General features: G+C 41.7%; 3 protein-coding genes across 6 annotated transcripts; 1 reads left to right on the top strand and 2 right to left on the bottom strand.

The window, feature by feature from the left end:
• Positions 1-8,057: 8,057 nt before the first annotated feature.
• On the bottom strand, positions 8,058-8,741 carry LOC133885415 (uncharacterized). The gene has a single exon (XM_062325125.1). The coding sequence runs from the start codon at positions 8,659-8,661 to the stop codon at positions 8,179-8,181; it is 483 nt and encodes a 160-aa protein (XP_062181109.1). The 5' UTR covers positions 8,662-8,741; the 3' UTR covers positions 8,058-8,178.
• Positions 8,742-22,242: 13,501 nt separating this feature from the next.
• On the top strand, positions 22,243-62,841 carry LOC133884537 (serine/threonine-protein kinase TOR-like). 4 transcript variants are annotated; one of them, XM_062323990.1, is made up of 58 exons: positions 22,243-22,406; positions 22,492-22,547; positions 23,315-23,653; positions 23,725-23,799; positions 25,866-26,038; positions 31,646-31,744; positions 31,985-32,144; positions 32,251-32,394; positions 32,469-32,641; positions 32,719-32,914; positions 32,983-33,180; positions 34,495-34,647; positions 35,069-35,190; positions 35,294-35,393; positions 35,465-35,560; positions 35,667-35,797; positions 37,366-37,468; positions 37,555-37,737; positions 37,814-37,906; positions 38,013-38,048; positions 38,941-39,042; positions 39,165-39,275; positions 43,226-43,388; positions 43,476-43,591; positions 43,717-43,769; positions 45,116-45,239; positions 45,312-45,485; positions 47,134-47,286; positions 47,351-47,503; positions 47,582-47,653; positions 47,748-47,882; positions 47,956-48,017; positions 48,118-48,215; positions 48,362-48,471; positions 48,549-48,722; positions 48,801-48,866; positions 50,961-51,029; positions 51,102-51,212; positions 51,289-51,429; positions 51,507-51,635; positions 51,741-51,906; positions 51,994-52,208; positions 53,215-53,421; positions 54,536-54,649; positions 54,720-54,911; positions 55,159-55,239; positions 55,320-55,394; positions 55,478-55,544; positions 56,512-56,672; positions 57,354-57,527; positions 60,560-60,688; positions 60,782-60,865; positions 60,942-61,003; positions 61,098-61,170; positions 61,360-61,494; positions 62,028-62,201; positions 62,293-62,558; positions 62,675-62,841. In XM_062323990.1, the coding sequence occupies exons 1-58, from the start codon at positions 22,361-22,363 to the stop codon at positions 62,691-62,693; spliced, it is 7,386 nt and encodes a 2,461-aa protein (XP_062179974.1). In that variant the 5' UTR covers positions 22,243-22,360; the 3' UTR covers positions 62,694-62,841. The 4 variants fall into 4 exon arrangements, with proteins under 4 accessions (XP_062179974.1, XP_062179972.1, XP_062179975.1 ...); XM_062323988.1 differs by having other exon boundaries at positions 43,476-43,597; XM_062323991.1 differs by lacking the exons at positions 22,243-22,406; positions 22,492-22,547; positions 23,315-23,653; positions 23,725-23,799; positions 25,866-26,038 and having other exon boundaries at positions 31,663-31,744; positions 31,993-32,144; positions 43,476-43,597.
• Positions 62,842-63,023: 182 nt separating this feature from the next.
• LOC133884538 (uncharacterized) lies at positions 63,024-68,130 on the bottom strand. Its single transcript, XM_062323993.1, has 17 exons — positions 67,658-68,130; positions 67,284-67,425; positions 66,778-66,828; positions 66,525-66,700; positions 66,341-66,418; positions 66,134-66,245; positions 65,886-65,970; positions 65,762-65,813; positions 65,627-65,688; positions 65,421-65,536; positions 65,181-65,302; positions 64,911-64,979; positions 64,775-64,832; positions 64,394-64,467; positions 64,237-64,285; positions 64,021-64,100; positions 63,024-63,442 (listed from the first exon to the last, which is right to left on the bottom strand). Exons 2-17 carry the CDS (start codon positions 67,405-67,407, stop codon positions 63,380-63,382), a joined length of 1,371 nt encoding a protein of 456 aa, XP_062179977.1. The 5' UTR covers positions 67,408-67,425; positions 67,658-68,130; the 3' UTR covers positions 63,024-63,379.
• Between the last annotated feature and the right edge of the window lie 3,427 nt (positions 68,131-71,557).

Here is a 71,557-nt window from a genome sequence, read left to right as displayed (position 1 = left end):
AGACGTGAAGTAGCCAAACACCACCTCTTCCTCACCTGCGAAACCTGTAGAGCAGCTAAGTATGAAGGTACTCGCAAGACTTAATCCATATAGGGTACTTATAAATAACCCGACTCCAAGGATCATACATTGAGCCATCAGCAAGAAAAAGACCACAAGATTAAGTACATTAATATGCTTAAGCAACCTAGACACATAAACGTGAGCGCTTATGCTTAAACACATACCCTATAACCAACAACTTGCACATAAATGTAAATGGAAGCATAGCAATACATCAATAGCTAATATCAACATTTCCCAGCAGACCATCCATACTATCGTCCCACACTCATAACTCTATGATCGATGTGGATGGACAGAAGTATGCTCATGACCAAGAGCGTGACAATTCAAATTATTTTTACACTCTACAGGAGGTACTCCTTTACCTACACGACTTGAGAACCATATGGCTCACGTGCCCACATAAGCCCACGCAAGGGGGTACTCGAGTCAACCTTTCCCAATAAGCCCAACCGTTTGCTCATACACCGATAGGTGCGGGGGTCATCCAGAACTACTCCCGGAGCAAACTGGATACCCCTACAATCCCGCCCGCTCACACCACCGACTCGTACGCCAAAAGGCCACGGCTACAAAGGTATTCAGCTTGTCGTTCCAATAATGCGACATGTAGTAAGTACGGAAAGTGCTAAAGCCAACGGCACCGATGGACGATGTTTAAACGATGCGAAGTGATCTATGGTGCCCGAGCTCCTCTCCCGAACTACCCTGAGGAACTTCGGGGTAGAAGATACATCTAACACCACCCACATCTCGTCTCATCCTCTCAACTCACCCAACCAACATCATCAATATTATCATAGTGAACCGTACTTAAACATATAGCTTGCGAGCGATGGAACACTCCACCACTCGACTTCTACCGGTGACCTATGCATCGCTAAGCATTTCGAATGACCATGTAAATTAGACGTCAACAATATCGCCAAGGCTACAAGGATGTGGATATTCAACAACTCAAGGTGGAGGTAATGCAATCAACATAGGTTCTACCCACATTGACTCGCTACACATGCAAACATACATAGAGCATATCTTATCAATTTTAGACTCTATACTTCAATTCAAAGGGTGCAATATGTTTACATGCTTACCTTGCCGCTCTGGTGGTTGTATGATACTCCCCACACAACACTCACAGAACTCTGGGAGGTTGACGTCGCCTTTAACACGATCACGCTATGCTCCGGTTCTCCGTTCACTAAAGAAGAATGCATGCAATAATGAGCACGAATGAAGTGCAACAATGCATGATACAATATGTATGTGGTGAAATACCATAAATATGATTTATAATGCATGAAAACATTTTTTTTCTAGCTAGAACAAGTCATAAGAAGGCTAGAAAAATTGGTTTCACAATTTTTGGACTTGTAAAGAATTAACGGTGAATTAATGAAACCTCAACCTAATTAATTTATCTTAGAAATTTAATTAATTATTTCATGGTTTGGGATTTTTTTTAGTAGGTATATTAGGGTATCATGAAACCAACAAAATTTGTTTCATAAGTTTTGGAGCTACAGAGAATTTATTATGAATTTTACAAGTTTTAGCAAATAGTGAACTTCGCTGAAACGGTACTGTCTGAGTTGACCGCGGTCAGACTACCAATAGGAGCGGTCAGACTGCAGGGAGTGGTAGTTAGACCGTGGGAAAACGTGGTCAGACCGCCGACATGTAGAGAGATTTGGGGTATGACAGTCAGGCTGGCCCGGGGGCGGTCCGACTCCTGGAATGGTGGTTATACCGCTAGAAAATGCGGTCAGACCACTGTGCTCGACCGGGAGCACTTGGTGAGCTCACCGGCGATGATTCCGGTGGATTTTTAGTGGGGATTTTGGACCTAAAGCATCATCTTGACCTCCTCTACCGCGTAGAATAACAAGCACACGCCAAAAATGACCGAAACTCGACTATTTCCTCTAATGGCGGTGGAGACCATTGTTGAGCTCGATGAGCTCAAATCCGGTCGATCTAGCCATGGGGAAGGAATGGGAGAGGGTCTAGCATGATCACCACATCCTAGCAAGCCCGTGGTCCGGTCGTGGAGGTTGGGGAATGGCCGGAGCTCAAAATCACCGTCGGTGAGGTGGTGGATGGCTTGAGGAGGAAGAAAACGTTGCTGAGGAGCTCGAGCTCAACAGGGAAAACTACCTCCAGTGGGGGAGCACGCTGGGGACCTCCTCCTTGGCCTCCCCTCCTTGCTCATCCTCTCTACCAACTCTCTTGGCCGGTTTGGGAAAAAATGAGGGAGAGGGTGTGAGAGAGTGTGCCCGTGAGGGGGAGAGAGCAAAAGAAAGTGATCGATCTACTTAACCCAAGCCTCTATGTGCTGACGGTCGGACTACGGGAAATCCACGTGGTAGCCCACGTGGCAGTATACCTAGCGGTCAGATAACGAGGGGGTTCTTTTGCTAAAAATTTTCTAAGTTGCCCCTCATCAATCTTCTTCTATTCTTTTTCCTCTCTAAGGTATTTAGGGATTCTCCAAAGCGCTCTAAACCATCTCTATGTTATTTGAAACATGTCTAACTAGTCTTTGATAGGTAAACACGTGTAAGCATATGCAATAACAATTACACATGCTTAATTACAAAATAAGCATTTTTGGGACGTGACATCAGGGCATTTTTTGCTTTAATTCATTGTGATTTGTGGACTTCTCTAGTTCTAAGAATGTCGGGTTATCAATACTATCTTGTTATTATTGATTATTATTCTCACTTTTATTGGACTTTTCCTCTTCTTGTGAAATTTGATGTCTTTATAGAACTGGAATCATTTTTCTCCTTCGCCCACACACAATTTGGTGTTCCTATCCTCTCCATTCAAATATACAATGGTAGAGAGATCCCAACAACAAGACCACCTCCCTTTTCACTCGTCATGGTGTTGCGCTCCGCTGCTCCTGCCCATACACTTCTCAACAAAATGACACTACCAAGTGTGCCATCTACACCATCAATGATGTAGTACATACCCTTCTCATCCAGGCAGAGCTACCACCTCATTTTTGGGCTGAAGCTCTCCCGGTTGCAACCTATCTTTTGAACTGGCGACCTTGTAAGTCCCTCAAAGCTACCACACCGTTTTCACCCTTTATGCCAAACATCCTTCATACGACCATTTACAGGTTTTTGGTTGCTATGTTATCCCAATCTTCTTTCAACAACATCCCACAAACTTCAGCCTCGCTCTACTGCATGCATATTTCTCGGCTATCTTGCTAACTACAGCAGCTACTATTGCTACGATCCTTCAAGCCGCCGCATCATAATCTCTTGCCATGTGGTGTTCGATGAGTCTATGTTTCCATTTCCTACACTAACCTTGTCACCATCCCCTGTGGCAAGAGATATGGACCTTTTGCGGGAACTTGCGGGGCTTGATGCACCTGTGCTACAACCGGTCGTCCAACCTTCTCAACAAGCCTCAGCGGTCGTTGTCATTCCTCTAGCTCGGCCATCGGCCATCTAACCTTCTCCATTGGCATAAGTGGCCCCCATGTCTTATTCTTCCCAGGCACCGGCTGGCCAACTGCCTCTAATGGCTCTGGCAGCCCCTGCACTCCCTCCTACACCAACATCGGTTCCCCGACAATCTCCATCGGCACATGCGGCCCCGTACCCCTATGTCCGGTGGCTCCTGCGCTCCATCCTGGTCCAACGCCACAAGCCTGGCCCCCTTGTCTACACAAGTCGGTCGCACGATTATAGCAACGAACACATCTACAGTTTGTGCCATCTGTCTAGTTTGCACCCTCATCAATAGCAAGAGCCTCGCGCCCAAGCCTTAGTCCGCATCCCATGCGCACCCGGGCCAAGGACAGCATCATCGTCCCCATCCAGAAATATGGCTTCTCCGTCCTTGACGCCAGGATTTTTTTGGTGCCCAAATCTTATCGGTCTGCGGTGCAAGATGAAAATAGGCAACAGGCTATGGCGAAAGAGCACAAGGCCCTCATCGATAACGACACTTGGACCCTTGTGCCTCAGCCTCTCGGTGCTAATGTCATATCTAGCGAATGGGTATTCAAGCAAAAGTTCAACTCCGACAGCTCCTTGGCACGCTACAAGGCCCGTTGGAGAGTAGCTGTCGATTGACTACGATAAGACATTCAACCCGATTGTCAAACCGACCACTATACGCATCATCCTCAGCATCATCATCTCTCGATCCTAGCTAGTGCGCCAACTCGATGTCAAGAATGCCTTCCTCATCGACACTCTTGAAGAAATTGTCTACTGCAACACACCATCAGAATTTGTGGATCCAAGACGTCCACACCATGTACGGTCTAAAAAAACACCCCGCACCTGGTACCAGCACTTCGCCACATACATTACATTCCTCAACATTTCTGTGGCAAGATCTGATTCAGGGATTTTCTTATCTCAATGGCAATATGCATATGATCTTGTCCAGCAGGTTGGTATGAGTGATTGTCATTCAATCAACACACCTGTTGGCACTCAGTCCAAGTTTTCCTCCTTTGTTGGCACCCCAGTTGCAGATGCCGCAGAGTACAAGAGCCTCATGGGCACTTTACAGTATCTGACACTCACAAAGCCAGATATATCTCATGCTGTTTAGCAAGCCTGTCTTCACATGCATGATCCTCGTGAACCTCATATCACACTCATCAAGCGTATCTTGAGGTATGTCAAGTGCACAATGGACCATGGCCTACCATCTTCATGCCACCTCAACCATGGCCTATGGCTATCCTAACACCCGGCGTTCCACATTAGGTTTTTGCGTCTACCTTGGGGACAATCTGATCTCCTGGTCCTCAAAGTGCCAAATGACAGTCTCCCGCTCCAGCGTTGAGGTCGAGTATCGAGTTGTTGCTCACGCAGTTGCCAAGTGCTGCTGGATACATCAGCTTCTCTAAGAACTTCACTTGCCCCTGTAGTCTACCACAATTGTCTATTATGACAATGTCAGTGTCGTCTACATGTCAGCGAACCCAGTACAACATCAACAAATGAAGCACATTGAGATTGGCATCCATTTCATCAGGGAAAAGGTCTCTCTTGGCCATGTTCATGTTCTTCATGTCCTGTCTAGCACATAGTTCGCAGACATCATGACCAAGGGGCCGCCGTCCCAGCTATTCTTCAAATTTAGATCCAGTCTTGACGTCGAGGAACCTCTCGATGTGACTGCGAGGGGTGGGGTGGGGTGGGGTGTTAACATGCCATTCCTACTATGATTATCTTTCATATTCTCCTCCCCCGTATATGGTTAGGTTTTATTATGCTTTTATTAGGATTATTGTGCATTTATTAGTATCAATGTAAATCAGGAAAGTATCTCCTGTAATTAATAGGATCACTATAAATAAGGGAGTCAATCCTGTATATTATCTCTGTGATACAGATGATCAGTATAAATCAACACCTGCAGCACCTTTTGTTGTGTGCGGTATAGCCTCCCCCCCCCCCCCTCACTCTTTCAATCTCCGATAGTTATGATGGTCGACGCGTCGAGCTAGAATTGAGTGCCGACCCAAGATTTAGACTCGGAAACCCAAGAGTGCCATCACCAATGCGTTGTAAGGCTTGATTGAATTTTTTAAAATTCAGAATGCCCAAACCGTCTAATTTACGTGGTTTGTATGCGCGCTTCCAGTTGACCAGACAATGGTGGCCATTTATATGATCGAATCCTTTTCAAATGAATGATCGCCTTATGCTGTCCACCTCCTTTTTTGCCCCCTTTTGAGAGAGGAACACCATGAGGTGGTAGGTGGGAATGGCAGAGAGCACCGAGTTGACGAGAGTGAGGGGTTGACCGACAACGCATCAATTTACAACGTTTTCCTCTGCAAGGAACAATTTACAACTTTTTCCCACGGAGTAGAGCCCTTCAACACGAGAACCATGAGAGCCATATTAATTTCTAGCGAGTCGTGCGGGTGCACTATATGTTGCACTTGTGCCCATGCATCTTGAGCCTCTGGTTCGGTGCACCAACTCCGATTAAATCCAGGTCATATTCTTTTCTCGCCCTGACTGTCGCCTCTAGTGCTGCGCCAATCCAGTATCAGTTCCAGCCTTCCAGGTTGACGTGTACAAGCATCAAGCGCATCTTGGCGTGATCTCGAAGGAAAGGAGCGAGCTACGGCGGAACCTCGGGACAGCGACGGCCCCTCGCCGCCCGCGTATTCCTCCGCTCGTCGTCTCGCTCCACGTCCACCCAGCGCGGCGGCGACGGTGACCGCGCTCCACGGCGCACTACTAAATGCGCCGCCTGCAATTTTAATGATGATTAGTTAACGATGACGACCGTCGTTCGTTAGGCGTGGCGACATGCATGGGGGTTGGCAGCGAGTGATGTCCTATATATGATCGTGAAGGCGCACCGAGCAAGATGGGTGCCGCCGCATTTAAAGATCGAATTCCTCCGACGTCGAGGTGCCTAGCTAGACGTGTGGACGTTGTTGTGAATTGCCAATCTGTTGGTACAGGGACTTGATTAATTGAGTCACATTTCGGAGTTTTTGATTAATTAATTGATTCATTGCACAGATACATGGGCCTATTTATGATGTATATATATTTGAAGCTTTTGATCTTTACTCCTGGAACACTTACTTTTAAAACTTCTTTCGATATACACACGAGGCAAAAGCTCCGACCACAGCAATAGTCTCAATCTTCTAGGAAGGGGAGAAGTGCTCTAGGAAATTTTGAAGCATAGTTTAAACTTGAAAGATGCCTAGGAGACTTGAGCGGTTAGCCTCAATCCTTCTATATCCCAACAAACATACTTTTTCTAAGTATAAGTTAGGCCCACATACTTTGGGCAGAGCAAAGACTTCTTAGATCATCTACAACCATATTTTCTTTATTTCGTTTTTTTCTCGATTCTCCTTTCCTTTCTCATTCTCTTTATTTACTCTCATCTCTAACAGTTTTTTTCGAAGGGATTTGTGAAGGTAAAGGAGAGATAATACCGTTTTAAAGGAAATGACTTTAGAAATTCCTTCGTGATGAAAATCGTAAAGAAAAACCGTTAGAGTGTTAAAGGAAACGAAAATCCTTTTATAAAAAGAATTTAGTTCCTGACGGGAATCCTCGTAGATGGTCTTATGTCCTTACCTAGGATAATCTGGAATGGGACCGAATTGGCACCCATCATGACGTGCCAAATTGTGAACAACTTTTATTATTCTCTCTTACCGAGCTAAAATATGCCGAAGAAGGCATCACGGCTTACGTAGGAAGCTAGCGTTCGGTTGACCTGCAACTAGTGGTACAATCACATGGACTGAAACGTACAACCAAATGTTGATACCAAATGTTGCATATAGTGTTGATACCAAATTCAAGATGATACCAAATGTTGCATACAGTGTTCTATGTACAGAAATCACATGGCCTGAAACGTACAACCACATGGATGTCTGATTCAGGTAAGAAAAACAGCGAAGGGTTCATAATGAGATATATTACTGTCATCTTAAGTTATAATTTTGGTACATCTTGATACGTTTTCAAATAAAGATAAAAATGCTCGCTATGGTGCTTAGGAAAATTTATGAGAAGCAAATAATCCAATCTTGTCACAATTTTTCTCTTAGGTACATATTCACAGTAATCCTGTAGAATTTTTTAGAAGATAGCAAAATTCATGTTATGTTGTTGTAGGATTAGCTACGTATCAATCATAAATTCCTATGATTCTACTCCCATAGAACGTTTTCGACATGAGAAGCTGTTGAGGATTTTCGAGAGAGTAATACGGCCTCCAATCATAAAACAACTACAAATTTTATCGGATTAATTGTTACATTTTTTGGAAAGCCGAAAGGGCCTAAAATTAGCATAAATTGATGTGTTATGGCTTGACATAGGATAAATTTCATGTCAAGTTTTTAAGTATTTTTTTCGCAGAAAAAGTTCGTAAGTATTTTAATTATTGCATTTAATTTTGATTTTTCAACATTAAGAAAAGAAGGAAGCATTAGATCGACCGGCAAATAACGCTGCAATTACTGGTACTGTGTGAATAGGAAATTCTTCTAGCATACACGAGTCTTGCATGGATCGAGAAGAGGAAAAGAGCGTGACAAGCTTCTGCGCGCGCATCGCCACCGGTGAATCAAACTACCGTGGGCAGCCGGGCGGCCGCGACCACGGGCACCGCGTCCCCGCGCGCGAGGATGGAGCGGTAGATCTCGACGAGCGCCTTCTCGTCGTACTCCCTCACGAGCGGCCGCGAGAACGGCTCCCCGGCGGTGCAGAAGGGCGCAGCACCGTAGCCGGCGACGGCGGCGGAGGACGCGAGCCGGAGCATGGCGTTCACGTAGGCGTCGCGGAGCCGCGCCAGCCACCGCCGCGGTGAGAGCGCGCGCAGGAGGCGGCATCCGAGGCCGCCGGGCCGGCGGCGCACGCGCCACCCTCTCCGCCGCCGGCCCGGCTGCGCCGCGGCATCTTCAGCCCCGCCGCCGCCGCCGGAGCCGAGCTCGGCAGTGGGGAGTCGCGGGCGGCGCTGCGCCGCGGCGGCGTCGAGGCGGTCGTAGCCGCGGCGCTTCCAGTAGGCCTTGATGCCGCCCTTGTAGGTGGAGCCGGCGGCGCTGGGCATGGCTGGCCGCGCACTGGTTCTTGGAGAGGCTGGTGAAGTTCAGGTGCCGAGCTCGAGTGCTGTGTAGAAATGGTGGGGGTGATGTGTAATGGGAGGGAGGGGAGGAGTAAGCAGCTGCACTTATATCAGTGTCAAGTCTAGCACTTAACTTAGTTCGGTTTGACACAATTTTAACTTCGACATTCATATAAAATCTAAATTTTATTTAATAAAATAAAGTGATCGAAACATTTATTTTGTATTCAAAATAAAAATCAAATAACTCAATTGAATACCCTTAATCTACTGTAGTTTTAAATTCTGAATTTTTTTAAGCTAAATATGACTAGCTCCAAAGAGTCTTTAGATCAGTATCAATCAGATCCTAAATAATCTGTAGACAAAATATACCACTGCTCCTACACAAAATATACCGCTGCTCGACTTTACCAATTCTATTGGCATCTTTTGGAATTTATTTTGGCACCATTTTGGTAGTTCCAATTTGCCAAAATACCTGCCCAACTTGGCGTGATGAAATACCGCCCAATTCGCCGACATGCCACCTAATTCGTACAATTTGTTTATTGTGTGAAGAGTGTGGCAGCGAGGAGCTTCTTTGTTATCTAATGTACAGCGGTCGGAAAGAACTTATTCAGCGGCAACAATTTTATATAACCAGCATGGATGGGTCGTTGATAGTGGTGATGTTCTGCAGAGATTTGTGGATTATCAGCTACCAGCTTAAGGTCTGTTTATTTCAGATTATTTCTGGCTTCTGTTTCTATTAGAAATATAGAAGTCTAAACAAATAGGTTTGTTGAAAAGTGGTTTCTGGATAAGTCAGAAATCTGTTTTTGAAGAAATAAATTGGAAATGAAGAGTAGCTTTTCTGAGAAATAGTGTGGTGAGAAGTAAAAAAATATTGTAAAATCTAACAACTAAAATCCAAAAATAGTTTTTCAGAAAAAACAAAAACATCTTTTTTTTTCAGAAAAATCAGAAGCAGAAGTCCAAACAAACATGTTCTTAGTGTGATGATGTTGAATGAATTTAGTTATTTAGCAGGAGTTATTTAGCAGTAGAGATGTGGTACATCCAGATTTTTTGTCTTTTTTTATAACTTCCTACAGACTAAAGCTCATGTACAAATCTTTAATCCATGGTTGGAATTATAGAGAGTTGCATTTGACTATGCTAAGTGTATATTTTTTCAAAGTTTGCTTTGGCATTTTTGGTTGCTTTCTACAAGAAGCTAAACAGAGAAAAGCAAGAGAGCTGCATTTGACTATACCGAGTACACATTTTCAAAGTCTGCTTAGGCATTTTTTGTTGCTTGGCACACGACGCCGGACTTGTTCATGGTCATCCTACGACATGGGTATCATGGACCATTCGATTTGTCTACGATAAGTGGGCTTTGGGCATCTCCGATGCTCTACGGTGACGGCTGCTTAGAAGTAGCTTCGTTGCTGGCTGCCGCGATGATGTTGGAGGGAGAAGATGCCAATACTTAAGCATCGATGCTTCATTAAGCAAAACCGTGGCATGGGTGCTTGTGAGTTTGTTGGGTTACATGATAACTTGATTTAAAAGATAGGGTGTTGCTATTTTTTCAACAGCCTGCATTCTTCTTCTTTTTTTCAATAGATGGTTGTGAGCTATTGATGTGCCGTCTCATAACCTTTCTTCAACTTCCGCCAAAAGCAAGCAACTTCGTCTCTCTCTTCTGGCTCATGTCGATGCGCTCGCTCCCTCTCCCCATTGGTCTTCCTCCGTTTTTTACAACGTCCCCGCCGTTGAATCTACCGCTATCGACCACTCCCATGCTAAGCAGTGGTACCGTCGTTCCCACCCCTGCCCCGACTCTCCCCAACTGGATGCCATCTACCACCCACGACCAGTGGTGTCCTCACCATCTCGCCACCCTGCCTCCATGCCCATCACCACCATCGGGTCGGTTGTAAGGATCGGTGACGTTCTAAAAGAGATGAATTAGGACACTTAAAACTATTTAACTCCAAAAACTTCAAAAAAAAAAACTTTTATCAGTTTCTATCTAAATGTGATCTAGGTTTATCTAGTGTGTCTACTCTACCGTTTAAAAGGGTTGCAAACTACTCTATAAAGGTAAATTATAAGTATGTAAATGTGAAACATAAATAAGATAGAGAGAGTAAACTTGATATAAGATATTTTTATCCCGTGATATTGATGGCATAAATGTCACTCCTAATCTATGTTAGAGCTCCACTAAGAATATGCTCCCAGTCGCTAAGACTCTTCTGATCATGGCTCTTAGGCCATAAAGCCACAAAGATAAGGTTCACATCAAGCCTCTATTCCAGTCACTTGTCGTCATCTTCAGTTCTTAGCTTGAGTCACTAAGGCAAGGTTCTTCGCATCCCCGTACAAACTTCTTGTTACCACTCCACATCAAGTCAAAGTGTCAACAAGCTTTAGCCACCAAGACCCAAGGTGTCAGCGAGTCACCAAGACTTAAAGATACCGGCGTATCTCTAGATACATGGTAGGATCACTCTCTGATCCACTCTCTAGGCAGCAACAACTCTCTTTAAGTCTATTAGCACTGATCACTCTCTAATCTTATGTTTAATTATCTTGGATGATCACTTTAAACACTTTGATAGCTTAGATATCTTCTCAGGTGTATATGAGGTACTCTAGACTCTAGCCCCTTCAAATGACCTAGTGGATAGGTATTTATAGCCTCAAACCCTTAGACTAGTCATTGCTCTAATGGCTCACCTTTTTTTATACACCGGATGATCCGATGTAAACAAATTATACTCACTAAAATATTCAGTATGTACACCTTTCAAAAACTAGTTGTCGGAATCTCACTCAAACTATCTGTGAACACCAAATGTTCCAGCGTGTTCACCAGCTTCATCGCCGGACCATCCAGCGTGTACACTTGAGCCAAACTGCGTCACTTCTCTTTATGCAAAATACTCTGGTGTTGCCTTGCTTCATCGTCAGACCATTCGGCGTGTTCAACCACACCAAACTGGACTTTGACATCTTCTTTGTAATAAATACTCCGGTGAAACCTCTGGCATGCATAGCATCAAGCACCGGACCATCAGACGTGTGTCTTCCTTGAACTTCATGTGTCTTCCTTGAACTTCAACACTGAAATGCTCAGGCATGCACATTTTCATATCATCGGATCATCCGGTATATTCAAAATAGTTAGACATAAATACTCCGACGTTCATAACTCTTGTGCGCCAGACCTTCCGACATTAACAAAATTTCTAGTACTTGTCCAATTCAAACGATATTTGTTCCAGCTGTAGTGGCTTCTTTATGTATTGCATATATGAGATCTAATAAAGTATATACTTGATACACATGTTAGTTCTATTAACTATATTGCTATTAATCATCAAAATCATATATATATATATATACTAAAATAAATTTTATAATCTTTCTAAGAACATATTTTCTGCACCAGCCTGCCGCTCAAGATCCTCTCTCTAAGCCCAACGACAGGTGAATCCCCCTCCTGAAGCTAAACCCCTCGCTAACCTATCTATAGTCGCGTTCACACGCATCGACTGAGAGGGGCAGTGATTTTAGGCGGCTGAACTCTAGAAGGTGTGTAAAAGATATGCTTGTGTCGGAGGTTCAAGTTCGTAATTGGATGCTTGATGGCATAGAAACTCTCTCCCTACCAACTTCGTTAGCGCTCTCGCAGTGGAGATGAGCTCAGATGTTGGTCATATTTATAATTAATCAGCCAACTTGATTTGTTGCCACGTCATGAGACACCATTTTGTGTTTATTTTTTCCCCTAACGGGATTAGGAACCACTACGGTGTTGGGAGCTTTCTTTCTTTCATTTTCTTTTCTTTTTGAATGGATGCTGGAGGTTTCTTGAGAGGATGCCAAGAGCAAATTAAACAAACCTTTGCACCGGACTTGTAGCCTTGTAGGTTGCCAGTAAACTCGTCGAATGTAGACGAGGAATGCCGCATTGAGGAAATTACCTGAAAGCAGGGCATGAAGCGACGGATGCATCTCCGCCGGGTTGCAACTTGCAAGCACGAGAACCGGCACTAGATCCTGCCATGAGACCCGGTCATGATTTGGCACCACGCCGCCGACCACCCATCAAATGCGCGTCGCATTTGTGTGCGTGCGCCGGCTGCCTTTCGTACTCTGCCTGCCGGTCCCTGCACCCATGTGTTTTCACGCATCAAATGCTCGTGCCCGGGACCCGCCCACGTACCAACCGCGCCGAGCAAGAAGAGATCACGCACGGTCGTGGATCGTAATGGATGGGATCCGTTGGTGTAATAACCAGCCGCCGAGCCGCGACCTGTACCGCAGCGCAACTCCGCAAGTACTCCGGCGTCCAGCCTTCAGGTGCGCGGGTACGGACTCGTCAACTCAGCTTGTTGGTACTCGGATCGAGAGCTAATTTAGAGGGCTTAACTTCTTCTTTCTTTTTCTCTTTTTTCCCCCTCCTACTCTCATTTTCTTCCTCTTTCTTCTTTCTCTTTCATAAAAACTCTTATTAGAGCATTTAAAGGCTCTTAATAGTATTTCCAAGGGTAGATGATCAAGCCTCCGGCCCGTTGAATCCACGCCTGTTGTGAGCTTCTGCACTGCTTATTGTCCCGCCCATTAAATCAAGTTGATCTCCTTGACTCGCTTGACATTTATACGATTGGATCACGTCGGTTGAATCTTGATTGCGATCCATAGCTAGTCATGTAAAAGTCGAAGTTGTTGGTTGGACTTTTGTAGTATTTTTAATTTAAGTGTTTGTTATGTATTTTTCAGTAGTATTATGTGTGCTTGATCATGTAACGAACGAGCATGTGGCTCACTGGTAAGATATATGAAAGTGTCTCCACCGGTCTAGAATTCAAACCCTGGTTCACACCTTCTTGTAAAGGTCTTCAAAGAAGACCGGATAAAAAGAGGCCTATTTAAAAAAAAGTTATGTAATATATCTGAAGAACCATATACTGACTGATATGCTCAATATCAGAAGTACCATGTAGAAGCAATATTAGAAGTTTTTTATGTTGCAACTAAATGTTAATTGGGCTTTTATGTTACCACGTAGTACTGATATGCTTCTTATGTTGTAACTAGCATGACCATTTGATTGTGATTATAACTTTAACAAAAAGGACCTTGAGGATCTCTCTCTCTCTACACATATATATATATATACACAACTAGTTACAACTATAGCCTGTCAATTGTAACTGTGATACTCCTACAATTGTAAGTAACATGCAAAATATGTTGCAACTGTGCAAATGAGAGTTACAACTTAAGCATAAATATGTAAGGTTTTTCAATGTCAATAAGCTACAACCAGTTGCAACTAACAATTGTTATTAATCTTTATAACTTACAACCATGGAACTATAAATCTACCAATGTCGCAACTACTGTATGGTTTTGAAATGCAACTGAGAATTAGTGAAGAGTGCAACTATTGTCATCCACACCCGGTCATCCAGGGTTCAGCTCCTCTCAAGGTTCAGCGCGTAGGTGGTGGAGTAGTGCCCTGTCAGCCCACAATAACCACAATTATGTCCGGGTTACGTTCTCTGCAGCTTGCATGCGCTTGTAAGTGATTGTACTTTGTCTTCCTTATACTGTTGCTTCGTGCTTGCGTTTGCCCGATTTTCGGCCTTTAGTTTGTGACATTGGTGGTACATCTTTCAAGTATAAGACATTCCGTTTGTGCAGCCATGGAAGCATTCCAGCAGAATTAGGATAGAACAAGATGAGAATTTGAGATTGAGGTGTAAAACATGCACATCATACTTGGAAATATTTAGACTGTCAAAAACAGTTGTGTGTATAGAGCTCAATCACCAAAACCCACCGCTGCAGGCAGGAACTCATCTGCAACTTCTGAAGTTCAACACCCTTTTCTATTCTTGGAGGTTAACTGAACTCTATCATTGCTTTTAGCCTATAAAAAATATATTTGCCAAGCTTCTCTATAATCCCCACAGTATAGAGAAATGAATTACAGCATATGACACCGATCAGAGACTCCATTTAGAATGTACATTTTTTGTAGCAAGAGGGGCGTGGAAATTTCACAAAGATTTTCTTAAAAAGCAAAATTTGATAAAGAATCTCACTAGGAACAATTGTATTCATAGTTGTTAATTCCATTCAGGTACCCATTCAGATTTTATGTTTGGGATGTAATGTTTCGGTACCAGAGATTCCATTTCGGATTTTCTTTTATGTATAATCGTGTATATAATATATCATAGAAAGAGAAGAAAAATAAAGTACATTGAGAAAAAGATGGTAGATTGGTCCTTGTTAGACTATCCACCCCAAAAACCTTGCCATACACTGACACACCTTGTGCTAGCTGGCCCATGCTCCTCACAACCTTGAATCCATCCACCCACAACGACCACCACCATGCCACACTAGAGTGAGTGGAAGTGGAGCAAGCAACAGAGGGAACAAGGGACTAGATTGAACCGAACGTAATGCGCCACCACCCATCATCTCCACTGCAACATCACCTCCAGCAAGTAGCGCCCCATCAACTGTGTTGCCTCCATCAAGATCCAGTGAGCTAGCTTGTTTTCTTCTTCGTCTCTAGTGAACTACTGCTGATGAAGCCATTACTCTTATCTATCTTTCTTGAATAGAAGCCTTACGGCCCAGCTAGCGCTGATCGCCAGTGCACCGCAGCGAGGAACCGAGGTCGTGAGTCATAACCATGCAAGGACTACTCGGTTCCCTTTTTCCCATGAAGGCTTCATTTGGATTAGCCGGGATCAGTCATGGTCATGGGACAATCCACGTGTAAGATCACGATGTGAGTAGATTTACAGGCATGGGCCACGAGCGCATTTGGATGTGGTCGGGATGGGAAAAATATCGCCCCATCCAACCCGATCCACGGGAAAAACACGTCGTAGCTCCCCAGGCGTGAAAATTTTCCACAAGCAACGCACGACTCGTTGACTGTATCTCATCTTCCTCGATGGCTCACCCCTCTCAATCTCCTTACTGATGGCCTCGCTAGCTTCTGCATGTGGCATACCCTATATGCACCCCTCTCAAATTCGACGACCTCGCTAGTGGTTGTACACACCTTCCTGTGCAGCATCATTGATGTTGTGGCCATTGCTAGAGCTTGTGTACGCTGCGGACGCAACCCTTGTTTGACCTTTTTAGATCCAAACATAGAGTTTGCTGGTCGAGCAATTCGAGATACTATTGTGCTGCATTATTTGATCTGTTGAGCAGCTGCTCTGCACCACAGATGAGTCGTTTGCTTGTCCTGACTGCACGACACACTGCCTCCTCTAGCTTGACACAAGCGCATGCCAACATCTAGCATAGTGCCAGCTCATAGCATGGATGAGGGCATAAAACTAGCACTGTCAATTGATTTCCATGAGCTCGAGCTTGGTAAAGAATAGGCGTGGCATTACTGGTCTCGCTTCTCCTTCTTCCTCGAGGTAGGACCACATGCACAAGTTTATCATGTCACATCAACAAGTGATTCGCCACCACAATTCCTCTCATTATCGAGATTTATCACTGTGCCCATCCAAATGCAGAGATATTTTAGGGTGATTTTTGCACATGCCCTTGGCTATGGATCGGGTGCTAACCAAATCCCTGATGGGGTTGATTCACATGGCTGATTTCACCCTAGTAAGAGTGGCAGTGGGCCAGGTCAGGTCAGGCCCCGACTCGAGTTGGGTTCGAGTTCGAGTTATTTTTTGCACCCGTAGATGCCTCACGGGCTCCAAAATCTTGATGCCCATTCCACCATCCACACACGTATGGTCCATTCTCATACACAAACGACCTACAACCACACACACCAAACCATCACACACACACACATGACACACCCACCCACACCGCCGCACGAACCCTAGGTGGCTACTAGGTGGTGGTGGCTCCTCCTCCCCTGCTCCCCCTCAACCCTGGAGCACCCGGCCGCCCCTAACCCCCTCGTGGTTTGCTACTTGGTGGAGGCGTGGAGCACCGCGGCGGCCATGGAGACATGGCATTCGAGTCGACAAGGCTGAGGGATGGTGGGAAGGGGAGCAGAGGGAGGAGGCGAAGAGCTTGGTGGCCGGCTACAATGAAGAGATGTGGGGTGAGAGTGAGATCCTCCACCATGTTATTACGCTGTTGGGGAAGACGGGCCGTCGACGACCACTACAAGCACTGAGTTAATTTGTAAGTGCTACTTGTTTGGTGAACCGTCCAAATTGTATTCTAATTAATCATTAGATCGATCATTTACATAATCAATCATAATGATTAATCAGAATCCAATTCTAGTGGTCCTAATATGTGTTTTATACCCAAAATCGGAACACATACCTTTACAACATGATTTACCATATCAAGACATAATAAAGAGCGAATAATAAAATTAGATTACACGTATTTAAGTGATTACAATTTCACAATAATTTACATAAACGAACACTAGGAGTATAAAAAGACAGTTTCATCTCTTATTGGGTTAGAGTCGCTACGCAGCGGAACTAACATATGAATGATAAAAGATGAGTAGTGCTATGTGCCCATAAGAACACTACTCTTGCCCATCACCAACATCGACGGGCATGAAGTAGTTGAACACTAACTCTTCCTCACCTGAAAAATAAAGCAGCGTGAGTACGAAGGTAATCGCAAGACTTAATCCATAATGAGTACTTATTATAACCTGACTCCAAGGAGGATTCATTTGAGGATATGTATCAAGGAATCGGCCATAAATATTAAATGAATTTCATATGCAAAGTAGACTTTGACTCATGATGTGAGCATCTGCATCTAACCAATAAACAATCTTCTATCATGAGATAATTGACATAACATATCTATCATTGTAACCATCTCAACTTGTCATCACCATCACCATCCATTCCTAACATACCATGACATCATCCCTATATTGGAAACTCTACGATTGATGCAAATGGACGTAAGCATGCTCATAACCGAGAGCATGACAATTCAAATTGTTCTGCAAGGGTATATCTTTACCCACATGACACAGTACCATTCGGCTTGTTCTACCCGCTAAAATATATACAAGAGGTACTTGTGACAACCCTTTCCAATTGAACTTCGACCGTTGGAACATGCACCTATAGGTGCAGAGGTCCACTAGGGTTACTCCCAGGGTATCCTAGATATGTCTAATTGTGCGGAGGTAGCGAGAACTACTCCCCGAACAAACTAGATAACTTTACAAGCCTATTACATCAATAACATATTTAAACATTACCTCTACAAACCTATTATGCCCACGACATCATAGGCCAACAAGCCAAAAGGTCACATATACAAAAAGGTATTCGACTTATCTTACTATTATATCGACATGTGGTTAGTATAAAAAGTGCTAGAGCTATCTGCAACAATGAACAATGCTTAAACGATGCAAGCAAGCTATAACATTTGGGTTTCTTTCCTGACATATCCCTAGCACCACCCATGTCTCGCCTCATTCTCACAACTCATACATCTCAACATCATCATTATCCTTGTGAACAATAATAAGCCCTAACCCCGCGAATGATGGTCGAACCATCAATCGACTTCTACTGATAACCTAAGCTTGCTAAGCACATCATGCTCATTTTACGTTTGACAATTACATAAAGACAACCCGAGTTATAAAGGATCAAGAGGTAACCAATGCCAAAGTAGAGCGATGCAATAATTAGGATCTACCTATAAAAACCTGACATCGACTAGCTAACATGCATAACATACATAAAGCATAAATTATCAAATTAGACATCATATGACCCAAAATAATAGGTAGAGTATGCTTAGATGCTAGCCTTGTTGCTCAGCTTCACAATTAACACCCACAAAAGTCCGAATCACCCTCGATCACGCCTGTATCATACTCCAGTCCTTCAATCTCTAAGGAAGAGCGCATGCAATGAGTTGAGCATGAATGAGGTGCAAAGATGTATGCTACATGATGTATGACAATTTAGGATGTAGCATAACAACAAGATAAAAGTATAAAGATACACGAACGTATGACAAAGTCTATGGTCTAAACAACATCGGAACTTCTGACTGGAAGTCAGAAGTTCCAGGTTGAACTCGGAACTTACGGGTTCCGGAACTTCTGGATTAACCTCCGGACAGGGGTCCTCAGGTTGCAACTTTTGATAGGCTCGGAAGTTCCGGGTCAAGGTCAAAACTTCTGAGTTAGGCCGGAACATCCGGACTGTCTTCCGGGCAGGGGCTCTCAGTTAAAGGTACCTCAGATTAATATGAAACTTCCGAGCTAAGGCCGGAACTTCTAGATGGTTAGAACCTTCGGGTGTGGCTCCGAGTAAGGGCTCTCAATTTGGCTTTGCTCAATTTAAATTGAAACTTCCGGGTTATACCCGAAACTTCCTGGTGAGGGTTCTTGGGTAGTTATAACTAGGATTACCCAAAACTTCTGAATTGTAACTCGAAACTTCTGGGTTCCTGTAGAACACATATTTGCATCGATTCGTCGATCGATTCATCTTGCATGTTGAAATCTAACCCACACAAGCATGTAAAGGAACTAAAGCAAAGATTCTAGATCTGTTTTATTCGCTCCACAAGCACGAACATTATCCCTTTCTCATTCAAACATCTCATACTAGCTCTATAACCTCAAGAACACCGGTGCATCGCCATTTCTCGAACACAACTACTAAACTCATCCAAAACTGAACTTTAAATGTGCATTGCTACCATAAGATCCTAGGAGACTTACCCCACGTTCTTGCCAAAGTTGGTGACCATTGATTGAGGAAGAATCAGAGGAAATGGCTTGGAGAAGAGAGACCAAAGTGCTGAAATTTCAGAAAAGAGAGGGGGTGACAAAAATTATTTGCAAAACCTCCAAATCTTCATGCATGCATGAAACTTTTGGATGGATGGAGAGCTAGAGATGTGGGGAATGCAAGAGTAATTCATGCATACTTTGCTTTTGCCTCTTGAGGTGGGATTTTGGGTGGAGAGCGGAGGGGAGTGCTTGAGGGAGGAGGAGAGCAGCAGTTCCCTTGTGCTGCTCGCCTTGGGGGTGAGAGGGAGAGAGTGAGCATGTGAAAGAGGGAGAGGGGGTGGGGGTACTGTTGCTGCTGAAATAAAAGGAGAGGGGTGAGGTGTGGGGCTGGCCAAGTGGATCCCACACGTTAGAGACAACCATTTTCAATTGCGGAACATTTTAAGAAAACATGTGCAGTGATTACAAACAAGATGGACCTATTTTAAATAGATTCACTTGTCATGCCTATACATTACTTAAACTAGATGAAAGCTCTAACATCAGGTATTTTCATAACTCTAAATAAAAGTTAAATCGTCATTTAGAATAATAAACACCCACCATATGCTTAACAAATAAACATGATGCTCATGATACATGATTATGTATAATGACATGATTAGGAATTGGGACATGACAAATTGCTTGTCTGGGATGAGCGATGAGACGTTGCTAGTGTCGGCGGGCGAGTCGAGCACCAGCTTGGGGCTGAGGATCTCGTTGAGCTCTGCCGGCAACGCCCGGAGGTAGTCGCACAGCGTCCGACGTCAGCGCGACACAATCGCTCCAGTTCACCAGTGGCCATGCGTAGAAGCATAGGCAATTGGGGGCCTTGGGAGGTGGAGCATATTGTCAGGGCCGTGGGTAGTGAGATCCGAAGGGAAGAGGGAGGGGCTACCGGCTAGAGCATATGAGCTCAGGTGGCGGCTAAGGAGAACAGACGAGCAGGTGGTGGTGAGGGGGGGGGGATGTGCTAGCTCCGGATAGGGAAGGAGAGAGAGGGATACGAGTTTTGGGTTGCCTCTGGGCGAGGGGTCATTCTGCACCCGGTAACAATTTTGGAGGCAGATTGGGTTTGAGGCCTCAGGTTTTGGGTTGGGTGTGTTCTTACTCCACCCGACCCTGACCTGACCCGACTCATTGTCACCCTTATAATCTAGTTGCCAAATTATTTTTTAATAATATTATTTTATTAGAAAATTGCAAAAATAATACTCAAATTCATAAAATTGCATAGGGAATTCCGCGGGTTGACAATCTATGTGGCAGTGGATCCGGGGGCCTGTCAGTTAGCATGTGTGGTCGAACAGGCCTATTGGCACTCCGCGTGCCGACCCGGGTAAACACTGATAGGCCTATTGGGCCAGGTGATAGCCGATAGGCCTGTCGGTAACCGGCGTGCCGATAGGTGGCATTTCTTTAATTTTTTGTCTTTAGTGGTTTTTTTAATTTGGGAAGAATCATATATTTAATGAGGCATATCTAGAGCAAATTTCAGTGAACTAAATCTGTTGATAATATACCATTCTAAATCTAATGATGCCCAACAAAACTTCAATTAATCATACATCTACAAAATATTTCTACTACACATATATCTCCAATTCGTAACAATTCAACTTCAAACTATTCTAACTTCCTAAATTGTAAATATTTTTGAACTACATAAATTTTCTATCTATTCAAAATAAAATTCTAACTCTAAATTATAGTACTATTGAAAAATTATAGCTAAATTATCTAACAATTGTAAATATTTTTGAATTACATAAATTGTCTAAATAATGTAGATTCGAAATCTACTTCTAACTATTCTAATCTAAATTGTGTATCTAACTATACTGTTTTTCAAACTATTGAAAAAACCGATTTAGGTGTACTCTATGCTAAATTGTATATTCTACTGGATTCTAAATTTGCATACTCCAAATTCTAAACTATTATACTTTTTCCCCTACCATTCTAAATAAATGTTGTAAAAATTCACAAAATTTCTATTGTACAATTCCTACATCGACGAAAAATGTGTTTATCTATTCACATCAAATTCTTAATTCTACTGCCGACAAATTCATAACAATGCAACGTCAACCTATTCTAAATCTATAAATATTGAAAACATTAAAGAACATTGCTAAAATCTAAACCATACCTACTCTATTCTAAATTTAATATCATTATTTTCCTAAAATTTCTACTCTACTATAACTAATTTCCTAACTATACTATCTTTTCTACTCTATTCTAACTAATTTGCTAACCATACTATATTTTCTAAACTATTCTAACTATTTTTCTAAATATATTACATTTTCTACTGTTTTTTTAACTAATTTCCTAATTTCCCGTGGAAGACAAATCAACGATAGCCGAGATTAAATAGAGACCTATCGGCGCTCGACATACCTAACGTGAGACTTATCGACACCCCGAGTGCCAACAGGCCTAACGTGAAACTTATCGATACTCCACGTGCCAACAGGCCGTGGCGTGGGACCTGTCAGCACTCCAGGGTACCACTTGTCGGTACGCGAAGTGCCAATAGACCTCTGAATTTAGATTCACGTAGAAAATCGGCACATGGAATGCTGATAGTAACCTATTTTTACAAACGTGTGAATTTGAGGATTATTTTTGCAATTTTAAATAAAATAATATTATTAAAAAATTGTTGCCAAACAAAGGCTAAGCAGGTCCCACGTAAACCTTCTTGCCTGCGGGTCCCACCTCTGATACCCAAGCCCTGCTCGGCCCCGGATCTCCCCTTCCCACTCGACTTCTGTGACCTGTCGGGTGGGGTCGCGAAGCTAAACCCTCCCCTCCCCTTCCGCCTCCGCCTCTCGCCACCGCGCCGGCTCTGGAGGCGCCTCCGCCTCCGCCATGAAGCCCTTGCCGCATTTCACAGAGATTGGGAAGAAGCCCAAAGGTACGCCCCTTCCCCGGTTCCCTGTCAATTTCGCATGAAGCTGCTTGGTTTGGCTCAGAAAAATCTCGCTTCGTTTGGCACGCAGATTTGATCGCCAAGGACCACGGATTCAACATCGCGGCCTACATGTCGTCGGGAGCGGTACGTGCCTAGCCTTTCTTCTTACCGGATTCCTGATATTCCGTTGCTCGTGTCTGGATTGTGGTTCGCCTGTGAGGCTAGGCTGGGGCTAGGGTTTTGCTCTGTGGTGGGTTCAGGTGGGGCTACGATGCTAATTTGGTTGATCTAGGGGAGCGTGCGGATTATCGTTAGCTTGTTGTTGCTTGTTACGCGCCACGCTAGTGCAGGGTTAGTGATGAATTGATGGACGTGAGTTTCTGATCTCGTGATCTTCTAACTGGAAACCAGTTGGATCAATTGATGTTGGTGCCATCTGCTTGTATTGGTAGTGAGAGTGGAGTTTGTGAGCTCGGTCGGGTTCTTTTCATCGTTGTTGTACTGGTAGTGTATGCATTACCGTGTTTTGATACTTGGAGTATTCTGGTTGTGTACCTTAGTTTCGTTGATGTGGTGTCAGGTGTCCACGAGGCTAGCAGATGCTGTATGTTATATGAAGACCAGGAACAGTTGCTATTCTGACGAGGGTGCTTATGTGAAGCGAATGATCCTCAAATATGATTTTCATTTTGAATATATTGCATCTTAGAAGTCCTCATTTGTTGGGTTTGTTTTCGGGTCAAAGTTTTCTAGGATGTTGAACCTCCAGACTCTTTGGTAGAATGGTAGTCAATATAGTTCATTTGTTATGTCAACTAGTGCTTCCTTTATGTTGAACAATGTACAAATATACATTTCCAGGTTGATGTAGTCTTTAGCTATCTATAATTGATTTGGTTGGTTGGTGCTAGGATGTTATTGCTGCTGCCCTGCGGAAACATGTTGAGGAAGAAGCTCGAGATCTCAGTGGTGAAGCTTTTTTAAGGTTTATGGAACAGCTCTATGAGCAGATATCTAGTTTATTGCAAAGCAATAATGTTGCTGAAAATTTATTGGCTCTCCGTGCTATCAATGCTTTAATCGATATGCCCTTTGGGGAAGGTGCTTCCAAGGTTTCAAAGTTCGCCAGCTTCTTGAGGAATGTGTTTGAAGTAAAGCGTGACCCTGAAATCCTAGTTCCAGCAAGCACAGTGCTGGGTCATTTAGCTAAAGCTGGCGGAGCAATGACTGCAGATGAAGTGGAGCGTCAGGTAAGCTAGAGTTGATACCAATTTGCTTGAAAAATACACTTTTCATTATTCTAAAAAGCTTTTTTTAAAAGATTAAAACAGCTTTGGGGTGGCTTAGTGGGGATCGAGTGGAATATCGTCGCTTTGCAGCTGTACTTATTCTCAAAGTAAGTTGAACTGATTAGCCTTTTGTATTATTTACATGCTTTAAATAAGCCCTCTATCATGAAGGTAAACAAATTTCCTACTTCCGTTCCTTCTCCACATATTTTTGTTTTGCTTCCTTAATCTTCATATGTTGATTTTTGTACCTCCTTGATTCTAGAATGGTAGTTTATAAAACTTGATAATGGATCACATTGTGTTTAGTTAAAACATGGGTGATGCGCATAGTATTGTACATTCTATTCAACGATTTCTAGCATGAATATCAATGGATCAATTGGCATGTTTCATGGCATGCTGCGATAATTTTGTTGTACTATGTTTAAGTCTCACAGTAAATTTTAGTAGCAATAAAGTAGTCACTTCTGTTACCTTAACCATGTGTTTTGGATCCTGTAAATTTTTAGTTTGGAATGGGAAATGTGGGTATGAGAGCTTTTTAGTATCCGCTGTTTGCTTAGTGGGCATGGGCACTTTAGAAGGTTGGGGATTTGGCAATTTTTTTTTCTCGGTCATGCAGGAGAGCTGCGCATCATTGCATTAAGAGAGGAAAACACAGTCTTACAAGCCCCATACACACCCACAAAGCACTTTAGGTATTACATGAATCTACACGCCTTTGACACTAGAATGGAACGACCCCTAGGAACTGAACATAGCACTACAAACCGGTCTGCAGCAGCGCTAGCCCCTTAGCTCTGGCGTTAGCCCACATTTGGGCCACCTCACCCGCCTTCTGGAGGACGGCATGAACGCTCAGAGCCACACCATTAAACACAGTCATTGCGATGCTTCCAAATCAGCCAAGTGCCCAAAATCACCAAGGAATTAAATCCTTCTCGCATTGGCTTCATAATCCTAGCATTTGCTTGCATCCACCAAGTGTAGAATATGTTGTCGTCAGCCTGCGGAGTAACATCAAGCACACCTAACCGCCTAAATAGTAAGAACCACACCTGTTGGCAAAGACACAATCCGTTAGGAGGCAATTTGAGGATACCTTTCCCACCACTTTTAACCTGTTGAGGGGGTGGCAATATTTTTGTGGGAATCATATACTTTTCAGAAATGATATTGATATTCCTTCATAATAATGTGTCTTAGGCTGCTTTAATATTCTAAATCAATTCCTTACTATTTCCCTTGCCTCCTAAAAAACAAGGGATGAAGACTAAAAGTTAAAATCCCACACTCAATATGTCACCCATCTCCATTATCTAAATTTGCATTCCGGTCCAATTATTAGCGAACACCACCGTAAACTTCCTAGCCTCAACTAAGCACAGAGGCACTTACACTTAGGGGGTCCTTATATCTGGCAAATTGGCCACCAAAAACACTCCGAATTATCAGGTTACTTTATCCCCTAAACTTCATCTCTGCCGCTACTGCTGTTTGTGTTTTTTAAAAATACCATATTGCTTAATTGCCTGTTGAAGCTATAGAAGGATTAAGTCCATAATTAGTCTTTTCTTTTATAAGAAGTCCAATCCAGAACCAAAGAAACATCTTGAAGCATCAGTGCATCATGCAGTCTTAAAAGATCAACCCTACTAGCACTGTTTTTGTTCAGAAAGTGCATTCTGCTGTTTGCATCCATCTCATGCCTAATTGCTTAAATCCCATACTATGCAGCTCTAATCCTTTTCAGTCTGAGCTTTCTCCAAGGACACTATGACTGCACAACGAAAAGTTGTTATGTGAGTGGTTGGGTGCTTCCAATGTTTTGGGTCCCTTGTGCCACCTTTGGTAATTCTGACCTCTAGCACACTGTGTCCTTGGGAACATGGCATATGGGCAGGACTCCTTGTGACCCAGAAGGGTAGGGGTTGACCTCTGATTTGATTATGTTTGCCATTGTTTGCACCGAAGGTGCCCAGTAAAGAGCACTATGCACCACTAGAGTCATGGGTTGTTACACTTTACATATCAGGGAAAATGATAGGTTATGCGTTTGTCTTTATATAATATGCTATTATGATGATACAATTGAACTTAATGCAAATAATATTCCCAGATGCACTACACTATGGTTTGTATAAAATCTACTTTTTTTTTCTTATTGTAGGAGATGGCTGAAAATGCATCCACAGTTTTCAATGTTCATGTTCCTGAATTTGTTGATGCTATATGGGTAGCATTGAGAGACCCCAAACAAGCTGTTCGTGAAAGAGCTGTGGAAGCTTTGCGTGCTTGTCTACATGTTATTGAAAAACGTGAGACACGCTGGCGCGTACAATGGTAGGCCTAATTTTATCTTCACTATTGTTTTGCAGATTTGGTATCAATGTGTCATGGAACTAGCATTTGAATCATCTCACTTTAAACTGTCTAATGGTTAAGAAGATTTCTGTGGTTTAAATGCTTCACCTCTTTGTTCACTACATTTATAAGAATACTTTGGATGCATTATTTAACTTGTGTGATTAGTCGGCTACTTCGCTCAGCTTCTGTTCCATTGAAGTAGCGAATTTGGTTTTCTTATTTTCGGAATTGAGTACATGAAAGAAGAGTGTACAAATGAACCAAAATTGGCAATTCAACTTAAGAAGTTTGTTAAAATTACAACGGGTGCCTCGCTTGTGTATGTTTTGTATTTCATGATCAATTGATAGTTGACCAATATAAATAATCGAGTCCATAACTGTGAAAAGAAAAGAAGACGGAAAAAAGATCTCTGCTGTTTTTTAACATATAATTGTGAGTTTGAGCTTCGTGATCAATCACCAAGTTCTGTCGGTGGAAAAATGAAAAAAAAAAATACATGAAACAAATCAACTGGAAAAGTAAAAAAAATGGTAATTGGCATTTGAATCTTACCAGTTGCATGTTGCCCTCATTATACTTTCAAATACTATGTGCTATTATCATGCCTATTCATGTTGGCTTGGCAATATGTGCCAGTGGGGAAGCATGATGCTTAGAACTTAGAGAGTCAAAGGTGGGACTAGTGATGTGCACATGAACTTAGAGTGGTAGGATTTAAATCCAATGGTTGTTGAGTTTAATGAGTTAAGAAATGGGGTGTAGGAACGTTTTTTTCCTCTCGAATACGCATGAGAGTTGCATATCATTTCATTAAAAAAGAAAGAGTAGCAAAAAAACTACACCGGCCCCGACCTTACATGCTTAACATACGCGCCACAAACTATAAGAAACAACCGAACATGAAACTAAGCCCATAAAAGCACTTAGGTGATCCCAAAGAACAACCCCCTTAGCTGCTTGGCCCCTGCAGCACACCACAAAGTGCCTTCTTCTTTGACCGTCCGCACCACACAATTAACATCTGGAGAGGCCGAATTGAAGACGCAATCATTGCGGTGCTTCCAAAGCTCCCAAGCAACAAGAATGATCAACGAGTTAAGGCCCTTCCTTTGTTGCTTGTCTACCTGCTTGAGCGAACGACTCCGCCAACAAGAGAAACCATCATTATGTGATGTTGGGGAAATGAGCTCAAGACCAGCCCGCTGAAGGACGGAGAACCGTACTTGTCGGGATTTTGATCATGGTCTCCTCATTTTGATCACAAAGAGAGCAGCGGGGAGGGTGTGGGAGACCTTGCTTTGCCAACCTGTCTGCTGTCCAATACCGATTAAGAAGGGCAAGCCACAAGAAAAACTTGCAACGCAGCGGCGCTGAAGACTTCCAAACCCGTTTCCAAGGAGCAAATCTGATAGTTTCCACGAAGAAAGCCTTGTAGGCCGACCTGCTGGTATAAGTCCCTGAGCTAGTTAGTTTCCAAGTATGCTGATCCTGCACATCATGTTGTAAAACCATATCTTCCATCAGGTCCCAAACCAACAAATACTCCTCAATAGCCTGAACCATCAAAGCACCCTTGATATCAGCGACCCACCGGCGATTATCAAGCCCTTGCACTACTGTCCGTTGATTGATCGCTCTTTTAGGAACTCAAGCAATGAGATGAGGGGCTAGTTCAGCAAGCGTTTGGCCGTGTAACCATCTATCACTCCAGAACTTGGTGTCCATGCCATTTCCAACAAGGGTCAAGGTGGCAATAGAAAACATAGCCCGAGCGTTTGGATGAACCTGCACTTGCATACCCGCCCATGGTCGCGTAGGATCAGTTTTTTGTAACCATAACCACCTCAGACGAAGAGCCCAACCGAGAGTGGGTAGATCATGGATGCCTAGGCCCCCAAATTCAATCGTTTGACACACTTTTCTCCAAGACACCAAACAGTTACTACCATTAGCTTGTTCTTGCCCTTTCCAAAGAAAACCCTGTCTCCTCTTATCATTGCCTTGAGAACCTACTTAGGAAGATCAAGGGCTATCATATGATAAATGTGAATGGGCGTGAGCACCACCTTGACCATGATTAATCTGCCGGCCTGATTCATCAAGGAGGCCTTCCATCCCGGGAGACAATCTGCCACCTTTTCCACAAGGGGTTGCAGCTCCACCTTGGTTGGTTTTCTAATTGAAAGTGGCAAACCAAGATAAGTACCAGAGAAATTCTTAACCTCACATGGCAAATTATGTTGAATCACCAATAGATCCTCCTCGTGACATTGTATTGGTGTCACCGAACACTTGAGCATGTTTGTTTTGAGACCCGAAGCATCACCAAAAATCTGAAGCATATGTTTAATCAGATTAAGATCCTTCACCCGTGGCCGAAGGAAAAGCACAACGTCGTCCGCATATAGAGAGATCCGATGATGGACTCCTCGGGCGACAAGGGGTTGCAATAGATCATCTTGACAGGCACGGTTGATTAGCGAGTTCAAAATATCCATGACTAGGATAAAAAGCATGGGGAAAGAGGATACCCTTGTCGAAGGCCCCGGTGATGCACAATCTCTTCTCCTGGCTCACCATTTAGAAGCACTCGGGTGGAGGAGGAGGCCAACAAGATACACAACATATCACACCAACAGCAACCAAAACCCAAGTGTTGAAGCACCTCCAACAAAAAAGGCCACGAAACCGAATCAAAAGCCTTGGAGACATCCAACTTCAAGAGATTGTGAGGTTCCTTCGATCTGTGCAAGATCTTGGCTGTTTGCTGAACAAGAAGAAAATTGTCTTGTATACATCTCCCTCTGACGAATGCGCTTTGATTAACTGAAACCATGGATGATAGCTTCATTGCCAATCTGTAGGCCATGAGCTTAGTGACCAATTTGGCAAAACTGTGAATCAAGCTTATAGGCCGGTAATCCTTCACTTGAGTTGCATCCACCTTCATAGGCAAGAGAGTGCGAAAAGCCGTATTCAACAACCTTAAATTGTTCCCCTGCCCAAGTTGTACGGCCAACAACGCTTCCATCAAGTCATCCTGAATAATCGACCAACACGACCTATAAAAACGTCCGGTATAACCATCCGGCCCCGACGCCTTATCTTGAGGCATATCCCAAATAGTTTTCCAAATCTCCTCCACGGAGAAAAAAGTGTCCAAAGCCTCCAAGTCATGTTGTCACAGGTGGAAAGCACCAAGATTCAGAGTGATGTCTCTATGTTCAGCTGAACCCAACAAGCCTTAGTAGAAATCGAAAACATCTTTCTTGTCTTCCTGGCTTGTGACAAAATGATCATCAACTTGAAATTTACCAATGAAATTCTTCCTTGTTCGGTACCTTGCCTGTTGGTGAAAAAAAGGAAGTTTGGCATCACCCTCATGAAGGTAAAGGATACAAGACCGCAACCGTGCAATAGTGCGCGCAAGGGAGCTCAAGCCAAGATAATGCATTTTCAGTTTTTTTCGAAGCCAATCTTCGTCCCCCGTAAGGGCTCGAGAGTCCTGAGCAATCTCAAGGCGGTGGAGAATTTCTTTAGCCGTTGGCTCCAACTTTGAAGACCCTTACTCAGTCGTGACAACTTGATATAGAGCCGCTCAACGGGGCAAGATGCTGACACCAGAGCCGCCCAATTTTGATGCACTACCTCTTGAAGCCACTGCAGGAATGGCCAAAAGCTCTCAAAATGGAACCGCCGCTTTCCTTGGGTGTTGGTCTTAAGGCCCAAAATTAGAGGACAATGATCTGAAGGCGAAGACGCTGCACTTTGAAGGATAGAGTTTGGGAAGATGGTCTCCCAATCAATTGTAGCAAAGGCCCGGTCTAACCTAACCAAAGTCGGAGAAGCACGCTCATTAGATCACGTGAACCAAATTATCCAAAGTCTTAGAATGTTTGGCACATTGATGCGTGGTGATTGCTGTTGCTTAATCAGTCAGTTTGACCTCTCAATCGTCTTGCACCAACCAAAAGCCAAAATAGTTTCAAACATACCAACTTTGGATAATTCGGTTCATTTATACGATTTTCCATTTTTTTGCTCCTCAATGAAAGATAGGCTTTGGACCTCCAAAATCTGATGTCTCCCGTTTGCACGCACCTCTTAGACTAAGATCATAATTGTCTCATCGTGGGTTGGCTTTGTGTCTCTGCCTATCTGGCTCATGGGGCTACTGAAAGGAGAATGGCTACCTGAAAGAAAAATTTGCAGTCATGGGATTTGGGATTTGATGGACCACTTGATCTTTTTAAAATGGTGCCAGAAGCGTGGAGGGAAAATTTCCCTCCACTAATTCCACCATGACCACATTCACTTGGTGTTCCGATTCTACCACTATGCGCCACATTTTGCCCGTTATTGACTTAATGGGAGTTTGACAGAAGGGACTCAATTGAATTAAATATTAAAGACTGGGTAACCAATGGAAAATTGGAGCTACAAGCATCTTAATTGAAGTTTTGAGTATAATTTGGAATCCGACAGTGAAGTTACCTATTTGATGATTCTTGATGCCTGTGTACACCGAGTCATATTGCAATCATAGCACTGATATATAGAATGATAGATGTTCGTCGTGATTTGAGTATGTAGATACAGGCTTTGCGACTTTTCTATGCTCGATTCTTTGTCGTTGGAGAGCAAAGGCTTTGCAACTTTTCTGTGGGTTGGTTTGATCGTGTACAATGTGTTGCAATACTATGAACTGTGAGTTATATATGTCTATGTTGCTTCCACTTTTTGCCGCAATCACTGCCATTATTGTCTAATGGAAATAGTTGTATTTCATTACTTGCTAAGGTGCTACCATGAACGCTACCATGTTTATTGCTGCAGTGTGGTATGGAACCATGCTCCGACAGCTACTCTGGTGCACCCAAGATATCAATTTCATGAACATCATCAAACCATCAGTACTTAAAAAAAAACTCGACCAATTTAGAAGGAACTAGGTGGCATTGTGTATAAGAAGAAATAGGCACCCAAATTCGAGTTGAAAAAGACTTTAACCTATGTGATGGGGGTGTACACCTACACCTCCCATCAACTGAGCTAGGCTCAGTTCTTTACTGTTAGTACTTTGATTACTAGTTTTTTCTGGTAGGGAAATGCCTCATACACCATTTGTGCACTAGCTCGTTTAACTCCTGAAAAAATTGATACAAGCTTTCGCTAACCTCTTTCATGCAATCCCATATATTATCCATATCAGCCACCCTCAAGACTATCTAAGCTTTTGCCAGTCTCAACTAGATCCTTCGAGACTAATATTTTCCAGTATACTGGTCCAAATTTGTGAATTCATTTGCCAAGATTCAAGAGCCTGTTAACACAATTAATTTCTCACATATTTAAGGATTAAATGAAGGGCGTGGGTTTCTACCTACTCGAGAGAACTATGTGGTTCTTTTCCTGAGTTTAAAGGTTACAAATAGTTATCTGTTCTCAGGTGCCTATTTGTTCTGATTGTCAAGAATAATATTCAAAGCAAATTACACATCTACTTTTGCTAGTCTTCGCCCATGTATTTCTGCACTTCGATTATATTTATCTTAATTATTCATTTCATGATGTTATTAGGTATTATCGTATGTGTGAAGCAGCACAAGTTGGACTTAGCAGAAATGCTTCTGTTCATAGCATTCATGGCTCATTATTGGCTGTTGGAGAATTGCTGAGGTAACTTGCTGTATAATTCAGTCTCTTTTTTGTTGTTGTAATTTTAGCAAAGTCTTAATACTTTTTCCAAGGATATTTTCATTCCTATTTAATTCTGTCCACATTTATCATTTCTTGACATTTCTACAATTATGGAATGCATGTCTAATTTTGTAATTTATGAACATCGATTTCAAGACAGAATGATGTCATACAATATTATTTAGTTTTGACTCATCCTCTAATCATGAAATGTTATAGGAATACAGGTGAGTTTATGATGTCTAGGTATAGAGAAGTGGCTGATATAGTCCTCAACTATTTACGGCACCGAGATCCGCTTGTTAGCCGTAGTATAACATCACTTCTTCCTCGGATCGCCCACTTCCTGCGTGACAGATTCGTGACCAACTATCTAAAGGTCAATACACCCCCCTTCCCCAACCACACACACATTGAAGTCATAGTAGAAAGGTAGGAATGTTATAACTTTACTGTACATTGATAACTGTTGTTCTTATTCTCAGATTTGCATGGATCATATCCTGTTTGTTCTACGTACACCGGATGAGCGTTCTAGTGGGTTTGTTGCACTTGGAGAGATGGTCGGTGCTTTGGGTGTGGAACTTGTGCCCTATTTACCAGCAATTACCTCACATTTGCACGATGCAGTATGCTCTGAAAGCCCTTTGTATTCTGGTGTTCACTTAAACTTCGTCATGCTTATTAGTGCTTGTATTTGCAGATCGCTCCACGCAGAGGAAGGCCATCTCTTGAGGCAATTTCTTGTGTAGGAAGCTTTGCAAAAGCTATGGGTCTTGCGATGGAACCTCATATTCGTAGTGGGCTACTAAATGCCATGTTTTCTGCTGGTCTTTCTGATAAACTTGTAGAAGCACTTGAGTCTATAAGTACAAGGTAAGTTTTACTTGCTTGAATTCCTCTCGCTTTATACTGTGTGCGTGGCCATAATGTAACCTTGTTATTTTGTACAGCATCCCATCTTTGCTGCCTACAATACAGGAGCGTTTGTTGGATTGCATATCACAAGCACTTCCAAAGTCATCTATGAGATCTGGTGCTACTGTTGGTCGAGCAAGCAGGTCAAATAGTTTGCAGCAGTTTGTGGATTCTAGTAGTCCTGTTCTGGTGCAACTTGCACTGCGGACTCTAGCAAACTTCAACTTTAAGGTTTGAAATTATCTGGAAAGCTACCGGTATACTAGTGTCTTGGGACTAAATATATACATTGGTTTCAGGGTCATGAGCTCCTGGAATTTGCAAGAGAGAGTGTAATCCTTTATCTGGAAGATGAAGATAGCAGTACCAGAAAAGCTGCTTCAGTTTGCTGTTGCAGATTAGTTGTGCATTCCCTTTCTGCTTCCTCTAGTTCACAGTTCAGTTCAAATAGGTCAAATCGTATGGGAGGAGCTAAACGCCGCCGTCTTGTAGAGGAGGTTTGTCTCAAGCCTCTTAGTTTGTGAATTAATTTTGTGACTTGTATTTAACCAATGCTACCTTGTCTAATACTAATCAACATAATTTTTTTCTATAACCTGTGCTTTTCGAAAAAACACATAACTTGTCTTTTTATTAACTGTATGTATCGTTAGTTTGTTATGGTGAACAGTTAAATGGGGAAAAATTAACCGCAGATTATTGTCATTAACTATCCAAACATATTGTGAAGCATACCTTCCTTTATTGGTTTTTTATTTATTTGATGTTAAGTTACTGAAAGTTTCATAATTCATCTAACATGGCTCTGTTTGAAAAAGTATAAGTTAAGTTGCTAATAGCATTCTAAAGAGCCACATAACAGTTCTGGCCCCTTGGCTACGATGCCCTGATATTGCTTAGAAGTAGTAAATGATTATTCTGCTCTACAACATTTCAATAGCACCCCCTTAAAAAAAATGATGTATGTAGTGTTGTACTGTAGTGTCTGTAGAATATCTTAACAAATCATACCATTCCCATAGACACTCTGTTTATCATAAAATCACTATGGTAGTACCACCGATGCAAATTTCATACTATGGTCTAGTAATTGTGCTGATTAGACCTTACGCTAGCTAAGCTCTACGTTTTAGGCTGCATATTAGAGGCATTACTTTCCAACCATTTCAATTGTCACATGCTTTACTTTGAAGTGCATGACTTACACGATGTGTCAGAAATAACATGCCATAAATCTTGATTTATGGGGGTTAAACATGCTAATTATTTTAATTAAATTAACAGTTTTTTCGACCAGGTTGAATGGCATTGAAGAGTTAATTATCCATTGCACTGAAAGACTTGATTATTGTTAGCATGGCTGCACAATATTCAATATTTTACTTGAGCATGAATGATATTATTTTTGCATAATATCTTGAGTTAAATTTTCATATGGAATTTTTTCTTAGAATTTGAAATTTTAGAAGGGCATTGTAGAAGATAATGTATGCGGAGAGGAGAGGGGAAACAGTGGTGGGATAGGGGGAAGGAATTCATATGTTAGCTATTTGTTACAATTGGGACTTCAGAAACTTTACCCATACAAACTGGACCAACAAAAAAGAGCGAGTCATTATCTGACCAACAGGACGCATATAACAGTCACTCATGCTTCACTTGACACAGGATTCTTCAAGGGCTGGGACTTGGTTCTTGGCAGTCATGCATTTTATGTACTTATTCCATTGGCACTCTGTAATGATAATAACCATGATACCTTTGATTAGCATTATGTTCATTATATCTTTTCTCCTTAAACTTCTCTGCAGATAGTGGAAAAACTTCTTAATGCTGCAGTTGCTGATGCTGATGTTGGTGTTAGAAGTTCGGTTTTCAAGGCTCTGTACTGGAACCCGACTTTTGATGATTTTTTGGCCCAAGCTGACATCTTGACTTCAATTTTTGTTGCTTTGAATGATGAGGTACACTGAGTTACATGTTTATCGTATAAAGTGGGCCTGTTAGATCTATTACCAGCTGCTTCCAACACTAGATGGCGGTGGTGACCGGGAAACAAAGTTATTGGACGATATGGGTGGATACTAGGGCTAGGGCTATAGCCACGCTCTAATACCATTTTAGATTTTATTCACAATAGTGTACCATATTCATTAGCAATGTGGTATATATACACTACTATGGGCTTCATGGGCGATCCCAACACTAGATGGGCCACTTGGGCCAGACAGTATATTACACTTATGTACACTTAAACACAATATTGCAATGTTAGTTTGCATTCCATGTTTCCATGTATTCTTTCTAATAGTAAACAAATTTCTAAGATACAATGACCCTTGTGATTGTTGAAACTTGACAATTTTTTACTGTTTGAATTCTTAGGAGTATGATGTCAGAGAACTGGCAATTTCGGTTGCTGGCAGATTGTCTGAAAAAAATCCAGCATATGTGCTGCCGGCCCTTCGTCGCTATCTTATACAGCTGCTCACTTATCTTGATCAGAGGTTTTAACAACAAAGTTTTGCCTTCCGTTAATGATTTTTGGTTCCAAAACTATGTTATGTTGCTCCAGCATCTTGCTTCTGAAAGTCTTCTTCTCATTTGCAGTATGGATAGCAAGTGTAAAGAGGACAGTGCTCGGTTGTTGGGTTGCCTAATTAGGAGTTGTGCGCGGCTAATACTTCCTTACATTGCTCCAATTCACAAGGTTAGTAAGAAATGGGATTAATGTTATTGTTTCTTATACGATTCTTACTTCCCAAACGCTTTTCCTTTCAGGCGCTAGTGACTAGATTATGTGAAGGAACAGGACCAATTGCTAATAATGTGCTTGCTGCGGGAGTGCTTGCCACTGTTGGAGAACTGGCCAAAGTGGTTAGTCTTCCTTGTTTCCTCTGTCTTGTGGTCTTTGTTTTATTTTCTTGTGTTTGATGTCCTTGAAACTGCCACAACTTATGGTCATTTATGATCTACATTGTAGGGCGGTTTTGCAATGAGGCAATATCTTCCTGAGCTAATGCCTGTAGTTGTGGATGCTCTTTTGGACGGGGGTGCTGTTAGTAAAAGGGAAGTGGCAGTAGCAACCCTTGGTCAAATTATCCAAAGCACAGGGTATATACTTCTTTTGTTCTCTATTTTGCATGCTTGTTGTGTTACAGGTACTTGGTATTTCACGTTCCCAACATAATTACAGTGCTGTATTGCAATACTTTTGCCACTATTATTTATCTGTTCGTCTGTAGAAGTGTTGCCACTTAGAATATTTTATGAATGTTGTGTATAAAATGTTTGATGCTGAAACGATTGTTATGACCTCAGTAGGTCTTGTGCTTTAAGAGTATTTGTTTTGAAAAAGTCATGCTGTTAGCCATAGCCACCAAACTTTATTTTGATATCCCGGAAGGAACTGGATTTTAGGTTTGTTCTTCTGAATACTTTGATAATACTTTTGCAATCATCTTCTTTCTCTGTTTGAGGTTGTTTTGGTGCCACTTAATGTTCTTATACACCACAATGCTCTAGAATGATAAGGTTTCATACTTAGTAGGACTAAAACCGTGTATATGAGGTGCGGCTTTAGTGGTGTTAGGCTTGAGGATTGAGATGGTAGCCTGGAAGGGAGAAGGACATCTTTCGATATTTGGGATTGATGCTACAGAGTGATGGGAAATTTCAGAATATAACACTAAATTCATACACCTTTCAGGATTTGACACCCTACCCGACATTTCATTGACCTAGAGTGACCCCACATGACATTGTGATATGAGTGTCAAATCCTGAAAGGCACACAAATTTAGTGTTATATTATGAAATCTCCCCAATCAAAGCGGAGTGCATAAAATGCCGTCAAGCATTTAACATCCTTTGTGATAGGATGTTACCACCACAAAAGCTAAAAGGTAAGTTCTACAGGATGGTGATCAGGACCGCAGTATTGTACGGCACATAATGTTGGCCTACTAAAAGACGACACATCCAATAGTTAAGTGTAGTGGAAATGCGTATGTTGTGGTGGATCCGTGGTCATACAAGCAGGGATCTAATTTGAAATGACGATATACGTGAGAGGGTAGGGGTGGCATTGATTGAAGAAAAGATTGTCCAACACCGCTTGATATGATTTGGACATATCTAACGGAGGAGTGCATAGTGGAATTCTAAGGCATGCTGATAATACAGGGAGAGTCATGAGCCAAATTTGACATGAGAGGAAGTAGTAAAAGGAGACTTGAAAGAATGGAATGTATCCAAAGAATTCTTTGAATTGGATAGGAGCACATGGAAACTAGTGATCCACGTACCACAGCCATAACCTAGACACAGAGCTTCTTTTACTCCTATTATTATTACCAATGCTATTTTACTTTTTTTGTTTGTTATGTTGTTACTATCTTCTTTTTTGGTTCATGTGGCTCTTGTTGGGTTTCATGTCTAGCCTACCCAATATGCTTGGGACTTACAAGCTTTGTTGTTGTTGTTTTGCTTTTGCCATTTGTGCATGCGTTTTCTTTCCATTTTTGCTAACTTACATGCTTTCCAACCTACCCGGCTGTTAAATATGAGAATGTGAAAGCTAACTGCGTGATAAAGCTACTGTAATTTTATCCATTCAATACTGAGTGTATCTCTGCAATTTGGACTCATATCTTCTCTGTTTTTCCACGTTGATCCACCAGATATGTTATCTCTCCCTATAATGAGTATCCACCATTGCTTGGCTTACTCTTGAAGTTGCTGAATGGTGAATTGGAATGGTCGACTAGACTAGAAGTGCTGAAGGTACTTGTTATGATTGATGCTTATTGTTTCACAAAATTATATCATGCTCTTGGTCAAGCAGTAAGGCAATACGTTCTTTCATTCAGGTTTTAGGGATTATGGGTGCACTGGACCCTCATGCACATAAGCGTAATCAACATAATCTACCTGGTCAACATAGAGAGGTCCTACGGCCAACAATTGAGACCGCTCAACATATTGTTTCCATGGAAGAGTTACCAACTGACTTCTGGCCATCTTTTTCAGCATCTGAGGACTACTATTCAACAGTATGGTTTTGTCTTATTTCATTAGAAATCTGAGATTCAAGCATTAGATTCTGTTACCTTATCCCCTTATTGTTAGGTTGCAATTAGTTCGCTCATGCGAATTCTTCAAGATCCTTCCCTTTCAAGTTATCATCAAATGGTGGTTGGCTCACTTATCTTTATTTTTAAGGTAAGATTTATGATTTCTATTTTAGAAGCTACTTTCCTCAACAGCCTTTCGTTCTTCTGCATTGTAATCACTTTCTTTTCATACTCTATGATAAATTTGCATGTAGTCAATGGGCCTTGGCTGCGTTCCATATTTACCAAAGGTGAGAGCCTCTGAACTTGCTTTGCTGTTCTGTAATTCCTATGCTATTTTGTAGTTCTGTTGTTTCGTTTCAGTTGCTGCCTCTATGTTTCCATACTAAATTTTTACCAGAGTAGGATCCAAATGTGATCCTTGGTATCTATGTTTCCGTACATGTATCAACTTCACTTTATTTAATATTTCAACTAATGAAGAGATATGCATTACCTTGAAGCCTGGAATTATTACTGATCTAGGCTAACAATTGTTGCATAATTGAAGTCTTTGTGTTTCGATGCTGTGGACTAATTCACGATTTTGTATGATTTGAAAGAGTATCGGCAGCATTGCCAGATTTCAAGTTTAACTGTGGAATAACCTTTGTGCCATAGGAGATTGGAACCTGGCAAAACATCTTGAAACTGTAGCCATGGATACATCTGTTCTGTTTGATTGGTTAGAAGTATTTTTCTGGCGTAAACAGACTGAGAATTAGACTGCATTAGTTTGACAAGTGAAAATAAAATGATAAATTAGCATTCTTAAATCCTTTGACAGAGTAAGATACACAAACACAAACGACGGGTAGGAAAAGAGAGAAGTTCAGCATTCTTGATGCAGCTTTTATTATTAACTTTACATTATGCAATGTTTATGTTGTGTTGACTTGTCAATGCAACTTTCATGTCTTTTTTGGGGGAATGCCAAATGGTTACGCATAACTTGTCCAGGTTTTGGAGGAGATATGGGGGATGAGTAAATTACAATTCATAAATCAAACCGATGTAGTTTGAAGCTTTTAAGTATAATTGTCTTGGATGTAGTAAAAATAATTCTGCCCATTTGTGTTCTCTGTGAAAAGGTAGAATAAGTGCACAGAAATTTCTGATATGCTTAATCTTTTGTTTCTAAAGGTTCTTCCTGAGCTATTCCGTGCTGTTCGCATGTGTGAGGATGGTGGTTTGAAAGAGTTCATAACCTGGAAGCTTGGGACATTGATATCTATTGTTCGGCAGGTAGCTGGTCCTTTTAGTGCTGCACCTCTGTTTCATATCAGTATATCATATTACCGTTATTGGAAGGTTCTTTCTATTTTAATTTGATGCCAAGTATATTTATTAAATTTACTTATTTGCAGCACATTAGAAAATATTTACAAGACATACTCTCTCTCATCTCTGAATTATGGACTTCCTCATTCAGCTTGCCTGCACCAAACCGGACCATACAGAATCCACAGGGTTCACCGGTAATTGTGCTTGACTTTTCCTCTGTTCTTGTGTGTTGTTATGTTCTGGTGGCCTTTAACTTTTTGTAGACAGTGCTAATGGTGGACCAATCTACTTTTGCCATGCCATTGGCTTGCAAAGCACAGAACCATGCCCATCAAATTATGGCCATCTGTAGATCCCTTGCAAAGCTGACGGTGATCTCAGCTTAATATTCCACATGCTTGTCATGCAAAAGAAAACAGGAGAATTGTCACCTGCAAATGTTCTCCCTAGCCTTACCTTTCTGAAAATTTGATGCTCAACTATTTGCCGCTTATTTTGGATGTAATTAGTATTTTCATGCATGACCATCATTTTCTTTGAATCAAACAACATCCAGGCTATTAATTAGGCTTACATAAAGCATCATTGCATCCTATGATCTTTTATCTGCAACATTTGAATTAGACTCTTTTGTACTCCAATAATTCCAAACTTGGCCGTGGTGGTAATTTTGGCATTGGCTTGGTTAAGCATTGACTATGCAGTGTTGCAACATCAGTATAGTTCAGCATTTTTCTTGCACTTTTTGCTGACATGCTGATAGTTGTCCCCTGCACCCAAATCGATTCTTTGGCTGGATGAAAGGCTATTTTTGTTGGTCAGCACTTGTGAGAAGTCCAATCTAAATCTTGTAATACTTGTGTACTCGGTATTCCTGTAACTCTATACGGTGTCCTACAGGAAGTTTTGTAGCAATAACCTAATTTTGTAGACCTATAATACCCCCCCCCCCCTGTAGCTCACTAACTCCAAAATGGTATTAACTGATCTCTGTCCTTAATTAAGGATCTATTGAAACAATGTCATGTGAATTTCTGACTTGAAGCTTAAAAAGTGCTGATCTCATCTTTGAGAGGTGCTTGAGCAGAGCAGAGTTCCAATTTCCTGCATGGAACCAGTGTTACCAGATTTCATGGACCTGACTGCGATTTGATAAACCAGCTGACTGAATATATATATTTTAAATTCAATTTTTTTTAAGAAACATTGTGAAAGAATAACATCTAATGGAGACATTAAGTAAAAAATGTGAATGTACTGTTAAAATAACTTAATTTACTAACAATTGTTTGATTGAATGTTTTTTCGTTGCCATGCCTTCTGAATTGAGGCTACCTGGGAGGGAACATGTAGTTTGTTGAGGCCAATCTCTCTTTGTGGTTGTGGGCGCTAAATAATTTAGTTTCACATGCTCACTGTTTTTTTTTATCACATACTTGTTGTAGGCGGTAAATAATTTAGTTTCACATGCTCATTTTTTTTATTTTGCTTTTATCTCAGATGTCCTGCCAGAACATTGAAATTTGTTTAGTAGCTTCTCTAGATGAATATGAGACTTAGGGCCTGTTTGGTTCATATACTGATCTTGCCACCATTTGCTATAATTTTTTGCCACACTCGCCTAAGGCTAGTCGATCAAAATATTCACCATACTTTAGCACGCCTAAGGGAATCTTGCCACACTATTTTGAGTCACTGACGCGCGGGACCATAGTAGTAGGAAGAGAATCTTGCCATAATTGTGGCTACGAACCCAACAGATGCCTAAGCTGGTCAAACCTGACTAACCTTAGGCGTGGCAAACCGTGACAAGTTTTGGCTATGAACCAAACATGCCCTTAGTGGTTACCAGCAGTACCAAGCAGTTATGGTGATGCTCGAACAGTCAAATTCTAATTTGAAAGTTGACTAGGGCCTTTCAACAATTATTTGTTGCTCATAACTAGTTGAAACTGTTACACGCCTACTAGTGGAATGTGGGATACAAGACAATTCTGTGGCTGGATTTCTTGGCATGAGTTGGCATATTCCATCACTTTATGATGCTTCCTTTTTCTAGAATGGTTGTTGATTGTTATTGTAGAGAAGAACAAAGGTCATCAAGGTTTTGCACCTTTCTTGCTCGGTTCCTTGTGTGTAGACAATTCGAATTGGAGCTTTAACTCCCCCCCCCCCCTGATATTTGTACAGTTGTCTTTACATTCTTTTTGATAGATTGCTGAAGGGTTATTGTCGGTGTATAAAATAGGGGGTCCCTGTTCTGAGGGTCCACACCAGCCAATATCCAGTTAGCAGACGATTCTTTCCCGGACCAGGGTCCTACCGCGCGACCAATCTGCATCTTCGCGACTAGGATACTTACCACATAAGGGAAGGCTGGTCACGGGATATGTACTCATCAAACCAGTCTATTCTCATTAAATGCATTCCACTCAAGTGTTTTCCTTCCTTAGACACTCCTTTCCAGCAGACAGGCCGTGGCCGGTGTAGTGGTACCATGCCCCGTCCTCTAGCATTAAACGTTATGGGACAGGCTCGCAGGCGTGTCAAACTGCTTCACAAGTACGCGTGCGAGACCGGTGATGGGACGGGGCGTACTGGCTGACCGAGGTGGCGTAGGTGTGGAGGTGTCCAGCGGATGGGATGAGCTCGGTTGCTTCATCAGAACAAAAATGGGCACGTGTACCACCCATTTTAAATAGCCAAGGGATAAGAGGTTTAGCTAAGGTATGGGTCAGTAGAAAATGACCCACTTGTAAGTTTTCATTCTCTCTAGTATATAAAGTGAGGAGAACCTGATTTGTAGAGAGGGGGTGGTGGAAAACTCACCTGTAACCAGTTCACAAACTTTGATAACAAAATATACAGGACGTAGGGCTATTATCCTGAGGGAGGCCTGAACCTGGATAATCCCTGTGTTCTTGAGTTCATCACGAACACACGCACACCGCAAATGTTGTTCACACGTCCATCGATCGGTACCCCTCAGAATCATTGTCAGAAACTAACTCTCGACAATTAGCGCACCAGATATGGGCCCGCGTTTCTGCGTTTCGGTAAGTGTTGAAGATTAGATTGAGTTACCCATGGTTGGACCCACGGTAACCGATGAGTCCTGTTCCGAGGATCCCGGTCACCGCGAGATGTTCGTCATGGGATACGACCCAGATGAGCCTGGTGTGCTCCAGGAATGGGACACTGAATCGGAGACCGAGGGCTCCGAGGCTCAATGGGAAGGTTACGTGACAGTTCATGCAATGGAGAGCGCTCGGAGACCCCCACCGCGTCGGGGCTGCCAACCCTTTGACCTGTGCGACTCCCTGCGCCAACGCGACCTCTACAGCGTGATCCAAAGCCATCAGCTAGGCAAAATCCCCAAACAGGTAAGAGGGTACCCTGAAACTAATCGGGTGTGTGACCTTTTTTTTGGTAGGATCATCTCGAGGACAGGAAAAAGGGTCTTTCGCTCAAGTTTCTAACAAAAAGGATCACTTCCGGCGTATACCAGGAACGGGGGTAGCCTTCTAGGATCTCAACAGATGACCCTTTTTCTCCTCCTGTACTGACCACTCCTCAACCAGACGAGGAGTCGTTGCTCTATTTGTAGCAACCCCTACAGGTCGCAGGAGCGGTACTGGTCGTCGAGCGGTGAGGGTTTTCTGCGACCAGAGATCCTTACCACATAAGGGAAGGCTGGTCGCAAGACAGGTACTCATCAAACCAGTCTATTCTCATTGAATGCATTCTACTCAAGTGTTTTCCTTCCCTTGGCACTCCTTTCCAGCGGACAGGTAGTGACTGTGCAGTGGTGTCATGCCCCGTCCCATAGCATTAAACATTACAGGACGGGCTCGTAGGCATGTTAGACTGCTTCATAGGCGCGCATGCAAGACCGGTGATGGGACGGGGCGTACCGGCTGACCAAGGTAGCGTAGGTGTCTAGCGGATGGGATGGACTCGGCTGCTTCGTTAGAACAAAAAAAGGCACGTGCACCACCCATTTTAAATAGCGGGGCGGGAGGTTTAGCTAAGGTATGGGTCAGTAGAAAAAAGCTCACTTGTAAGTTCCTAACCACTGACATTTATGTTTTCTGATCCTGGTGTTTTACACTGTGGTTTCGACCTAACTACTTTAACTCTCCAGGTTCTTCACCTTATTGGGCAACTATGCTTAGCATTAAATGATGAGTTCAGAATGTATTTACTTCACATTCTACCAAATTGTATTCAAGTCTTGGGTGATGCTGAACGATGCAATGATTATTACTATGTTCCTGACATATTACACACACTTGAAGTTTTCGGCGGTTTGTCTCCAATTCTTACTTCTTTCTTTGTTTATAATGGATGCTGTGTTGATTATAATGTATGCTGAATTGACTGGTGTCTTTTAGGAAATTTGGATGAGCACATGCACTTGGTTGCTCCAGTGCTTGTTCGTTTATTTAAAGTTGAGCTAGTTGATATCAGGCGGTGTGCCATTGTCACTTTGACTAAGCTTATACCTAAGGTGCAGGTTGGTTGATGTTATTATCGGGTTTGATATCAAAGTAACTTTCATCAAAATGATCTACATTTTAGAAGCTTCTGTGCCTCACTATTGCACATCTTGTGTTTTTTGGGTAACTTGTACAGGTTGGTACTCATGTTTCAGCTTTGGTGCATCATCTGAAGCCTGTCTTGGATGGGTAAGATTTATGGTTAGGAATAACCTCCCCCCCCCCCCCCCCCCGGTATTATGCCTGTCTTGATAAAATTTGAAAATAAATTTATATGGGCCCTTGCTTCTCATTTTTATCAAGAGTACTATATTATGACATGGTGTTATAGTAGGTCCAGTACCATATTGGTTTTGGTCTAGACTAGAAGTCTCATTATATTTTGGATATAGTTATTGTTATGTAATATTAGAACTAACTGGGGGCCTTTAACTTTAAGCTATGGAGAGCACACGTGCTGTGTAAATTTGACTATTCAGAAAGGAACATTTGGATCAGCCAAATTTTTTGTAAGAACCACAGTGACAGTGCCCAGCCTCGGATGGATGTAATAAATTATTATTCAAACTGATGTTCTTTGCTCATTAGTTTGCTGTGAAATCACACATAAGAAGCATTGAAGTACTTGTGTTAAAATGTGATAAGGTTAGGAATTTTGGAGACAACTAGGTTGCTTTGATTTTTCTAGTTGAACAGTAGGCATAAGCAAAATAATGGGTGCATGCTATTTAGGAAAACTTCAGTAGCACAGTAAAGGCAAGGTTTTAAATAGCTAGCTAGAGCTGTGCTATAGCTTATTTTGACCCCAAACGCGAAACAACAGTCCAATTTGCCCCTGTAGTAGCTACAAGTGTAATAGCTCTGCTATTTGCCTTAGCTCCTAGCTAGCGATAGCTCTGCTATCCTACATTTGTACCAACAGGACAAAACAGCAAGTCAATTTTGAAATCCAACTATATTAGATGGCCCAAATGCATCTCATACAGGCCTCAAGTATGAGAAATATAACAGGACATCTTATCTTCCTTTTCCCCAATACCCTAATATTAATATTTCTGACTGATTGAATACTTTCTGACAAGAATTTTATGATTTTATGGCTTTATATATAGTATTTTTTGTATTCTAAAGTACCATGTTTTTATAATTTCTTTGAATATTAATTATATCGTGTAATTATTTCATTCATTTTTTACTTTTTAATATTAAAACATGAAGTAGGATAGCTTTCGTGTTAGCTAGCGATTGCGTTGTAGCTTTTCCGGACCTTGCCGCGAATCTGCGAAAATCACGATTTAAAACCTTGGCAAAAGGAAATTAATGTGCATAAATATCACATCTTTTATTGGTCATTTACAGTTTTTTTGTATGTGTGCTTGCACTTGACATATACCATTGCGACTTCATTGCAAGAAGTTCGCATGTTTAGCCTATTTTTCATTATGCCTGTACTCCATTTACTGCATTTCTTCAACTTGCTTTTTTCCATCACTGTTATTAACTAAACTGTTCATTTTTATTCCTTCTATGACTAGCAACAATGATGATCTCCGGAAAGATGCTACGGAGGCTCTTTGCTGTCTCGCACACGCTCTTGGAGAAGAATTTACAATATTCATACCATCAATACACAAAATTCTTGTGAAGCATCATTTGCGGGTAACTTACTTTGATTTCGTGCATGTATCATTTTGGATGTCTTTGTCTAATGCTCATTGTCACTTCTTACAGTATAGAAAGTGGGATGAGATCGAAAATCGATTACTAAGGCGAGAGCCACTCATCACTGAAATTTTGTCTGTACAAAAGTACACACAGTGTCCTCCTGATGTCATTAGTGACCCCCTTGATGATTTTGATGGTGAGGCAGCTGATGAAACACAGCGACAACCAAGAAGTCATCAAGTAATATGCCTTGTTGTATTTATATCTTCGAGGCGTTTCATATTTCCTCTTTGTACTCTGCATCTTATGAACTGTTTCTTTCATTGTTCTTTTGACCATTTAACTTAAGGAGGTCACATTACATTTATTCTTAGAACTCTGTTGAATTTGTTGAACACTATGACATGTTTGGTGGTGCCCTGTTATTTTGTCCATTATTTTGATGGTTACTGAGAATTGGAGTGATCCAGTTAGTTCACAAATTTGGCCCTGACTCACCAAAACTGACTAAAACATGGCTGGCAAAGATCATATCCAAATATTAACTTCCAAGACTAGGAACCCTCTATGGTATATGAGCCATGATTTAACATTGCCAAATTTTGGCGAGCCTCAGGTTCCGAAAACTGCCATGAACCAGCCAACTCTTGGCTGAGAAACAAAATCGGAATTGCCCTGGTCCGTCCCTTTAAACCCCTCTTTGACCAATTCTTCTATAGAAAAATGCATATTGGTGTCTAATAATCTTCCATCATTCATCAGATTTTGAAAATTTTCAAATTTAAAATGCAACCTACCAAACCAGTTTAGTTTTGTGGTCGAAAACCGGCCTTGGCCAGCTTCTGGTTTTCGGCCCCGTAATGGTTTCCAAAACCCTGTGCCAGTCAAAGCTTTGCCTATTCAGTTTTGGTCATACCCAAAATTTGATAGGGTAAACTATGGCCACAATCTGTAAATCCATATATCATACCTGTGAAAGAAGGCCTTCAATCTGTTTTGTGAAATCATAAAGTCATAGGGCACCTGTTCAGTGTTGAAAGCACATGCATATGCGAAAGTTGTAAGGTAGGCCACCTTCTCTTAATACCAAAGACCCTAATTTGCAAAATTTTCATAAGATGGGTTGGCCACTTGGGTACCACTTACTGCTATTTAGAACACATGACCTGTTTGAACTTGATTATACACTAGAATATTAATTATGTCTTTACAAACTCTAAAATAGCATTGCAGTTACTTGAGTATTACAGAAAAGCATATAGTTCCACCATTTACTTAGCCTTTCGCCTGATCATATTCCCATGACACACCCTCTCTAGTGTGTAATTACTTCTTAATACTAGAAATTGCTTCAGCTATACACAGTATTCTTGATGTGTTAGTTTGTGGAACTAACACAAAGGGATGTGCTTCATTATTACTCCCTCCATTCAGAAATAGTAGGCATATTTCTTTTTGGAAAAGCCAAACTTTGTGTACTTTGACTAACATTTAATCAAATTATAAGAATGTATAGTGTATAAAAATTATACAACTAGGTTCACAATTCAAAATGATTAAACACTATATAGGTTTTGTTGCTATAAATGATATATTTTGTCAGAAAACCTTAGTCAAAATCCAACTTCGAAGACCGAGCTCAAAAGAAATACCCCTACTATTTCTGAACGGAGGGAGTAATAAACAAGTAGGCGTTTCTCCCAGTAAGCATATAGCTGTGAACAGATCTGTGGAATGTTCTGCATAAACTATTCTAGATAAGTCAAATATTCAAATTTGATTGTTCTTCAGATCATGTTTTCCATGTGGTTCTGCTATTTTTTCTTTTGCGTATAATCTCTAATGTCCGTCTGTACATTTTAATAATTAAGACAATTGATTGCTACAGGTCAACGATGTTCGATTGAGAAGTGCCGGCGAGGCTTCGCAGAGGAGTACTAGGGAAGACTGGGCTGAATGGATGAGGCATTTTAGTATTGCACTCCTCAAAGAGTCGCCATCTCCAGCTTTACGCACCTGTGCAAGGCTAGCTCAGCTTCAGGTGAATTACTTCTTTAGAATATGTCACTCATATTATAATGTATTTTCTGACACAAATTGTCCAGCCTTCTGTTGCCCGCGAGTTGTTTGCTGCGGGTTTTGCAAGTTGCTGGGTCCAAATGAGTGAATCATCTCAGGAACAACTTGTGAGAAGTCTCAAAACAGCCTTCTCATCTCAAAACATTCCTCCCGAAATCCTTGCCACGCTTCTGAACTTGGTAATTTGTCTTGTTTTTTCACTTTTACATTTGGTTTGGCATGCTTTTCTTTATTTCATTGTTCCTTTTTGTAAGTAGGCTGAGTTTATGGAACATGATGAGAAGCCTCTTCCAATTGATACCAGGCTGCTTGGTGCACTTGCTGAGAAGGTTAATTTGTTTTTGTTGTTTGTGTGGTTTGTCAAGTTTTTTCAATCTCGTAATGCTTATTTCTTTTTGTATAATCTTTTGAACTATTTATCAGTGCCGAGCATTTGCGAAAGCTCTCCATTATAAAGAAATGGAGTTTGAAGCTGTATGCACCAAGAAGATGGGTGCAAATCCTGTTACTGTGGTTGAATCCCTTATTCATATTAACAATCAACTGCACCAGCATGAGGTTGGTTTCTAAGTCTCATATGCAAGGTTACAAGAATTATCTGTTACAGTTTATTAACACCTGTTATCTGCAGGCAGCTATTGGGATATTGACTTACTCACAACAGCATCTAGAAGTTCAATTGAAAGAGTCATGGTATGGATCCTTTGCTCGTCCATTTTGTTGGATTTAGAAACAGTTATGCTCTCAGTAGCATTACTTGTTTGGGCACTTGCTTGGATTTTGTGCAATGCAGGTATGAAAAATTGCACCGTTGGGATGAGGCCCTCAGAGCGTACACCATTAAGTCATCCCAGGCATCTGTTCCATTACAAAACTTGGACGCTTCATTGGGTAGAGCTCTCTCTCTCTCTCCCTCCTCCCCCCTCTCTCTCCTTCCCTCCCTCCCTCCCTCCCTCCCTCCCTCCCTCTCACTACCTCTCCCTCGCTCCCTCCCTCCCTCTCTCACGGTAGCTAAGTGAATTTTATGGTTATATTAGGTCGAATGAGGTGTCTAGCAGCGTTGGCTCGTTGGGAAGATCTAAGTGCGTTGTGCAGAGAGCAGTGGACTGGTGCAGAACCATCTGCTCGACTTGAAATGGCTCCAATGGTTAACAATATATCAGATTATTCATTTTCTATATATTTGTACCTGTAATCTAATTTCTTCACTTTTTATTTCTATAGGCTGCAAATGCTGCTTGGCATATGGGTGAGTGGGACCATATGGCAGAATATGTTTCTCGTCTAGATGATGGGGACGAGAACAAGCTCCGTATGTTGGGTAACACAACGGCTAGTGGTGATGGAAGCAGCAATGGCGCTTTCTTCCGAGCTGTTCTTTCAGTTCGTTGCAAGAAGGTATTTGCCTGCGATTTGTTATCCTATTGTTTTCATAATTTGATTATACTTTTCGGCAACTTTGTGCTTTCATTACAGTACGATGAAGCTCGGATATATGTTGAACGAGCTCGGCGGTGTTTGGCTACAGAACTTGCAGCACTGGTATAACATATCTGTAGTACTTTATGCAGCATATTTTGTTAGGATTTTTCATTCCATCTTGTTAAGTATGTACCAATTACTAAGTATACTAGCAGTCATTATATATACTAGCAGTCATTATATATTTTTTCTCTGTATAAATTCATAGATTAAGTTTCTCCTAATTTGTATCGGAAACTATTTCATATCATATTTTATTTTTATTTTGTGCAGCTACAATATGATGATTGTCAAGCTAACCGATCACTATGTTTTGCTTATTTGAGCATCATTAATTAATTTTCAAACCCCTATATTCGTGTTATTTTTGCCCATCTTACCCTGATTGTTTCTGTGGAGGCATCTTTAGATGCGTGAGCATGCAAACATGAATTAGGGTTTTGATCATTGTGTGATGGAGCTTTCCCAACAAACTTTAATTAAGCTTAAAAGTTGAGTTGCCCAAGTATGATGATTTCATAAGCATGTACGGGTGCTGGTTCCAGTTTCCGAATTTCTGAACATTTTGTGAGACATGTCTCAGGACTATCTGCTATCTTTATAGACAGTTTAATTGCCAATAGTAAAGGTGATGTTGTCCTTGGTGAGTTGAATGGGTATGCAGTTGAATAACAGAAACCGAATAAAATGCTGCATATTGTATAGAAGTCCACATACCAAATAAAATGCTGCATATTGTATAGAAGTCCACGGGCATGGATTGGTTTTAAAAAGGATGAGTAGTAGCTTTTGCAGAGGGACAGTTGAAAATACTTAGTCTATGTGAGTTATCTTTATATTTTCTGGAAGACTTGTATAACTTTTTCTTGTTTCTTTCATGACTTCTCATGTCCTAAAATCATGTTATGCGCAGGAATTACTGTTCACGAACAATGTCCACATGTGAACCGTACTGGCCTCAATGTAGCACGAGATCAGATTGGTTAGAGATAAGATTAGTTAGATTGGTTTGTTAGTTTGAATAAGATTCAGTTAGAGATAAGATTAGAGATTTGCTAGTTTAAATGAGATAAGAGTTACAGATAAGTTAGAGTTGGATTTGAATTAGGACTTTGTAGGCCAGCTGGGCTATCTCCTGGCTAGCTATATATACACGGCGCCAATCATGATTAAGGAATCAATAATGCAAGATAATTCATTCTAGTTCTCAGTCTCCTTCTCCTATGTTTTCCCTATAGTTCTAAGTCTCCTTAATCTATAGTCCAATCCCCTCCCCTAGCAGCCGACGCCGCCTGGCTATCCTTCCGGCGGTGTTTAATCTAACATCATACATTTCTGGTTAGAGGTGAGCCTGACTGGGATTTTGTATTTTCTTATATGAAGTAATTCAGGATGTTTGTTTGTACTACTATGTAGATACAAGTAGTCATAACATGGAACTGATACTGCTCAATTAAATATTGGCAGATAGTTTACTTTCTCATGACAATCACATCGAATAGAAAATAACACATGATTAGAAGTTATAAGATCAAAATAATTGATAAAAAAATCTTAAACATGTAACTGCCCAATTTAATTCTATCATGGTTGCGCGTAAGTTGAGGCACACGTCTCACATGATGGTGCATCATTTGGGACTTCCATGGCCCCAAAAAAGAAATTTCAGGCTACAAGGGAGTTGCATGTACTTTCTATCCACAGTCAGGGACTAGTTGGTAATAGAGCAAGATAACTAATGTACGCAGATTTGGTATGGTGAAGCTTATCCATTCGAAGGGGCACAAAAGGCCTGTTATACATGTGGTAGAAGTGCAGAAAAGCCCCACTAAAATAGAACTAACACCCCTTCAACTCATGGTGGATTTAGGTAAAATAGATGTTTTGCTGATATTAGATGTGTCGGCAAAGCACTGGTCGCATGACAAGTATGGATGTGATATCTGTCTTCACACTTCTGTTGTGAATTAGAATTAGCTAATATATTCTGTCTCTAGATTTTAATTATTTGACATTTTGTCTGTGCTTTTTCTTCTTATACAACCAAAGATTAATGCTTTTAGTTGTGCTTACCAGTTTTCTCTTTACGAAGTTCGTTAACTGTATCGCAATTCTCTATTTTCCTTTAATGATCCCATACTTGTTTGTGGCTAGGTGCTTGAGAGTTACGAGCGTGCTTATAACAACATGGTGCGGGTCCAACAGCTTTCAGAACTGGAAGAGGTATTCCTGTTCTGGGTTACGTTCTCAATACAGTTTCTGTTTTGCTAACAAAATGACTTGTGTTTAAATTAGGTGATTGATTACTGCACCCTTCCGGTGGAAAGCCCAATTGCCGCCGGACGAAGGGAACTTATTCGCAATATGTGGAATGAGCGCATTAAAGGAACAAAGCGAAATGTTGAGGTTATTATGCTAATGAATGTTGCCCTGTGCCCTGTGCTCCATTTACTGTTCGTATTGACTTCTGAGAATATTTCAGGTGTGGCAAGCCCTACTTGCTGTCAGAGAGTTGGTTCTTCCTCCTAACGAAGACAGAGACACCTGGATAAAGTTTGCTAAACTTTGCTGGAAGAATGGTCGTATTAGTCAGGCTAGATCTACTTTAGTCAAACTTTTACAGGTAAATCAGCAGTCATTGTTAATTTGCATGTGCATGTGTAACCCTCCGTGTAACACAATTTTTTATGTGACTTATAGTTTGATCCTGAATCTTCTCCTGAATGGACACTGTATCATGCACATCCACAAGTAGTCTTGGCTTATCTGAAGTACCAATATGCTGTTGGAGATGAGCTTAAAAGGAGGGAGGCATTTTCTAGGTTACAAGTAAGTTTGTTCTTGTCCATATACTGTGATGGTACATTGCAGTTCACTTATATATTTTAGGTGCTGTATTAAGTACATCATACTTTATTTTTTCTTTGGGGGTAGGATTTGTCAGTGCAGCTTGCTACTACTATGAATAGTTTCTCTGGGACATCAGCAAACCATGGTACCATGTCAAATGCTGGAGTACCACTTATTGCTCGTGTTTATTTGACGCTTGGTAGCTGGAAGAGAGCACTATCACCTGGGTTAGATGATGATTCTATTCAAGGTATAAAAAACTTCAGTTTTCTCACCCATTGATTCATTGTTTCCTTTACCTGTTATTTGAAATAATTGTTTTTTTTTCACCCTCCAGAAATTTTGATTTCTTATAAAAATGCCACACTAAGTGCCAATGACTGGGGCAAGGCTTGGCACATATGGGCTTTGTTCAACACGGAAGTCATGTCACGCTATACTTTGCGAGGCAGACCAGATGTCGCAGGAAAATATGTTGTTGCAGCAGTAACCGGATATTTCTACTCTATTGCTTGTGCATCTACAACCAAAGGGGTTGATGATAGCTTACAGGTGAATCTTCTGTTTTCTGATTTTTGTTGCAAAAGTTTATTTTCGAGCAAAGCTGTTTTACAAGCTCATCCTTGAGCACCTTTTTACTTTCTATACCCTCTTTGTTGGTGGCTCTTGTTGGGTTTCATCTCTAGCCTACCTAACTTGCTTGGGACAAAAAGGTTTTGTTGTTGTATCCTTGAGCACATTTAAAATGCTTTTAAATGTTCTGGCTTCTGGCCAAAATCTTAGCATTTGAAAGGGTGAGATAAAAGCATTTTAAATGTGCTTTTATCATCTTCATACTGTGCTTTTATCATCATTTTAAATGTGCTTTTATCATCATCACCATCTTTTTAGTTGGATCTTGTAGGTTTCATCTCTAGCCTACCCCAACTTGCTTGGGACAAAGACTTTGTTGTTGTTGGTTTATGATCATCGTACTATAATCTATGATGTGTTTAACATTAGGTCCAAGTTTCCAAGCCTCCAATGATAGTTACAGAAAATTTACAGAACAGGCAAAACTCATTTTAAAATATTATGAGCATGCAAAAATTGTTTTTATGTTATTGTTCTCTTGAGTAATAGCTCTCATTTTGGTGGACACCTTAAGCATAACAAATATTTGTTTTATGTGTTTGTTTGATAATTAACACAGTGATATATGGCATGTAACTCTTGTAAGCTAAAAGGAATAAATTATCAACCTTGAGCTTGTCCATTATTGCCACCCCTCTACTTCAGTGTATTCCAACTTAAGTGAAAACTTAACAAACATGGAAAGTTTTGAAAACTGTTGGTTGAAACTTGGAAGGAGTAGTACTGTCTGAGACTACTGCCCTAAACCATTGAGTGCTAACCTTTATACAAAAACAAACATTTTATTGCAACTTCTTAGTGTCATGAAAGTATCCTACCAGCTGTAATATGACTGCAGAAAAAAATCTTCTCTAATGCCTTGCTTAATAAATTTTTAGTTGAATTTTGACTGTTGAAGATGTGTTCTGTTTAATTGCGTTTGTAGGATATCCTTCGGCTCTTAACTCTTTGGTTCAACTATGGGGCTACCTCAGAAGTTCAAATGGCGTTGCAGGAAGGCTTTTTGCTTGTCAAGATTGAAATGTGGTTGGTTGTGCTGCCCCAGATAATTGCAAGGATTCATTCAAACAATAGAGTAGTTAGAGAACTGATACAGTCATTGCTAGTTCGAATTGGAAAGGGACATCCACAGGTTTGTGTTTTCTCTTTGTAGCACTAGCTTCTTTTGTTGTGATTGGGTTCTTCTATTAGAGTATCCTTGCAGGCTATTAGTGTATCACTGCGTGTGATGCATTACATCAACTTTAGTGCTGTACCTGATTCATAGTTTCTTGTTACTTTGGAAATGATGCAAGTGGATCTATCATCCACATCCAGCAACCTAGAGAAACAAACTAGAAGTACTTCTATTAGATGAATATTTAAAAGGAGGTTTGTAAGTACTTCTATTAGATGAACATTTAAAAGGAGGTTTGTTATGATCCTAAGATCATAATGGGGGTAAACATCCGCCGGAAGGATAGCCGGACGGCGTTAACTGCTAGTGATGAGAGAATAGACTATAGATGAGAGACTTAGAATATTATAGGAGACTAGATTAATTCTTCTTGCTTGCTTGATTTATCCCTAAGGGGGGTGGGGGGGGGTGCAACTGCTCTTTATATCCAGAGCTTGGCCGACTCTAAACCTACTAGGACTAAAGTCCTACACAGACTCCATCTCGAGTCCTCCCTGATTACAACTTATCTCTTTCCATCTACTGACTCTGCTTCTCCTAGCTGAGTTTTACTATGCTAATATATCTAATCTGACTTCTGACTTTATCTTGATCTTTTCTAAATTGAATCCAACTTGCCTAATCAACTTTCCTTTCCTAATACCGCACATAACAAGGTTCTTTCTATATTTTTTGTCAGTTTATATAGTTGCACAATACAGTCACGAAGTTACTGTTATTTTTGTCTCATCATCATTGTAGGCTTGTTATTTTGTGCTTGGTTTTATCTGTGGCTTCTTTATCCCTTTTCCTTTTCTTTTAAGAAACAGAGATAGATTCCATCCAATTCTCTGGTAGTGCCTGGATAACAATTGTTTTCTTCCTTTGTTCTTGTTCCTGAATTAATGAACTTCCTAAGCATCCTAGAGCTGTTCATTTGAAACAGACCTAGATACTGTAATACTAGTGGATGCCTTACTGGTTACAAGCAGTATGTCTGGTACCCAACAGGAACTGTAACCCTGCTTTTGTCAACTCTGTTTTTTGTTCTTCTAATTTTCCTGTTTGGTGACTCTTATATCTGAATCAGGCATTAATGTATCCCTTGTTGGTTGCCTGCAAATCAATAAGTATATTGAGACAACGTGCAGCACAGGAGGTCGTTGATAAGATCCGCCAGCATAGTGGAGGTCTTGTTGACCAGGTTAGGATCATAAATTGTTGAGCTTCGAAGGAAGATGTGTAGCTCTTCTAAGTCGGCTTTGCTGTTACAGGCGCAGCTTGTTTCAAAGGAATTGATACGGGTAGCAATTTTGTGGCATGAGATGTGGCATGAAGCTCTCGAGGAAGCTAGCAGGATGTATTTTGGTGAACACAATATTGAGGGAATGCTTGCCGTACTTGAGCCATTGCATGCAATGCTTGAGATGGGAGCTGTGACAATTAAGGAGAATGCGTTCATTCAGGTGTTGTTTTCATCGAAACTTCATGCTCCTCTTTAGAAAGTTCGACATAAATCCCGTTCTCTGCCCTAACATTTGTGTTTTCTTTCATGAGAATATATTTCTTGCATCCTAACAGCTCATTGTGTTTTTGGTTTTTGAACAATAGGTCATTCTGTGCCTTGAACCATTGAATTAGCAAAGCTTATTTTTACATTTCAAATTAAATAATTCTGCAATGTGTTTATTATGTTTATGAAAAAATGTTCAGGCTTATGGACATGAATTACTGGAAGCACATGAGTGCTGTTTAAAATATAGGGCTACGGGAGAGGATGCTGAGCTGACTAAGGTACAATAAAGACTGTCAGTTTGATAACTTGTATTGTCTTTTCCTGATACGTGGCTGAAGATAACCACTATATTCTTTAGGCATGGGATTTGTATTACCATGTGTTTAGAAGAATCGACAAACAGCTTCCAAGTCTTACAACCCTCGATTTGCACGTAAGCACATTGCTATTGCTATTATTCGGCAGCATTTTTTTCATGTCTCCCTTTCCTGACTGAGTTTCTAACGTTTTTCTCAGTCTGTTTCACCTGAGCTACTCAAATGTCGAAAGTTGGAGCTTGCTGTACCAGGAACTTATACCGCAGGTTATTCAACTACTGATTATAGTATTTGTTTCATTTCTTTTATTTGGGGAATTTGTACTGTGTTTCTCCAGTATCCTAAATTTTGTTTTTGGATTCACAATTGTGGATGGATAAGTGGTACCATACATCTATTATCTGCAATGCCATTTTGATTTTCGACTTGTCTACATGTTATTTTGTGTCCTCTGTATTTCAATATCATTTTGTAATATGTTCCTTATGGAACTAAGAACCATCAATACAACTTAAATGGGGAAAATCCCCCAAAAAATTGGCCTGCCTTTTGACATTCTCCTTCCCCCTACCCCAACCCCGCCCCTCTCCCATTCAAGGATCCAAAACCGGATTTTAAAAAAATTACTAGACCTAGTCTGGTAGCAGGTAACCGGGTGGTTAGCAATTGTTATTTTGTTCTTCGTACACATCTTCTCAAAATATTGTGTTTGTTTGGTCTTTTGTAGTCATTAGCATCAAGATTAGATCAAAACTGATAGTAAATCGCCTCTTACTGGCGATATGGTATCTACCGGTCCTAGTTGGTATGACTGGTTACGTGCAGTAACCAGCAGGTTATCACCAGTGTTTTTATCCCTGCTCCCATCCCCTCAAACATGCAAAAAACTGACTCATTTCTGCTTATTGGCATGCTGTTCACTGAACATGATACCACAAACCACCCCACCCACTTCTATTCCTCAGTTAAATGTAGGAATCCAGTTATATCGGTCCATCGTGGCACAAGCTCAGCCAATGTAACATGGCACACCATGAATCGGGTTAAAAACATCATTGGTTCTTATGGATCCCCCTCTCAAAGTTTTATCTGATATTTGGGGCATTTGATGTCAAAGGAAGAATTTCTTAGGATTCTGCCTATTCCAATGCTTAGGCTAACTTTTGATTATTTGTTTTTCTTTTGGATTGAATAAATAGAAATTTAACATTTAGAATGAAACTTCACTTCCAGATTCACCACTTGTGACAATTGAGTATTTTGTTCCCCAATTGATTGTGATAACATCGAAACAAAGACCAAGAAAACTGACAATTCATGGAAGCGATGGCAATGATTATGCATTCTTGCTTAAAGGCCATGAAGATTTGCGGCAAGATGAACGTGTAATGCAGGTCTGTATTTCAAAAACCTATCCTTTCTTACACTGATTTAGATGGTCCTTCTGGTAGTAATTTAGTGAAAAGTAATACATATCTTTGTATAGTGTGCCGAAGAAGTTTTGATAGAGTTCAGTTATTTCTTTATTTTTTTAAAAAAATCTCCCAGCACCTTGAGGTTTTACATCTGAGCTGTAACCATATGCCTCAGTACTATTTATCTTTTCTCTCTCTTTATTTTGAATCTAAAATAGGCAACTTGAGGGGCATCAGAAATCCAGAATGTGTCACGAAGGCTCTTCACGGGCCGCTGTCTGCATCACCTATTCAAAGAATAACTAATTAGACGCAACCTTAATTTTATACCCATGATAGTTTGAATCGATGTGAAAAGTTGTATAGACAGGTGACAGATCCACTGATATATGCTCCGTTTGTTGATGATACCATTACAAAAACATATGATCTCATAAATATCACTGTCCTGCCTCAACATTGTGATTTTGAATTACTAATCTACTCTTAAATGAACTGGAGCCCCTTGGGCATCCAATGATTATCACTTTGACCAAATCTGCTCATTCTGGTGTTCTTGCTAGCTAGGGAAATAGCATAGATATTATTTGCCATCAACTTTTTTTTTTTCTGTAATTCATTTTTTTTCTGTATCTAATATATCTTGCTTCTTCATATTAGCTTTTTGGTCTGGTGAATACTCTCCTTGAGAACTCTAGGAAAACATCAGAAAAAGATCTGTCAATCCAAAGATATGCCGTTATACCATTGTCACCTAACAGTGGTTTAATTGGATGGGTTCCCAACTGCGACACACTTCATGCTCTGATCCGTGAATACAGAGATGCCAGGAAGGTTTGTCTGCTGTAATCACTTTTTTTATTATCTGAAACTTTTTTTTTCTCAAACACGTAGGAGAGTTGCGTGCCTTTGTATTTGTAGATAGAAGAAAAAAACCAGTCCCATTACAAAGCCCCCAAAAAACAGAACAAACAAACACGAAAAAAACAGCAAAACAAAAACTAAAACTAAAACCGAAAACAAGACAACTACATAAACACCAACTGGCCAAGAACAAATACCAGAGTCTAGACAAGCCAAAGAGCCTCTAGCCCCCTCGCCCCCGCCGAGATCCATAGGCGAGCCTCCACGGATAATTCTTGTAGACGACCCCCACTCTTGGGGCAGCGCCTTTGGAAACACAATCATTGAATGCTTCCATAACCACCAAGCTGTAATGATGACCAAGGTGTTGAGTCCTTTCCGCCTGTCCTTGCTTGCCCTCTGTTGTGCTTGGTGCCACCAATCAGCAAAATTATCATCGGCATTAGATGGTGTGAGCTGCTGCAATCCAAGCCGGCTGAGAAGTCTGTACCACAATTCTCGAGTGAAAACACAAGAACACAAGATGTGCTGAATCGTCTCATCCTCTTGGTCACAGAGGGGAGCCAAGCTATCCGCGGTCCAGCAACAATTGATGATCGCGAACCAAATAAAGAACTTGCAGCGGTGTGGCCCCCAAGATTTCCATAGCCTTTTCCATGGTTTGTAGCGCGTCTTACCAATGAAAAAGGATAGATAGGCCGACCATGTGCTGAAATGACCTGAGGGATCCCGTAGCCATGTGTGAAGATCGGCCTAAATGCTGGAGAACATCCCATAGCTGCAGGTACTGAGACAAAGCCTCTGTAGATAAGCCTCCTTATATCACGGACCCAGCTGCGATCATCCAAAGCATGAGAGACCGTTCGCTGAGATTGAATCCGTCTCGGTACGAATGCAACAAGAGTCGGAGCCAAGTCTTAGATAGAGTTACCATGATCTAGCGATCGGTCCAAAACAAAGTGGTGATGCCGTCACCAACCATTGTTGTGATAAAGATCTCAAACAAGGTCTTGGCATTGGCATTCATCGGAAGGTGAAGGCCTGCCCATGGTCGTTCTAGCTTAGACTTCTTTTACCAAAGCCATCTCATCCGTAGAGCCCAACCCAATGTTTGCAAGTCATGAATGCCGAGACCGCCCAACTCCAAAGGACGACACACTCGCTACCATGAAACCAGACAATTGCCCCCATTAGCTTCTTTTCTTCCCTTCCAGATAAAACCATGACGCATCTTGTCTATTGCCTTTATCGCCCATTTAGGAATGCCCAAGGCGATCAGATGGTAAATGGGGATGGCAGTTAGAACCGCACTGACCAAGGTTGCGTGTCCCGCCTTCGTCATAAGATCAGCTTTCCAGGCCGGAATACTGTCAGCAATTCTGTCCAGCAGTGGGAAGAGGTCGGCCTTAGTTAGCTTCTTAACCGAAGGGGAAGTCCAAGGTATCGGCAGGGGAGGGAAGTGACCGAGCAAGATATAGATGCTGCAACTTCTTCAATGCCATGGTCTTAGCATTGGATGGGGATCACTGAACTCTTCTGCACGTTAGTCCATAGCCCTGATGCCTCACTGAATTTGTCAATAATATAACGTCAAGTTCAGCTGCTGCCGGTCTGAGAAACAGCACGACATCATCGCAACACCCAATGGCTAAGAGGACGTGACACCAGAGGCTGCAAGAAGCCTTCATCACTGGCCTTGACAATCATAGCATTTAGAACATCCATAGCAACGATGAATAACATAGGAGAAAGTGGATCCCCTTGCTGTAACCCTCAGCGATGTTCAATTACTTCTTCGGGCACTCCATTGACTAGCACTCGAGTACTTGAAGTAGAAAGAAGAGCACTGAGCAGGTTGCACCATTTATGCCCGAAACCAAGATGAGAGAGTACCTCGAGCAAAAACGACCAAGACACTGAATCAAAAGCCTTAGAGATGTCCAGCTTCATTAGGATCCTTGTTTTTTTTTTGATGATGTAATAATTTCGCCTTCTATTGCACAAGCAAAAAATTATCATGGATTGACCGGCTATGCACAAAAGCACTTTGATTTGCGGATACGATGGTACAGAGTCTTGGGGCGAGCCGGTTTGCCATGAGCTTAGCAAGAAGTTTTGCGAAGCTGTGTATAAGGCTTATTGGCCAATATTCCTTTACTTGGATTGCCTCCGCGGATTTGGGCAATAAGGTGATTAGAGCTGAGTTTAAAAGATCCAACCAGCAGCCATTTCACGATGCAAAGTGCGCAGCGCGCAGAGAAGATCAGATTTGACGATTGTCCAACACACCCAATAGAACAAGCTGGTGTGCCCATCAGGACTCGGCACCTTGTCAGGTGGGAGCTCCCGTATCGTGGCTCAGACCTCTGAAAATGGGTCGTCCAAGGCAGACAGATCAAGAGCGGGCTGGTAGAACTCCACAAGGTTCAGCATATGCGAACACGATTCAGCCGTGCCAGGTAAACCGTAAAAGAACTCAAAGATCGCCTGATGTTTCTCTTCCAGAGAAGTAAAAATCCGGTCACCAACTTGCAGCTTGGCAATAAATTCTTTTGCATCCTATAACGTGCGTGAAGGTGGAAGAGAGCAATATTGGTGTCTCCCGCTTTTAACCAACCAATGCGTGAACGCGATCGAGCAATGGTGCGTTCTAGAGATGCCAAGGCAAGACAGTGCAGCTTCAGTTTTTTCCTCAGCCAAATCTCATTCATCTGAGAGGGGACGACCTTCTGGGCAATGTCCAGATGATTAAGTACTTCTTTGGCAAGCTGCAGCTGTAGCTTAATGTTACCAATCCTTCTTTGCCCCCAAGATTGCAATGCTCTGGCAAGGCGCTTCAGTTTGAAAGAAAAGCGCTTCAGCGGGCATTTAGACATGACCTCCTCAAACCAAGAAGCCACCACTACTTCCTGGAAACCTTCCAACCTCGGCCAAAATTTTTTGAAGAGCCTTAAGTGTTTTGCTTTCTGTAATTTGGCAACTAATATTTCTTCCTTGTCCAGATTTTCTTAAATCAGGAGCACAGACTTATGTTGGCTTTTGCACCCGATTATGATCACTTACCCCTCATTGCGAAGGTGGAAGTATTTCAGCATGCTTTGCAAAATACTGAAGGGAATGACCTTGCAAAGGTACTATGTTGTACTTTGTCCCAGTGAACAGTAAACCCTTCGTTTTTACAACGTTGTAGCATCTTTCCCTCTATTTAAACAAAATTGTGGCAGGTTCTGTGGCTGAAAAGTCGAACTTCCGAAGTATGGCTTGAGCGCCGTACAAACTACACTAGAAGTCTTGCTGTTATGAGCATGGTATGAATTACTGTCATGTTCTTCAAATGAAATCTTCATTTGCACATTGAGATGCTCAAAATGTAAAAAAATTCAGGTTGGCTATTTGCTTGGTTTAGGGGATCGGCATCCAAGTAATCTCATGTTAGATCGCCATAGGTACATCTACACTATTCTTCAAGTAAACTGTATCTATTGCGCAGTTACTTTTGTTGTCTTGGAGTCTAATAATAGAGTTTATTTTTTGTTTCAGTGGAAAAATATTACATATTGACTTTGGGGATTGCTTTGAGGCTTCAATGAATCGAGAGAAGTTCCCTGAAAAAGTAAGCAGGCTTTGTTCTGGACATTATGCTGTGGCAATTATTGGATAGCTAATTGCTATAGTTCTCGCTTTCTTGCCGCCACTATATTCTTTTTTTCCCAGATTATCGTTCACTGCTTGTAACTGTATGATTTAGCCATAGCATTATTGTTTGAGACAGACTCTTACCAATTTGTAATATATGGTATAGGTACCATTCCGTTTGACTAGAATGCTTGTGAAAGCTATGGAAGTTAGTGGTATCGAGGGTAGTTTCAGAACAACTTGTGAAAATGTGATGCAAGTCCTTCGAACAAACAGAGACAGTGTCATGGCCATGATGGAGGTGAGATGATTGCACTATCGATTTATTGTTCATATGGGGCTATCACATAGCACGTCATCAATCCTGGACAAATAACTAGTTTTTCTTTTAGGTGCAGATAGATTCTTTAAGTCTTATTACAAATTCTGAAAAGAAAAAAACCTCGTAGTAGTTCAAAGCTAACATTTCCTTAACCCTGGATAAAATTGCATACATCAGTGATTATTTTGTTAAATTTATCTAGCCACCATATTCCTGTTTAGCAGAGATTAGTAGTCATAAATGTTTCATCTCTGATATGTGATATACCCTTTTTTTTAGTTGATTTCCCAATGTTTCGACAAAAGTTTGATGTTGAAGATTGGTAGGTTTTTGTTATGGGTATTATTTTGGAGGGGGGGGGGGGGGTACTTGCAAGGTTCAATTATTGCATAGGGACACCCCCTACATTTTTCCTTCAATTAATGCCCCTTTGTGTGTTGCCTCTTGTACCCTACATGCTTGACAATGTATGTTTATTCGGCAATCCCTAATTTTCTGCCTTTTTTCCCCAGGCATTTGTACATGACCCCCTAATCAATTGGCGTTTGTTCAATTTCAATGAAGTTCCTCAAGTTTCAAACTATGGAAATGCTAATGCTCACACAGTTGTCAGTAGCGAAGAAGCTGCAACTAATCGAGAGCTCATGCAACCTCATCGGGGAGTCCGTGAGAAGGAGCTGCTACAGGTTGCCTATACTTTTCCATCCTTGATGGTTTGATTACATGCAAATATTACCCACATACCCGGAGGAGTAACCATCTATGTTGCCCATGCAGGCGGTCAATCAACTCGGTGATGCTAACGAGGTTTTGAACGAGCGTGCTGTAGCTGTAATGGCACGGATGAGTCACAAGCTAACAGGGCGTGACTTCTCTTCTGGGTCAGCGTTGTCAGGAGCAGGCAGCTCGATCCAACATGGCAGCGAACACTTGGCTTCAGGAGATACCCGGGATGTGGAACCTGGTTTATCCGTGAAGGTTCAGGTTCAGAAGCTTATACTCCAAGCGAGTTCACACGAACACTTGTGCCAAAATTACGTCGGGTATGCATCCATAATTTTACCCCTTTTGTGGCAACTGTCATTTTTTATATTTTGAGGGGACCATTAGTTTTGCGATGTACTCACTGTCGGTTGCTTGTTTCTACTCTGTTCCACAGGTGGTGCCCGTTTTGGTGAGCTTCCCAGCAAGAAAACGCATGTAAATATTGTGAATACCGTGTACAGGTATTGTAGTGTGTTGTTTGTATCTAACCTGTGCAGCACTGTAAGTAGCGGAACCACATTATTAATCGATGAAAGATGCCATTGGCCCTTCTTTTCTCAACATGTGTTGTCTACTCCCTGCCTGTGTGCCTGAAATTATTATCGTTGTCTACTGTTTTGGTTGGCTTAAGAGTTGGGAGCTATTACTCAAAATTGAGCAAAAGTTGATTGCAAACGGCGGCTTAAATACCTGGCGAGCACCAAACTTGCGTAAATTTACTGAGCATATCTCGTGTCCAGTTCCATCCATTAGTGCTTGTAACGTCAGCCGAAAGTCCATAAAACAGGCGGAGGCGGTCATACGTATCCAAATACACAAAACATACATATGGACTTTCTTTTTGTGCCGATTGCTCCACGTACATCCAGCTTAAGTTACAGGATATAGCTTGGCACGCACCCACCGGTACGTGCTACAATTCAATTTTCCACGCCAGCATTGCTGAACCCTACGCATACAGCAAGCCCTACACCGGTACAGGACCACTTTGGTCACACTCGTAGTCGTAGCTACAGCTTGGAACGTTACGCCGATCGGCAGCATCACGAGATGATTCCCCCTCATCCACGGAGGCGCGCGACGGCTGCGTATGTAGATTTCACCAATTGAGAGAATTCTTGGACTGCTGGAGCTTTGCATTATATGCACTTTCCAGTTCCTCCTGCCAAATTACATGGCAAAAAATGATAAGACTTGCGCTTTCAAAATTGTCAGAACCACGAGAGAGCAAAGAGTTAATTTTTAGTGAACGAATGTGCACGAGGAGCAAACTGCTTGGAGCGCAGGAGCACATGATATTAAGGCTCTTTTTAGCAAAATTTCAGCTCTAAGAATTCTTGAAGCAGGATATTACTAGCTCTATGAAGTTGTAGAGCTGAAGTTGTGGGTGCACCGAAAGTATTTGGGTGAACTATCTTGTTTTTATTTTAGACTACAAATAGTAACTTAAACCACTTTATTATAGCCTACAATATCAAAATCTGATGTGAAGCTGAAAGTTGAAGCTCCACTAAACGGGATCTAAGGTGGGAATGAGCTTGACTGAAAGCAAGATAGCAGATTAACTGTTGAAGTGACAAAACATATCACATGATGGATTATTCCAGCCATTCCAGTATGGAAGAGACATACTCGTGTTTGCCTAAGTTTCTACTGCTGAAGATATTTTAAAGGATTTCACATAGATGCATATGGATTGAGGCATGACCATAAAAATATAGCAGGAAAGACCGCTCATACCTTGCACGCTTTCAGCAATGGCTGCAGAAAGTTAGTTCTGAAAAACTTGATGGGTTTCTCAAGGGACGTTCTTTCCCAATCTGTAACTCATAAAAGGGTTGTACAAGGAGGGAACATTAGGCAAGGCTGCATGGTACTAAAATGCGATTCTTTGCAATTACAATAAAATACACTTTTAACACAAATCATGAAAGGTGCGTGTTTTTAGTCACTTACTATTTTCAGCATCTGTCTGAAAACCAGCAGCATTGAGCTCTCCTAAAAGCTGGAGAAGTATAGTAGTTTTAGCAAATCAGCATTGCACCATGATGCTTGTAACAAGAATATGAAATGTTAGAACATAGTCTGAATTTATGTTTGGCTATGGCCATACCTGTGATAGAGTCGGAACAGCTGTAGGATCAAAATCATCGCAGTTATTGGGATCAATTGGAACACAAACACGACCTAGAAAAAAGTATGAAACAATTGTCAACACTAGTGTGCATTGTGCGATGAAAATTCTATTCTGGAAGTTGTTACAACAATTCAGTTGTGACTCATCCGAACAAACTAAAAGAAAAGGTCAAGTATTTAAGTGAATGCATACACGTGAAAAATGTGTATCATTCAGGGAATATTTGCACTGGAGTCTAGAGGTTTCAAATGTACATGCGTATAACCAGCTCCCTGCTGTTCTCTGGAGCATCAAAGCGTGCCACCTCATTGTTACATTACAAACTAAAACAGGAGTTGTGTACAGTGTAACTTTTACCTGTCTTTGGGTGTATGCAAAAGGGAGCTTTTAGTAAATGATTCATGTGCTTTGATACCTGGCGTGCAATATCAAGTTGATTAGGAGGGATAGTTTTACTACTGCAAACACATATAACTGATGATCTTTCTTTTACCTCCATGTCAAGTCTAGGATATGTGTATGAGAAAACAATCTCTTCTACACATCTACGAACCCCCTGAGCCTGAAATATTAAAGTATCAACTGTATTATTCAACATAAAAACATGAATTATCAGATGCAACTGTAAAAAAGAATGAAATCAAAAGGAATAAATATTGATCAATGATGTGACAACTGTCTGAACAAAAGTGACTAGGACTGCCAGGGAATTAACATGCACCCTAAAAATGGTAAATAGGATTGCAGGAGATTAAACATGAACCTTTTGCTTTCCTGACTGTAAATTTGTCTTTAATTGCTCCCATCTGGTTGCATTCACATCTTCCTTTGAAATAGAAGATCGTCTATTCCCTTGCCACTTGTCATGGATCTCACCAGCAACATCTAGAAATGAAATCCACTTCAGAATGATGTCACACATCCCATACTTAATAAACAGAAGATGGTGAATTACAGTTATTTCAGAAAGTATCAATCACTTCTCACGGTCCTTTTTTCTTACTTTCATCAGGGATGAGATCAAGTATCTTCTGGCATCTCTCCTCTGATGCAAAGAGTTGTTGGCTAAGTAGCAACTTATCTTCAAAGAAGCTTTTGAGGACATCGGTGTATGACCGCCTGTAGGAGAAAAAGTTAAATTATAACTTACTAAGCTATTTCATTTTATGTTGACATAATACACAAATAGGCAAGACGATTAAGACATACGCAAGGAAAGGATGCAGGACAGCTCCAGTCAAGGAAACTTTCTTCAATGTATTTTCACCACCCTGAGACAGATTCATAAATTTATAAATTTCAGGAGGCAAATGGCATCTAGAGTCATGAAGGAAGAAGTACCACCTTATAGACTCGAAAGTAGTCAGCAATTGCAGCCCTTTGTTCATTGCTGAGCCTGACAGGAGATTACAGATGCATTTCAAGATCACCAATTATAGCAAACAAAGAGAAGTTCTTTCAAACATACTTTCTTGCTCTGCTATCACAGACCCAGCAATGGACACCACGACGGCCACTGTATACCCAAAGTATGTGATTGAAGCCAAAATCATCTACAAACACACAATTTCAATTATAATTAGTAAAGCAAATGCATACTACAGTAGAAATTTCCAGTTACCAAGAAAATAACCAACTGCAAATCTGCAGTTCAAGTGAATTAATCTGGAAAAGTGGGAATTTCATGTATGATTATTGCATAACATAATGACATGCCTCTAAGCGAAGTATCCAGAATTTTGATAGCAATGGTCATTAAGGGCCAGCAGTCCAAGCAGACATCAGCTCCAGAGCAGCAGTAGCGAACATCATCATAATCAGATATATCCTGGGAATATTGAAAATGTTCACAGCTTGCAGCATTTGCACAAGAAAACAGCACACGTGCAGACATGAAATGGGGAAAAAGTGCAGATTTCTTACAATATCAAAAATCAGTTCCCTCTCTACTGGTACGAAAACACTATTGCCAGATTGAGCATAGGCATGACGCTTTGCAGGCTACACAATAACAACTTTTCATCAGACGATAGCAAACAGAGTGTGATACATATTATTAAAATCAAGCAGGAAAATAAGCGGCATGTTTAATGATGCTGCATCATACATCTACGCTGTAGACAGGTCCAATATCAATCTTGAAAGGGCACTTCTCCTTGATAGAACTCTCCATTTCAGCCACATTGTCAAAGGATTGGAAGCGCAGGTAGATATCATCCTCCAGTGTAAACGAAAACTCCCGTCGCCCAATGTATGACTGATCACATCCAGGGTGCTTGCCATCTGCAGAAAACAAAATTTGGCTAACTAAGACAGCAAGACTAGCTCCTAAACCAAAGAAACAGCGTGTGATCACGAACCATTTGCATAGGAAAGCCACTTGAAGAAATCGCCATATGGGAAGAGCTTTCCTGCAGTTGTAACATTAATCGTTAGCATACGCAGTAGCACAGATCAAATCTTAAACCTGTCTCATAATACACTGGAGCAAGTTTTTAACAAAAACCTTCAGTTTGGTAAAGGGTGTGTCTAGCTACACCAGATCAACAGCAAAATGTGCTGGGTTTTAAAAAAAAGTAACAAAATGTGATATACTTAAGTTTGCAAGAAATCAAGAGGAAAAAAAATCTTTCTAAGTTGGCATAAATTGGCAAACGCTACAACATTTTTGGCATCTGGGTTATAAACAAGTAACAACAGATAAAATAAAACTACAGAGACCGAAATCTGTGACGAGAGATCACGACTTTGTGCGCAATCCATTGAAAATAAGGTATAGAGATCACGAAGGACCAATTGGATGTATGCCTCCTGTTTCAACTTGTTTTGTGCATCCCGCGCATTAAAATGGAAAGGAACACTTCACCGTAGTAGACCCGGAGGTAGTCGGCATTGAACCCGTCCGGCACGACAGCGGGAGCTTCTAGCGGCTGCTGCTGATGCTGGCCATCGATCTCCATAGACTCAACCGGCTCATCCTCCCTAGCCATCCTCGAATCAAAAACTGCCTGTGCCAAACAAAATGGAATTCATTCCATTGAATGGAGAGAGAGAGGGAATCCATCCAGATCAAAGCAAGCTAGTATTACTCCAGGGGCGGACTTAACGTTGGGCATGAGTGTTCAGTTGAACACGCAATCCTTCTTCCTTTTTGGAAAGTTTGGATTGGATAGCTCACAAAGCAGGTAAGAGATCTATCTCCCAGAACAAATTGCATCCAATCAAGTTAGGGTTCCTTACCAACGAAAGAAAACAACCCGAAATTGGGATGGATCACTAATCCAATCCAATGGACGCGTTGGCGGGGAAGTGTGACTGGCTGCCTGCCGTTCTTCGGTGGAACCACCAGAGTCTGGCGGCTGCCGCTCTTCTTCTTCGGTGGAAGGAGGAGATTCGCGGCGGTTACGGAGCGGCCGAATCGAGTCAGTGGGAGCCGAGGTGCGGTGCGGTGCGTCGGTGTTTATCGAGGGAGACTCTGACACATCACCGGGAGGAGAATCGGTCCACGTCCGGGTGGATCTCCGCTCCACTCCACTAAACCGAAGGAGGCCGGCGGCAATGGACTGAGGAGCGGCGCCGGCGGGAGCGGATTTTCGTGCTGCGTGTGGGCAGGGGGCGGGAAAGGGAAGGGGTGATTTTTTTTTTTTGTGTGTGTGTGTGTTAGGGCGGACGGCGAAGAAGGGGAACAGGGAGGGGTGGCGCCGTGGCGGGAAAATGGAGCCCGCTCCCGCCAAAAAGCAAAAACCCGCTCCCGCCAAAAAGTCAAAACCCGCTCTGCTCTTTTTTCCTCGAGAAAAATCGGTTCTGGTCTTTGGGGCCGGAAACTGGGTTCAAATTGCCATTTTCCCCCTTTACGGGGATAATTTATTTTTACTTATTAAGTATCTGTTGGGATGGTTGTTAAGGATCTCGACGGCCCATGATTTCGCTAGTCCACATCTATAGATTCGTACCTCTCGAAGATCACTTTATAACTTTCAGGCTTCGGAGTAACTACCTCTTAAAGTCATACCTCCCGAAACCTCAACGAACCTCCTATTTATATAGGCCTTCGATCAACTTCGAATCCTACGAAGCCAGCTTTCGTCAGGCCACAGACCTCTCCATGGGTTCAATAGGCCCCCTCGACACATTAGGCCAGATAGAACTCCCAATCATCTTCGATGAAGGCCCCGCAGTACGGACAAAAGTAGTCACCTTCGATGTTATGGACGTACCCTACGCCTACAACGTCATCCTGGGACGAGGAACCCTTAACAAATTTGGAGTCGCGCCCTATCACAATTACCTCTGCTTAAAAATGCCCGGACCCCAGGGACTGATAGCTGTCCACGGTGACCAAGACCTGGCTAGACGCATCGAGTACGGGCACCCCGCTCCACTCTCCAATAGTCACATCCACGCAGTAACCCAGGAGGGCTTCAAGGACCCTCCGCCGGGATATCCCGGGCACCACGGCCCTCCGAGGCCGCAACCAGAAGGAGACATAAAGCGTATCCCCATACACCCAGACCAACTCAACCGAGTCTTCTAAGTTATGATTCCAAGTAGATCCATGGAGAATCTACAATCAAAAACACACAAACGAGTAGATTGAGCAATATGCACAAATATTAAGCAAGAACTCAAATGTAAACAAACCGAAGTGGAGACAAAAAGATTTGTTTCCTGATGTTCGAATTCACCACCATAAATCCTACGTCTCCGTTGAGGAAGCTCCAACGAGCCGGGTCTATTTTAACCGCTTTTCTCGATCCACTAGCTTTATCTCTTCCCTTGCGGAGGCGAGATCGACCTTTAAAAACTTTCCCACGACTCACCACAAGCTCGCCGAGCAACTCCTAGCCGGCTAGGAGGCTTCACCTCCAAGAGTAACAAATGCTTCAAGAACTTATTGCCGATGAAGTCAAGTGCTTAAGAATAGATTTTAGCTCACTTGCACTCAGTCTTTCAATCTCTCAAACCAACTCACTTTTTTCTCAAATCTCTCAATAAAATGGTGTGGGAAGGAGTTCTTTTGGCTCTAAAAATGTTCTCTTTCGTGCCCTTTCAGCCGCTCCAAAGGATGGGGGGTGAGGGGTATAAATACCCAACCCCAAAAACTAGCTGTTACTGCACTTTTTTTACTGACCTGGAGTCTTCGATTTGACCCGGAGACTCCGGTTTGGCATAGGAATGCTAAACCGAGAACCCCTGGCCAGAACTCAACCCAAAGACTCCAGAACCCGGAGTATCGGGGTCCACCCGGAGACTCCGGTGAACTAAACAGCCCCAAACCGAGACCTCCCCTCGGAACCTTACTCGGAGACTCCGGATAACCCGGAGAATCCGGTTTCAGCATAGCTGGCACTCTAAAAATGTTGATAACTTTTGATCTTGAAGTCCGATTTCGACAATTTTTGACTCTATGGAAAGCTTATTCAAAGGGCTACACATCCCAACTGAATTCATGACCCCAAAAATATTGGATAAAATTAGGAACACTTTGAAACTAAATTCAGACACTTCCACACTTTCTGCATCGGGATTTCTAAAAAGAACTCTCACTTGGGTTTAGTTAGAAACTCTTGAGCACTGAGACACGACAATTAGCTCTACATTGCATACCTCTTAATAGTGCGGCATACCTATACTCAAATTCAAATGTAAAACTCGTTTGAACCAATTTGAGCCTTTGAATACCTTCAAGTACTGCTTCTTTCTTTCAAATCTTAATGGTTGCCAACTTTCATATAATCTTTACTCTATCTCTTCTTGATTATTCAAATGATTGATGCGAATCATTCATAGCGTCCCATGGCCTCACACGGTCCATTTGGTGCAAAACCTTCACTTGCTCTTCACCACCGCCTTGGTCCTTCGACACCAAGCCATTTGCTTGCCCTTCACAATGGATGGTCCATCGCAGTCGAGTCTTGCTTGCCCTTCACCGTATTACTATAGAAAACCACTTTGTATTAGACACATTCAAGGAATTCACTTTATCCAATATGGAGTCCACTCTTGTTCTTCACTCTTGGCATATATGGTTTCAATTCAACATATACCTTCTTATGGATCCTAACCCCATCTCACTCTCAAGCACAAAATACATGGGTTAGTCAATAAGACCTAATTGACAACTTTTGTACCTTAAGAGTTACTTGATCTCCACATGTAACCTATTAGCCTTCATGCATATTGTCAATCTTCATATAGAGCCTAACCCCACTCATTCTCAGGCACATAGCACACGGGTTAGTCCATAAAACTCTGTTGACAATGTCATACCTTTAGTTACTTGATCTCCACAAGTAACTTAATCTTCAAATTTATTTCCAATCTTATTGAGCTTTTCCTTCTCCTTATGAGCATCACTAAGAGCTCAATGACAACAATGCATTTCTTTTGTTCTCATGGCATTTCTCAGAAAATTCATGATTCATCACTTATGCATCTCCTATAAAATAACCTAATAACAATTCTTAACATAATTGTTAGTCCATAAGTATTATCATCACTTACCCGAGCATCACTTAGAGCTTATTCATATTGATGCATTTTTAATCTCCCCATTCACCTAAAGCTTATGCATATCTCTCAATGCATTACCTATGGAACAACCTACTAACAAATTTAACACCATTGTTAGTCTATAGGTATTATCATTAATTACTAAAACCACACATAAGGGCTAGATGCATTTTCAGCACTGCTATCAAATCACAAATCTTGGCAGACTTCATTGCCGAATAGACTCCGGTGCCTGCCGGAGCCACCACTACCCCTCCCCAAGACATTTGGACTATCTTCACCAACGGAACATATGGCTTAATGGGCACCGGAGCCGGCGCGGTCCTCATCTCCCCCACAGGCTAGCAGGTCTAGTTCGTTGCTTGCCTGGACTTCAAGACAACTAACAACATAGCCGAGTACGAAGCTGTCCTCTTAGGCCTTCGGAAGGCCCGAGCATTGGGGGCAGCCAGAGTCATCATCCTGACCGACTCTCAGACCGTCACTGATCACGTCGACAAAAGCTTCCAAGTTCGACATCCGGACATGGCAAGATACCTTGAAGCCATTCGCAAAGCCGAAGCACACTTCTGCGGCATATCAATACGAAACATACCACGAATGGACAATGGCCAGGTAGACGCCCTG

This window comes from Phragmites australis, chromosome 11, assembly GCF_958298935.1.
Source record: "Phragmites australis chromosome 11, lpPhrAust1.1, whole genome shotgun sequence".
Classification (NCBI taxonomy): Eukaryota; Viridiplantae; Streptophyta; class Magnoliopsida; order Poales; family Poaceae; genus Phragmites; species Phragmites australis.
The sequence above is the reverse complement of the archived record's forward strand: the minus strand, read 5'-3'. Positions and strand labels throughout refer to the sequence as shown.

Excerpts from the sequence above, each read along its gene's own strand:
- LOC133885415 (XM_062325125.1), bottom strand. The coding sequence starts at position 8,661 with ATGCCCAGCGCCGCCGGCTCCACCTACAAGGGCGGCATCAAGGCCTAC.
- LOC133884538 (XM_062323993.1), bottom strand. The coding sequence starts at position 67,407 with ATGGCTAGGGAGGATGAGCCGGTTGAGTCTATGGAGATCGATGGCCAG. Across the intron at positions 64,980-65,180 it reads TACAGTCAGGAAAGCAAAAG|GCTCAGGGGGTTCGTAGATG; the intron begins GTTCATGTTTAA and ends TTAATATTTCAG. Across the intron at positions 63,443-64,020 it reads CATTGCTGAAAGCGTGCAAG|GAGGAACTGGAAAGTGCATA; the intron begins GTATGAGCGGTC and ends GTAATTTGGCAG.
- LOC133884537 (XM_062323988.1), top strand. The coding sequence starts at position 22,361 with ATGAAGCCCTTGCCGCATTTCACAGAGATTGGGAAGAAGCCCAAAG. Across the intron at positions 32,145-32,250 it reads TCGTGACCAACTATCTAAAG|ATTTGCATGGATCATATCCT; the intron begins GTCAATACACCC and ends TCTTATTCTCAG. Across the intron at positions 53,422-54,535 it reads TTGGAAAGGGACATCCACAG|GCATTAATGTATCCCTTGTT; the intron begins GTTTGTGTTTTC and ends TATCTGAATCAG.